Below are 70278 nucleotides of genomic sequence, written 5' to 3'. Positions count from 1 at the left end.
GTGAGTCAGAAAAGACTCTATGGCAATGCACGTTTGGTTTGTTTTACTAGTAGCCTTAGGCAGTGTCTTAGGCTGGGTTCTCTAGAGAAGCAAAACCAGTACAGAGTATAAATATATATAGAGAGAGATTTATATCAAGGAAATGGCTCATGTGGTTGTACAGGCTGGAATGTCCTAAGTCTGTGGGCCAGAACAGAGGCTTCTCCTGATTCATGGAGCCGCGGGGACTGGCGAACCCAACATCCGCAAGTCAAGAGAAGGGCTCTTGCTCACAGGCTGTGAAGATTGATGAATCCCAAGATAGGCAGGAAAAACCACAGGTAAGCTGCTAGCTCAAGTCCCAAGAACCAGAGGTCAGACTAACAGGAACCAGCTGCAGGATCCAATGAAGGCAAAAAGTCCTCAAGCTTTGCCAGAATGTCCGCTTATATTCAATGCAGGCCATGTGCTCAAGGAAACTTCCTTTCAACTGATTGGCTACTCACAGCAGATCGCATCACATTTCAGATCTCAATACGGAAGTGATCATAACATTATACCACTGCCAAAACACTGAGAATCATGGCCTAGCCATGTTGACACACAATCTTAACCATCACAGGCAGACTAAGGGGAATAGCATCCGAAGGAAAGAATCAAAGAATGTGGGTGGAGCAACATAGCAAGAGCAGCAGCTGAGAGGGATGTGAGTGCATTTTCTTCACCTCCAGGTAACTCTCAGCTACTCCAAAGCCACACACACACACAGAAATTTTAACATATATTTGTGCTAAGAAAATAATACATTATTTTACATTAGAGTTTCAATGATTCTTCTGCTAAAATATTGGACACTGCATTGTAATTTTCAAGAGCTCTTTTTGTTTTTTTCTCTTGTTCTTCCTTTTTTTTTTTTTCTGTTTATCATCCTGTTCTTGTTTTCCTAGCTGCAATTTCCTGTTTTCGTTCATGGAATATTTAGGTTTTCAAAGTTATAGTTGTAACTGGTTACTGGTAACAGTTACTGGTGAATTTGAACTGCCAACCTTTTTTTGGCTAGCAGCCACGGCATGCCATAGCTCTGAACCACTGCACCACCAGGGCTCTTTTATAAATATATACATTTATATTCAAATCAATCATTTGCGGGATCCCTGAAGCACCTCTGTAGAACTCCAGGATTCTTGGGTTACAGTTTGAAAATCATTGGTAGAGAACAAATAATATTTTTACCTTATATCTGTGTATCTTGCCATCACATAGAATTGATCTTACTTTGTTAGGTGCCATCGAGTTGGTTCCAACTCATGGTGACCCTATGTGCCACAGAATGAAACACTGCTTGGTTCTGGCCCATCCTTACAATCGTTGTTATGCTTGAGCCCATTGTTGCAGCCACTGTGTCAATCCACCTCATTGAGGGTCTTCCTCTTTTCTGCTGACCCTCTACTTTACCAAGCATGATGTCCTTCTCCACGGACTGATCCCTCCTGACAACATGTCCAAAGTATGTAAGACGCAGTCTCGTCATCCTTGCTTCTAAGGAGCATTCTGGTTGTACTTCTTCCAAGACAGATTTGTTCGTTCTTTTGGCAGTCCACGGTATATTCAATATTCTTCACCAATGCCACAATTCAAAGGCATCTTTCACTTGCATATGATGCAATTGAAAATACCATGGCTTGGGTCAGATGCACCTTGGTCTTCAAGGTGACGTCTTTGTTTTTCAACACTTTAAAGAGGTCCATTGCAGCAGATTTACCCAAAAATGCAATGTCTTTTGGTTTCTTGACTGCTGCTTCCATGGGCATTGATTCTGGATCCAGGTAAAATGAAATCCTTGACAAATTCAATCTTTTCTCCGTTTATCATGATGCTGCTTATTGGTCCAGTTGTAAGGATTTTTGTTTTCTTTATGTTGAGGTATAATCCATACTAAAGGCTGTGGTCTTTGATCTTCATTAGTAAGTACTTCAAGTCCTCTTCACTTTCAGCAAGCAAGGTTGTGTCATCTGCATAATGCAGGTTGTTAATGAGTCTTGCTCCAATCTTGATGCCCTGTTCTTCTTCATATAGTCCAGCTTCTCAGATTATTTGCTCAGCATACGGATTGAATAGGTATGGTGAAAGGATACAACCCTGACGCACACCTTTCCTGACTTTAAACCAGTCAGTATCCCCTTGTTCTGTTCGAACAACTGCCTCTTGATCTATGTAAAGGTTCCTTATGAGCACAGTTAAGTGTTCTGGAATTTCCATTCTTCACAATGCTAACCATAATTTGTTATGATCCACGCAATCAAATGCCTTTGCATAGTCAATAAATCACAGTTAAACATCCTTCTGGTATTCTCTGCTTTCAGCCAGGAACCATCTGACATCAGCAATGATATTCCCTCATTCCAAGTCCTCTTCTGAATCCATCCTGAACTTCTGGCAGCTCCCTGTTGATACACTGCTGCAGCCGCTTTTGAATGATCTTCAGCAGAATTTTGCTTGTGTGTGATATTAATGATATTGTTTGATAACTTCCGCATTTAGTTGGATCACCTTTCTTGGGAATAGGCATAAATTTGGATCTCTTCCAGTCAGTTGTCCAGGAAGCTGTCTTCCAAATTTCTTAGTATAGATCAGTGAGCGCTTCCAGCGCTGCATTTGTTTGTTGAAACATCTCAATGGATATTTCGTCAGTTCCTGGAGCCTTGTTTTCCACCAATGCCTTCAGTGCAGTTTGGACTTCTTCCTTCAGTACCATTGGTTCCTGATCATATGCTACCTTTTGAAATGGTTGAAGTGCAACTAATTCTTTTTGGTATAATGACTCTTTGTGTTCTTTCCATCTTCATTTGATGCTTCCTGCGTTGTTTAATATTTTCCCCATAGAATCCTTCACTATTGCAACTTGAGGCTCGAATTTTTTCTTCAGTTCTTTCAGCTTGAGAAATTCTGAGCATGTTCTTCCCTTTTGGTTTTCTATCTCCAGTTCTTTGCACATGCCCTTATAATACTTTACTTTGTTTTCTCGAGCTGTCCTTCAAAATCTTCTGTTCAGTTCTTTTACTTCATCATTTCTTCCTTTTGCTTTAGCTGTTTAACGTTCGAAAGCAAGTTTCAGAGTCTCCTCTGACATCCATCTTGGTCATTTCTTTCTTTCCTGTCTTTTCAACGGCCTCTTGCTTTCTTCATGTATGATGCCCTTGATGTCATTCCACAACTCGTCTGGTCTTCAGTCATTAGTGTTCAACGAGTCAAATCTATTCTTGAGATAGTCTCTAAATTCAGGTGGGATATACTCAAGGTCATACTTTGGCTCTCATGGACTTGCTCTGATTTTCTTCAGTTTCAGCTTGAACTTGCATATGAGCAATTGAAAGGCTGTTTCACAGTTGGCCCCTGGCCTTGTTCTGACTGATAATATTGAGCTTTTCCATAGTCTCTTTCCACAGATGTAGTTGATTTGATTCCTGTGTATTCCATCTGGTGAGGTCCATGTCTATAGTTGCCGTTTATGTTGGTGAAAAAAGGTATTTGCAATGAAGGGGTCGTTGGTCTTGCAAAATTCTGTCATTCAATTTCTAGCATTGTTTCTATCACTAAGGTCATAATTTCCAACTACTGATCCTTCTTTGTTTCCAACTTTCACGTTCCAATCACTGGTAATTATCAATGTGTCCTGATTGCATGTTCAATCAATTTCAGACTGCAGAAGCTCATAAAAATCTTCAATTTCTTCATCTTTGGCCTTAGTGGTTGGTGCGTAAATTTGAATACTAGTCATATTAACTGGTCATCTTTTTAGGTGTATGGATATTATCCTATCACTGATATCATCACACTTCAGGACAGATCTTGAAATGTTCTTTTTTTTTTTTTTTAATTAACTTTTATTAAGCTTCAAGTGAACGTTTACAAATCCAATCAGTCTGTCACATATAAGTTTACATACATCTCACTCCCTACTCCCACTTGCTCTCCCCCTCTTGAGTCAGCCCTTTCAGTCTCTCCTTTCTTGACAATTTTGCCGGCTTCCCTCTCTCTCTATCCTCCCATCCCCCCTCCAGACAAGAGTTGCCAACACAATCTCAAGTGTCCACCTGATATAATTACCTCACTCTTCATCAGCGTCTCTCTCCCACCCGCTGACCAGTCCCTTTCATGTCTGATGAGTTGTCTTCGGGGATGGTTCCTGTCCTGTGCCAACAGAAGGTCTGGGGACCATGGCCGCCCGGATTCCTCTAGTCTCAGTCAGACCATTAAGTCTGGTCTTTTTATGAGAATTTGGGGTCTGTATCCCATTGATCTCCTGCTCCCTCAGGGGTCCTCTGCTGTGCTCCCTGTCAGGGCAGTCATCGATTGTGGCCGGGCACCAACTAGTTCTTCTGGTCTCAGGATGATGTAGGTCTCTGGTTCATGTGGCCCTTTCTTGGGCTCTTAGTTGTCGTGTGTCCTTGGTGTTCTTCATTTTCCTTTGCTCCAGGTGGGTTGAGACCAATTGATGCATCTTAGATGGCCGCTTGTTAGCATTTAAGACCCCAGACGCCACATTTCAAAGTGGGATGCAGGATGATCTCATAAGAGAATTATTTTGCCAATTGACTTAGAAGTCCCCGCAAACCATGTTCCCCAGACCCCCGCCCTTGCTCCACTGACCTTTGAAGCATTCATTTTATCCCGGAAACTTCTTTGTTTTGGGTCCAGTCCAATTGAGCTGACCTTCCATGTATTGAGTGTTGTCTTTCCCTTCACCTAAAGCAGTTCTTATCTACTGATTAATCAATAAAAAACCCTCTCCCACCCTCCCTCCCTCCCCGCCTCGTAACCACAAAAGTATGTGTTCTTCTCAGGTTTACTATGAAATGTTCTTTTTGACGATGAATGCAACACCATTCCTCATCAAGTTGTCATTCCCAACATAGTAGACCATATGATTGTCCAATTCAAAATGGCCAATACCAGTCCATTTCAGCTCATTAATGCCTAGGATATCGATGTTTTTGTGTTCCATTTCATTTTTGACAATTTCCAATTTTCCTAGATTCATACTTCATACATTCCAGGTTCCGATTATGAATGGATATTTGCAGCTGTTTCTTGTCATTTTGAGTCATGCCACATCAGCAAATGAAGGTCCTGAAAGTTTGACTTCATCTACGTCCTTAAGGTCAACTCTAGTTTGAGGAGGTAGCTGTTCGCCAGTCGACTTCTGAGTGCCTGCCAACCTGAGAGGCTCATCTTCTGGCACTATATCAGATAGTGTTCTGCTGCTATTCATAAGGTTTTCATTGGCTAATTCTTTTCAGAAGTAGACTGTTGGGTTCTTCTTCCTAGTCTGTCTTAGTCTGGAAGCTCAGCTGAAATCTGTTCATGGGTGACCCTGCTGGTATCTGAATACTGGTGGCATAGCTTCCTGCACCACAGCAACATGCAAGCCCTGCAGTGCGACAAACTGACAGATATGCAGGGATAATCTTACTTACCCTGTCTGAAAAACTAACATCCCTGATAGTTTCCCAAATTTAGTGTTACTAATTTAAATGTATCACCTACTACTAAACTTCTGTAATTCATTTACAACCTTTACAATTTTTTGCCCTACCTGTATGGGAACTATGGTTAAAAAAAAAAAATGGTAGCATATATTAATTTTTTTTAAATAATTGAACAAGTTTTTAAACTTAAGTCCATTTAAAATGAAACCGTATGTTTCTACCATAATGAAAACTCAGCAAAAGTAGCAATGAAAACATGGATTTTATGATAATTATCCCTGGTTTCCTTAATTCCCTTCTGTAGTAATTTTTTTTTTTTTTTAATAGTAATAGAATTTTTAACTGGCAAATGGCCATTCTGCTAAAAACTACATTTCCCGGACTGTTTTGCAGCTGGTTGTGGACATGTAACTAACCTTTGGTCAACAGTAGGTGTGCCTTCTGGGTGTGCTCTTAAAGCATGCAGTGTACCTTTCCTTTTGTTTTTTTCCCCCTCCCAGCTGGCTAGAATGAGAACGTGGTGGTTGGAGCTGGAGCAAGCATCTTGGACCTTGTAATAAGAGACCTGAGTCAAAGATGGTAAAGCAACTAGATGAAGCAGGCTGGGCCTTTGAGGACTGTGGAAGTGCTTTACCAGCCCTGGACCACCTACCTGGGCTTTTATGTGAGAGGAAAATAAACTTACCCTATGTTTTGTTGTTCTTGTTAGTTGCCACCGAGTTGGCTGCAACTCATGACGACCCCATGTGCAACAGAATGAAATGTTTCCTGGTCCTGCACTGTCTTCATGATCATTGTTATGCTTGAGTCCATTGTTGTGGTCACTGTGTTTTTTGAGTGCCTTCCAACCTAGGAGGCTCATCTTCTGACATTGTATCAAACAATATTCTGTTGTGATCCATAGGGTTTTCACTGGCTTATTTTTGCAAGTAGATCCCTAGGCCTTTCTTCCTAGTCTGCCTTAGTCTGGAAGCCCTGCTGAAACCTGTCCATCATGGGTGACCCTGCTGGTATTTGAAATACCAGTGGCATAGCTTTAAGCTCACACAGACAACTAGACTCTAATTTCACTAGCTTGGTTGTATGGCCCAGCCCTCCCTTCTCTGCCCTACTCTCAGCCTCCTGTAGAACCTCAGAACCTTTTCTACTGGTTGGAAGTTACCAGGGGTGAAGAGCAAGTACTCACATCCCTCTCAGCTCCTGCTGGTGCTGTTTCACTCTACCCACCTTCTGATTCTTTCCTTGGGATGTTATTCCTCTTATTCAACCTAAAGCCATGGATGCTTACTCCTCTTAATAACAAGGGTAATGATAAAACCTCTAAAGCTAGGATGCTTTCAGGTTTAAGTAACAAAAATTCCTTTTCATACTGGTTTTATTAAACAAAACACTTATTATCTCAGCAAACAGGAAGTGGACTTGAGGGTTAATTGCTTCAGTGGCTCAAGAAAGTCATCAAGGATCTAGATTTTTTTCATCTATCACCTTTGCTGCCCTTGGCATTGGCTTCACCCCAGGCTGTTGGGGTGGCGGCTGTGGCTTTCACAACCAGCTATCCAGGCATAACATTCAGCTGCAGCATCCAGATGGAGAAAAGAAAGCACCTTTCATAGTGGCTGTCTTTGTAGAGGGTCAGGGAAGAAGACGAAGACCCTCAACGAGTTGAATGGACAAAGTGGCTGCAACAATGGGCTCAGACATAGCAACAATTGTGAGGATACTGCAGGACCAGGGAGTGCTTCATTCTGTTGTGCATGGGGTCACTGTGAGTCTGAGCTGGCTCGACAGCACCTGATAGCAACAACTCTTAGGAACATGTGTGGGAACCTTATTCACTGACCGCCCCTCAATCTCAGCAGGCAGCATTGGTCACATGACTGTTTCTGAAGCAGTCACTGGCAAGGAAAATGAGAGTGTTTAGTGTGGGCCAGGTCTTGGGCCAAGTACTTTCCATGCATTATGTAATATTCAAAAACAACCTTCTGAAATATGTATTATATTATCCTTGATTTATAGCTAAACGAATTGACACTTAAGAAAGGTTGACTATTTGGGTCAAAATCCCATAACTACTGTGATGACTAATACTGTGTGTCAGCTTGGCTGGGCCATATTTTCAGTGTCCGGGCAGTTGTATAATGTTGTGGTCACTTCCCTGTTGAAACTTGATATGTGATCACTCCCATGATAGAATCTGCTGAGTGGTACCACAGGGGCAGGGCCTATGGCAGCTCACCACCACCTCACCCTTTATCTCTCTGGCTTCCACTGCCTACTTCCTTCCTGCTCTCCTTGCCAAAGCTTTGGTTTGTTCTGGATTCAGCGGCTGCTTCTTGTCGTCTGACCTCCAGTTCTTGGGACTTGAGTTAGCAGCTTGCTTGTCGATCTTGGGATTCGTTGATCTTCCCAGCCTGTGACAAGAGTCCTGCTCTCTGACCTGTCTATCGTGGGTTTGCCAGCTTCTGCAGCTGCGTGGATTGGGAGAGACCTCTATCCTGATTCACGGACTTGGGACGTTCCAGCCTCTACAACCACATGAGCTTTTTCCTCAATATAAATCTCTCTCATGTATTTATACATTTTACTGGTTTTGCTTCTCTAGAGAACTCAGCCTAAGACAGGTACTAACTGGTATAAGCAAGATTCAAACTTAAAAAAGTGACCAATTGTCATAATAATCAGTTCAGGTAAGAATCACCAAAGGAAGCTAAAATTAGTGCATGAAAGTTTGAGTAACAGTTTCATAGTCTCACAGTATCTCCCTACAAAAAAAAAAACAAAACCAAACCCTACAAGATACACAATTATAAAGTGGAAAATAGTAACTCTACAGCAGAGGAACCTGGCAGACACCATCAGTGATGGTTATGTGTCGATATTCAACCTTTTCAAGAGGTGGCATATGATCAGGAACCGATAGTACTGAAGGAAGAAGTCCAAGCTGCTCTGAAGGCATTGGTGAAAAACAAGGCTTCAGGAACTGATGGAATATCAATTGAGATGTTTCAACAAACAGATGCAGCGCTGGAGGTGCTTACTCATCTATGCCAAGAAATATGGAAGACAGCTTCCTAGCTAACTGGCTGGAAGAGATCCATATTTATGCCTATTCCCAAGAAAGGTGATCCAACCGAATGTGGAAATTATAGAACAATATCATTAATATCACATGCAAGCAAAATTTTGCTGAAGATCATTCAAAGATGGCTGCAGCAGTATATTGACAGGGAACTGCCAGAAGTTCAGGCCGGTTTCAGAAGAGGATGTGGAACCAGGGATATCATTGCTGATGTCAGATGGATCCTGGCTGAAAGCAGAGAATACCAAAAGGATGTTTACCTGTGTTTTATTGATCATGCAAAGGCATTCGACTGTGTGGATCATAAAAAACCATGGGTAACACTGCAAAGAATGGGAATTCCAGAACACTTAACTGTGCTCATGAGGAACCTTTACATACATCAAGATGCAGTTGTTCGGACAGAGCAAGGGGATACTGACTGGTTTAAAGTCAGGAAAGGTGTGCATCAGGGTTGTATTCTTTCACCATACCTATTTAATCTGTATGCTGAACAAATAATACGAGGAGCTGGACTATATGAAGAAGAACAGGGCATCAGGATTGGAGCGAGACTCATTAACAACATGCATTATGCAGATGACACAACCTTGCTTGCTGAAAGTGAAGAGGACTTAAAGTACTTACTAATGAAGATCAAAGACCCCAGCCTTCAGTATGGATTGCACCTCAACATAAAGAAAACAAAAATCCTCACAACTGGACCAATGAGCAACATCATGATAAACGGAGAAAAGATTGAATTTGTCAAGGATTTCATTTTACTTGGATCCACAATCAATAGCCATGGAAGCAGCAGTCAAGAAATCAAAAGATGCATTGCATCAGGCAAATGTTCTGCAAAGGACCTCTTCAAAGTGTCAAAGAGCAAAGATGTCACCCTGAAGACTAACCTGACCCAAGCCATGGTATTTTCAATCACATCATATTCATGTGAAAGCTGGACAATGAATAAGGAAGACCGAAGAAGAGTTGACACCTTTGAATTGTGGTGTTGGAGAAGAATATTGAATATACCATGGACTGCCAAAAGAACAAACAAATCTGTCTTGGAAGAAGTGTGGCCAGAATGCTCCTTAGAGGCAAGGATGGCGAGACTGCGTCTTACATACTTTGGACATGTTGTCAGGAGGGATCAGTCCCTGGAGAAGGACATCATGCTTGGCAGAGTACAGGGTCAGCGGAAAAGAGGAAGACCGTCAACGAGGTGGATTGACACAGTGGCTGCAACAATGAGCTCAAGCGTAACAAAAATTGTGAGGATGGCGCAGGACCGGGTAGTGTTTCGTTCTGTTGTGCATAGGGTCGCTATCAGTCCAAACCGACTCGACAGCACCTAACAGCAACAACAACAGGCTAGGCCATGATTCTCAGTGGTTTTTCAGATATGTAATCATCCTCCATTTTGTGACCTGATGTGGCAGCCAAGCAGTTGAAAGGGGAGTTTCCTTGGGGTGTGTGGCCTGAATGCAATCTATAGCTATTCTGGCAAATTTCGCCTTCCCTCCATCTGACTCACCATCCTCTGACCTCCAGTTTTTGGGTTATGAGCCAGCAGCCTGCCGTCTGACCTGCCGATTTTGGGTTTATAAGCTCGTGCAACCACATGAGTCAGGAGAAGCCTGAAGCCTGAAGCCTGACACATGGATTTGGGACTTGCCAGCCTCCACAACTATGTGAGCCATTTCCTTGAAATAAATCTCTCTCTCTATATATACATATTCTTCACTGGTTTTGCTTCTCTAGAAAACCCAGCCTAAGACACCCCCACAACCAAGCAATCAAGTAACAAATTGACCTCATAGTGCACTGAGGACAGGACATTCCTTGTGTGGTATTCCTGCTAAAAATGCATGATTTTATCTAATCATAAGGAAGCATCATACAAATCCAAACTGAGGGACATCCTACAAAATAACTGATCTATACTTGTCCAAAATGTCAATATCAGGAATACAGAGACTGAGGATGATTAAAGGAGACCAAAGAACCATGAGAACTGAATATAACACAGGACCTGAGACTTTCCTTTGCTATAAAGGACATTATTGGGACAATTGGCAAATTATGAATAAGGTCTGCAGATAATACTATTGTATCAATGTTACTTTCCTGATTTTGATCATTATACTGTGTTTATATAAGGTTCTTCCTTGTTTTTTAGGAAATAATAGACTATGGCAGCCTACCTCCAGAAGTCCCCGGGTGGTCTACCCAGAGGTGCCTCAGGATAAAGTCCTGGTGATCTATTTCTGAAAAATCAGCCTTTGAAAAGCCTATGGAGCACAGTTGTCATCCGACACACACAGGTTCACCCTAAGTCAGAATCTGCTTGACGGCAACTGGGAAGCCAACTTCCAAGATGTTCCCAGTGATTCTCACTTTCGGGTGTTCATACCCTTTTGTAGTTCCCTCATATGCTGAAAATGGCTGATCTGGTCAAGCAATAGGATGTTGCAAAAATGACAGAGTGTAACTTCTGAGGCTAAGTCAGAAAACACATAGCAACTTCCACCTCTCTACTGGCTTGCTCACCCAGGGAGATGCCAGCTTGCCACGTCACGCAGACCGAAAAGCAGTCTCATGGAGGTCCAGTTGGCAAAGAACTAAAGTCTTCTGTCAACAGCCAGCACTAACCTGTCAGTCATGGGAGTGAGCCATCTTGGAAGAAGATCCTCCAGCCCCAGTTGTGCCTTCAGATGACTCAAGCAAGCCCTGGGCAGCATCTTCACTGCAGCCTCATGAGCCCCTAAACCAGGACACCCAGCTAAACTGCTCCCGAATTTCTGATCCATGGACACTGTATGAGATTAATACAGGAGTATTTAGGAGTAACGGGGTATCCTGTCTGCAACTTACCCTCAAACGGTTCAAGGAAAAAAAATTTATGTAGGTATATAAACACTTATATATGTCTCTGTGTGTGTGTGTGTGTGCATGTAGAGAGAGAGGAAGGATAAAGTAAGCAAATGTGATAAAATGTTAGTATTTGGGGAATCTAGGTGAAGGGTGTATAGGAATTCTTGCTACTATTCTTACAACTTTTCTATAACTTTAAAACTTTGTCCAGAAGGTTTTTTTTTTTTTTTAAACTGGAAGTCTTTGTCGTAGATCTGCCCTTCACAAATGTTTTGTTTGGCTTCCCACTGTAAAAAGAAAAAATTAAAAAAAATATTGCACCAACATTTACAAATTGAGAGATTTTATGTGCAAACCTGGATTTTAGCTTTCTCTTTTTTTTTCTTTTTTAGCTATGGCAACAGTGAGCTCTATTCCTGCATGCCAAATATTGGGCTGCAGCTGAGTGCTGGTTATTCTCCACATTTGAGAAGATTATGACTTTTTCAACTGGGCACCTTTACACTTCCAGAGAAGCAGAAAAACATAAAGAGTTTGGGTGAAGGAGACAGATCTGTCCTGAATTCTGATTCTGCCATTTCTTAACTGTGTGACCTTGAGCAAGCTTTACTTAATCTTTCTAGCCTTCTACCCCCAATCTGAAAAATGGTAATAAGAGAATTTACCTCAAAGATGGGAAAATGCACCTAAACAGCTTAACATAGTGCCTGGTCTGTAACGTTCAGTGTTAAGCATTGTGTTCTTAGTGATTCCAGAGCCTACACGTGGCTCTGTGTGGTGGGAGAGCTGGTTATGTTAACTAACAGGAGTGTTCCTCATCAGCCAGCCACTGTGCCAACAAGGTGTTTAGGTGAATACTTATCTCATGTAATCCTCATAACAACCTTTTGAATTAGAGATGAATTATCTCCGTTTTAAGGATGAGGAAAACAAAGAATTTAGGTAATTTATCCAAGCTTATAACATGCAAATGGGTGGTACTGTCAGGATTTAAAGCCAGAAGTTTTAAATTGAGTAATAAATGACTTTGGGAGAACAAATTGTGGGAGATTTTCACTTTTTTATATACCCTTTTGTAACAATTTAACTATTTTTTTTTTACCGCTTTCAAGTATTATTTTCAATTTTAAGTACTAGTTAATAATCTCACCAAAATTCAACCCTCCCCACCCCACACACAGAAGTACAAGCAAAGAAGAACTTTTTTTTTAACCCATGATTTTTAATTCTCCTGGGGTGGGGGGGCTAACTACCTTTTTGCAACTTTTCCCAAGGGTCTCAAATTGTTCTATTATGTTACCTGCTCAGTTACTGGGTCCCCCGACCCCCGTCCCCCGCACTTGGTGTCAAGCAGGAGAGAATCACAAACAGTAAGTTTACACGGCTCTACTGTTGATACCTGCCAGCAAGTTGGCCCTGACTCATGGTGAAACCATGTACAATGGACGGAAATGTTGCCCAGTCCTGTGCCATCCCCACGATTGGTTGTAGATCAGGTGTGTGTTGTGATCCATAGGGTTTTCATTGGCTAATTTTTGGAAGTAGATTGCCAGGTATTTCTTCTTAGTCCTTCTTAGTCAGGAAGCTCTACTGAAACCTGTTTAGCATCATAGTAGTGCTCACGCCTCCACTGACAGACTGAGGGTAGATCTGCACGAAGTGCATTGGTCAGAATTTAACCAGGCCTCCTACATGAAGGCAAGAGCTCTACTAGTGAACCACCAAGTACATGGCCTTTGTATTGGTGCCCATTTCCCTCCACTCATCAAGTTCTTCTATCTTTTAATCAGTAACTATACTTTACCCATAATTATTTGCTAATCCTAGTTATTGAAGCATCCTGCAACTTAAAACAAGTGTCTAATTCTATATACTTTAGCAAGACATCTTTGGGTTATAACACATTTTTACTAGAATATAAACTTGTTAGACAGAATACTTGAAGCAGAAATGGAAAATAAATTCTATTGAATAATCTCATCCTTTTCTCAAAGGCTTATGCGTAAGGGCTCATTTTATGTTCAAACACTCTGGTGTTTGTCTTTTTCAGGGGTCTGCATACTTTTTCTTAAAGGGCCAACAGACCAAACTGAGGACATTATATAGGTACTTACACAACCATATAAAATGTAACTATATAAAAATGTAAAAACTATTCTCACCAGAGAACTGGCTCATGGCTCACCACATTTGGCCCATGGCCAATGCCTGGTCTACTTGCTAAATCCCCTCCCTTTCTTGCAACATTTGAGAGACTGATGTAATACCCTTTTCTTAAAAAGGAAGGAGTGATTTTTTTCCCCTCTGAAGTCAACTATCATGATTCATTAGTTACTTAACCCATGACACGAAATACACCCACACAGTTGATGTACAGTATGATTTATTTATGTATTTAATATTTGTACAGATGTTTCTGTTCTCGTCTTTATATTTGTCTCTGTCTTCTTGATGAACTGTAAAATTCCTGCAGGGTGAGGCCTGATTCTGTTTAACTCAGTTTGTACAAACTCAGCAGAGCACAAGCATCAAGTGAACATCTGACATATTTCAATGATGATACAACACAACAGAAAGCAATCACTGCAAACATAAAGGTCAACAACAGATGTAAGAAAAAAGTAGATGGAAATGCTTACAAAAATTTTTATTTTAGAATGCTGCTATAAGTAATTCGTAAAATCTACTCTCTAGATTTATACATGAGATTATTTTTCTTAAAGAAAAATGGGAAAAATTACAATTACTAATAAAACTAAGAATGCACAGACCTACTGAAACTGAAACTACTGGAACTCCAGAGACTGTCACCCTAAGATACTCTTTCAACTCTGAATTGAAGCCACTTTTGGAGGTCACCTTTCAGCCAAATAATAGATTGGCTTATAAAATAGACGGTATCACCTGTGAGTAATGTGCTTTCTTAAACAATCAACTATATGAGATCAAACGGTCAACATTTACCCTAAAGTAAAGGCAAGAAGGGGAAGGGAAGCTAAATCAATGGAAACAAAAACAGAAGGAAATAATGAGAAGGCTGGCACATAGTACAAATTATAACCAATGGCAAGGAACAAACTGTATAAAAATTGTCAAATGAAAAACTAATTTGCTGTGTAAACTTTCATCTAAAATGCAATAAAATATTAAAAAAAAAAAAAAGTAATGCAAAGGCAAGGTAACAAATATTTTTGGCTCTTGGACTAGAAAATAATGATCACTAAGGAAAACTGAGAATTAACAGGGCAACAGTCCATATTACCTATAGTCTCTTAATGTGAAAAAAAAAAAAAAGGGGGGCCTTTAATCATTTTTGCATTGATTGTACAGTGATAATCTTTTGGGCTAAAAAACCAATGACATTGCTCATTAAAACAAAAGAATGGAAGGGATTTTAACCAGACCATACCTGTAAAGTTAAATCCAAAATGGAAGTACAGGGAAAATAGTCTAAGCATATACAAAAAATAAAGCACAAGAGGCTCTATCCTGTTCATCACATCCCCTTCTCAGCTCAGAGACGCAAGAGTTGGCTTGGAAAACACCTTGCCCAATTAAACCAGAAACCCAAAGGGTTCACAGGTTTGGACCACTATGCAGCATTGCAATTTCATGGCTTCAGATTACATATTTAACGATAAGTAAATAAACCCATGACCACAAAGACTGAAGAGTACCTTTCTCTTTACAATGGGATATTAAAGTGCTGCCTATGGACATTTTATAAGAAGTGTCTGAAGTTTAATTTTACATTGTACAAAAACCAACACCATTAAAACTAACATGATTATTTTCTGTTCACCCAACAACTGAGGTAACAATATTATAAAAATATGTAAAAAATATTCTAGATTCATAATTATCAGATATGCGAATATCCATACAGCTAGTATAAACTTGATTATTAAAAAAATAGTTTTATTTCCTTAAAAACACTTGATTCATTTATCATTTAACATCGGATAGATATTTGTCATCCTGAAGTACCAAAAAAATACAAACGAAAATGGTAATGTCTATACTTTGGGTTTCTTATTAGGTGGATCCTGAAGACTAAACTTTGGAATTTCACCAGAAGGAGCATATGGAATTCTCTTTGAAGACACCTTTTTGCCAATTGTTTCAATCTAGGGCAAAAAAAAAAAAAAAAAAGGTAAAAAGAACTATTAACAATTATAATACATAAATGTAAGAACCGTGGGAAGCAGTGTGACATGGGAGAAAGCCTAGATTATTTTTTCTTTCCGAGAGCATACAAAGTTTCTCAAGTGGTCTGGGTTGCTATGAGAGATCTTGGTTCCCTCACTATTTTTTGTTCTTAGGGTCAACCTACACTCTACTTTTCATGGTCATCTCCACACATAATATTCCTGCTGCTCCCCTAACCGGGCCCTCAAACACCAGAGGATCACATGCCACTACTGTTTTGGTAAGGAGATCTGGTGGCACAACGGTTAAGCACTCAGCTGGTAACTGAAACGTTGGTGATTTGAGTCTACCCAGTGGCTCTGTGGGAGAAAGACCTGGCAATCTGCTTCTGTAAAGATTACAGCCTAGAAAACCCTATGGGGCAGTTCTACTCTGTCACATGGGGTCACTATGAGACAAAATTGACTAGACAGCACCTAACAACAATGTCGTTTTAGCAGCATGTAAAAAAAAAAATTTTTTTTTATAAAAACATTTAACAGACCAGTTTCCAGTTAGTTCACATTTTCTCTCACATTCTGTCTTCATTTCCATTTCTCTTATTCAAAAAACCTGCATAAGCAATACTCCAAAACCAAAACCCACTGCTGTTGAGTTGATTCCGACTCATAGTGACCCTACGGGACACAGCAGAACTGCCCCGTAGAGTTTCCAAGGAGCACCTGGTGGATTCGAACTGCTGACCTTTTGGTTAGCAGCCATAGCACTTAACCACTATGCTACCAGGGTTTCTATAAGCAACACTAGCATAGTTTTAAGAGTTCAGGCTTCAGAGTTGAGAGGCCCAGTCGGAGTCCTCACTGTCACTTGCAGTGTTACCTGAACCCTCTAGGTCTTTTTTCCCTCACCTATAAAATGGTGTCACTACCATCCTCTTCAAGGGGTTTGGTAAGACTACATTAGATAAAGTGTTTGGCATGCACAATGTTTCACATACAGTCGACCTTCAATAAATGGGAGTCAATTTTTATTTTCCATATTACATTTTAAGCTTTTTTCCATATACTCAAAATCATCAATCTTATCTTTAAAGACACTGCTTCTTAACAGCTCTAAGTTTCTCTCTCCTCTACAGCAGCGATTAGGGATATTACTCAATTTTCATACAATTTCTTTAGAATTACAGATCAGTTGTTAATCCTGATTCATACCACAAAAGGAAGGCTTCTGCTTTATATTAATCAATTACCTTAATGATTTATAAATTCTATTTAGTGATTCCATTTTTTTTTTTTAAATCCTTAATAGGGAAAGTTAACTTCTGCAAGAACTTAAACTCATTTTAAATATGAATCTTTCTACATATCTTCTCCCTCACATTAATAACACAGGAAAGGGAAAAAAAATGTGACTATGCCTTGCAAATAACTTTTATAAAATAACATATTTGAATCTGAGTCATGACTGGGAAAAACACCCACTAAGGAGGGGGACAGAAAAGTCCCCAAGGTCCTTGATGGTAGTGTTAACAGACAAAGTTGCCATCTGATTCTTGAATCTCCCATGAATGAGAAATGAACACTGAATTCTAAAAAAGAAAGGCTCTTTGACAAGTCGGTGACAGGTTAAGAGAACCAGGTCAGATATTTCTGAACAGACGAGACCTTATTGGTACCTCTCCAAGACAGCTGGTGCTGCGGAGAAGCACACAGCCACTTTTTAATCACTGTCCCTCCCTTGCTCTGTTGGGGACTAGGCTGACAGCAATCTCTGAGCATGTATCTTTATCCTCCCAAATCTTGCCCTCAGCCTCCCCCAACCCCGTCCCCCACTGCTCCAAGGAAAATGGAAAGTAGCTCTTCCTTATTAATACTTTTGAGACCCCTGGTAAAAATAAAACAGATGTACTATATAAATGTACTGTTCTGGGCCCGCTTAAAGGCTTCTGTCCACTCCCTAAATGTTCCAGAATTAGTTGGAAAACTTTGAATTAGAAAAGGTTATAGCACCACTATGCCAATTTTTTTTTACATGTTGCTGTTAAAAAAAAAAAAATTAGCACAGCGTGCTTATGAAAATACCTCGTGGGGAGAGGGCATGGTTGGCAAGCAAACGTAGAAACTGTGTGTTATTTGAGTAAAAATATGATGTACAGCACTTCGCAGTTTTCAAAACGTATCTGTAAATATTTTCTAACTTGATCTTCATGATATGAGGTAAGGCAGGGCACATTCTGTCCCTACATGACAGGCAGCTGAAGACTTTCTGGATACTATATAAGGGAGACGAACACTGGAATGACCTTTAGATCACAAATTTAGGAAGGAGTGGAGTAGTTACAAAAATCCCATGGAAGCCTGCCAGAAAACCAACATGTTATCCTAAAGCTATGTTTAAAAAAAAAAAAAGAGCTATGTTATTTATTTATTTATTGCTAAATAAGAAAATATTAAAATCCAAAATTCAAAGCCATTAAAAAGTAAATGACCAAACAAAAAAATAAGCAAAAAACAATCCAGGATCATGAATACCTGGAAGCCAATGGTCTGTAGTTCATTGTGGAGCCCATCCAGGACACGTCGTCCGTCAAAGATAAAGGCTGGCTTCAGCATTTTTTTATGAATGCGCTCATAATCCAATTCCTGTAAAGACAGAAACAAAGGAAAATTAGAACACGTACATAAACACATCTAAACCCCAAATGATACCAGAACACCTCTACAATTTTCCTTAATATTATTTCTGTCACCTCACCTTAAACATGTCCCACTCAGTGCAAATAACAACAGCATGGGCACCATCACATGCTTCATATGGATCCTTGGAAATGGTCACGAGTCGGGACACTACAATAGCAATACAAATTGGCAACGGGAAAGCAGTTATTTGAAATTATGTATTTTAACAGCAGGAATGCAGAAGAAAGAGCTGAGGGTCTATAATTATAACCTATTCCAATGTAGAGAATCTTAAAGAGTCTCCAGTTTATGCTGATGCTAATACATTGATAGAGGTGGAATAGTCTGGTTGAAGTACAAGAGGAGGTAATGGTGGAATATCTGGAACATTCCCCAATCCTGCCACAGAAGGACTTCCTAGGATCCCTGGGGCTTTATGGAATATGTTGGAAAAATCATGAGACTAATTCACAGCGTATCACTTCAAACTAAAGTTAATGAAACAATGCTAAAGGTTGAAAAAGTGGGTATATCAATAATATAAATGATAAAAGCTGAGCAACCAAAGGTTTCTAGAAAACAAGTTTTGGGGCCCATACTGAAGCATTACCTTGGTCATCTGCCGAAACACCTGGATGAGAAAGATCCACAACTATTTGTTCCCTTGGTACTTTTGGATCATATATATGGAGGTGTGCACCTTCATCCATCAAATATTTGCTAATATATATACTAGAAGATTCTCTGAAGGGGAAAAAAAAAGTATATTGCTAAGCTTTTAAATGGCATTGTATTTTAATACCCAGGAAGTTTAAGATACAGGTTAAGATTCTATTTCTTAAGCGGGCTAAATGAGGAGGAAACAGATGTTCACTTTTAGTCTTTACACTACATGTAAACATATATTGTTGTTGTTAGGTATTGCTGAGTTGGTTCCGACTCATAGAGACCCTACATACAACAGAACAAAACACTGCCTGGTGCTGTGTCATCCTCACAATCATTGCTATGTTTGAGCCCATTCTTGCAGCCACTGTGTCAATCTATCTTGTTGAGGGTCTTCCTCTTTTTCGTTGACCTTCTACTTTACCAAGCATGATGTCCTTCTCCAGGGACTGGTCCCTCCTGATAACATGTCTAACGTATGTGAGATGAAGCCTCGCCATCCTCACTTCTAAGGAACATTTTAATTTTACTTCTTCCAACACAAGTTTGTTCTTTCTTCTGGCAGTCTAAGGAATATTCAATATTCTTCACCAACGCCATAATTCAAATACATCAATTCTTCTTCAGTCTTCCTTATTCATTGTTCAACTTTCGCATGCATACGAGGTGACTGAAAATACCATGGTTTGGGTCAGGTGCACCTTAGTCACCAAGGTGACATCATTGTTTTTTAACACTTCAAATAGGTCTTTTGCAGATCTGTCCAATGCAATACGTTGTTTGATTTCCCTACTGCTGCTTCCATGGGTGTTGATTATAGATCTATGCAATATGAAATTCCTGATAACTTCAATCTTTTCTCCGTTTATCATGATGTTGCTTATTGATCCAGTTGGAAGATTTTTGTTTTCTTTATGTTGAAGTGTAATCCACTTCATCAGTAAGTGCTTCAAGTCCTCTTCGCTTTCAGCAAGCAAAGTTGTGCCATCTGCGTATCGCAGGTTGTTAATGTCTTCCTCCAATCCTGATGCCCTGTTCTTCATATAATCCAGATCGTCAGACTATTTGCTTAGCATACAGATTGAATAAGTATGGTGAAAGGATACGACCCTAAAGCACACCTTTCCTGACTTTAAACCATGCAGTATCCCCTTGTTCTATTCAAATGACCCCTTGTTCTGTTCTTGGTTCATTTACAGGTTCTGCATAAGCACAGCTACGTGTTCTGAAATTTCCATTCTTAGCAATGTTATCTATAATTTGTTTGATCTACAAAGTTGAAAGCCTTTGCAATAAAACACAGGTAAACATCTTTCTGGTATTCTCTGCTTTCGGCCAGGATCCATCTAACATCAGCAACGATATCCCTTGTTCCACGTTCTCTTCTGAATCTGGCTTGAATTTCTGGTAGTTTCCTGTCAATGCATTACTGCAACCGTTTTTGAATTATCTTCAGCAAAATTTTACTTGCATGTGATATTAATGATATTGTTCATAATTTCCGAATTCTGTTGGATCACTTTTCTTTGGAATGGGCACAAATATAGATCTCTTCAGTTGGTTGGTCAGGTAGCTGTCTTCCAAATGTCTTGGCACAGATGAGCGAGCACCTCCACTGCTACATCCCTTTGTTGAAACATCTCATTTGGTATTCTAGCAATTCCTGAAGCCTTGTTTTTTGCCAGTGCCTTTAGTGCAGCTTGGACTTCTTCCTTCAGTACCACTGGTTCTTGATCATATGCTACCTCCTGAAATGGCTGAACGTCGATTAACTCTTTTTGGTAGTGTCGCTCTTCTTTCCCATCTCCTTTTGATGTTTCCCGTGTCATTCCATATTTTGCATGCAGAATCTTTCAATGCTACAACTCAAGGCTTGAATTTTTTCTTCAGTTATTTCAGCTCGAGAGATGCTGAGTATGTTCTTCCCTTTTGGTTTTCTAACTCCAGGTCTTTGCACATTTCATTATAATACTTTGTCTTTTTGAGTCATCCTTTGAAATCTTCTGTTCAGCTCTTCTACTTCATCATTTCTTCCATTCACTTTAGCTACTCTGTGTTTAAGGGCAAGTTTCAGAGTCTCTTCTGACATCCATTTTGTATACATATATACATTTCACACACACATCCACCAATCAAACAATCAGGATAAGGTTGTGAGTTAACATCCTCAGTGGGGGATAAAATACTTTAAATAATGGATACCTCGTATCGCCAGTGTCCTTTTTGAACGCAAACCCCAAAATAGCTATCTTCTTATCAGTTACCGTATTAAACAGACTGTCTATAATCCGGGAAGCAAATCTCCTTCTCTGGTAGTCATTCATGTCTATGACCTGAAATTACACGTACAATTGTGCCATGATCAGTTAGAGGAGGTACAGCCTGTGACACCCATTACTCATATTTTAAGGTGAGTGTTCTTTTATAAGCCTTCCAAATTAACTGGAGGCAAAGATTAATCAACCTCTTTAGCTTGTATATATTACAAAAAAAAAAAAAGCCTGTCCCTCTACTTCCTAAAAGCCATCCTAAACATATTTCCTTTCATTTGGCTAGATGTTCCACGAATCAGGCTAAGATGAATGTAATGATGGGGAGCACAGCTAAGGTTCATTCGTGAGAGCATTTTAGTCCAGCAATGAGCCAACCTATATCAGGTATATGGAAAACAGTGGTTCTTCTTCTTAGACAACTTCTTCTAACACCCTACAGAAACAAGGCTATAAGCAATCAAACCCTAAAATATTCCCTTACATGCTTACCCCTCTACCTCCACAACTCCCCATCCCTCACAACTGAGTGTGAGTAGATAGTGGACAGGGACCAGTAAACAATGTACACAGTTATAGCTGCCTCTGGACAGCCCCATAACACCACACACACTTGGCAAGGTTTTTTACTAAATGTTTTAAGAGTCTTCAATCACCTAATCTGTTACCCTGCCAAGATTTTATAAATAAGACTTCAAGTTGGTAACCAGGTGAATAAAAGGAGAGACAGTTGTGTGTGTGTGTTTTAAAGGTATAAGCTTCTAGGGGCTATCTCAAAGCTGGAGAGCTTGGGAAATCAGCTCAAAGTGTTAGAAAGTCAGCCTTTATCTGCATTTCCCCCATGATGAACAGTAAAGAACAGCATAAAGCCATTATGCTGGATTGAGTGAAACAACACTAAAAGTGTACATGTCTCTAAAAAATGTGCATTTCCTTAGATTCTCACCCATATCTACTGCTGAAATCTGAAGAATTACTAAATCATGGTAAATATTGGGGAGAGGCATGTATCTTGACTGATACCTTGAACAAATTACTTAACATCTCTAAGCCTCTGTTTCTGCGTCTATAACCAACCAGTTGCCATCAAATCTACTCTGACTCATGGTGACCCGTGTATGTCAGAGTATAACCATGCTCTACAGGGTTTTCAATGGCTAATATTCCGGAAGTTGACTGCCAGGCCTTTCTTATGAGGTGTCTCTGGGTAGACTTGAACCTCCAACCTTTCAGCACGTTAACAATCTGCACTACCCAGGGACTCCTTCCTCATCTATAAATGGGAGACAGAATTAGTGATGAGGACTAAACAAATGTTAACTCTCTTTCCTAGAGCTCATTCAATGTTTCTAATTTGGGAAGAGTCTCTAATTTTAGCTCTGTGAATTTGAAAAAGATAAAAAGTATCAAAACATGCAAACCACTTGAAAGCATTGCAAAACAAGTTCTTCCACTATTTTGCTTTTATGCTTCTTGACATAAAAACTGATGAAAATTAAGATTAATAGTTCTTGCTTTACTCTGGGAGCAATTTGGTTATAAAGTTAGAAGAAATACTGGTTAATTGGAAACTTCAATCACAGTTGATCAGCAAAAATGACAGTAAAAACACAGAAGCCTAATAAATAAACGTAAAATAAACAAACTGAATATAATAATGGTTGAGTTCCTGAAACAAATCCTATCAAAAACATCTTACAAAGGGTGACCTGTTTTAATTAGAAACTAATCAAAAGTTGTTAACTATAAAGATTAATACCTGCTGCCAGTAACGAGCTACTTCAGGCAAATTCAGAGCCTCACAGAGATAAACCAAGTTCAGAACATCTTTTTGGAAGCAGCTCCCACCAAAACCTGAAGGAAAGTTGACAATATTTTTATTTAAGAAACCAGACAACCAAATCATGAGATAAATTTGTCATGCTGTTATCAGCAGGCCTATGCTAGGATTTTTAATAACAAAATTCAAATGTTGGAGAACTAGTGGGTTTACAAATTATGTGAAATTTGTAGGCAATTACTCAATGCTATAAGCTTTTTTTTTCTAAGCAGTTTTTAAATCATTTTCTAGCTAAAGTTTTATTATGACTACATTTGACTTTTTTTTCTTTTATCTTCTATTTTTTTTTCCCCTCATTCATCTGGTATCATCATCCCACATCTCTTAATCTAAGACAGGGGTCAACAATCTTTTACAGTAAAACATCAGATGATAAATATTTTAACCTTTGTAGGTTAAATACAGTCTCTGTCCCAACTCTTCCACTCTGTCCTAATAGCTCAAAAGCAACCATATACAACATGTAATCAAATAGGCATGGTTGTGTTTCAATAAAATTTTAGTTACAAAAACAAAGAGTGGGCCAGATTTGGCCTGAGTACCATAGTTTGCCCATTTCTCCTCTAGTGCAATATGGTATAGTTAGGACAGGCATGGGCTTTGAAATCAGAAACACCTGGCCACTCACTAGTGCTATGACTTTGAGCAAGCTGCAAACATTTCCATCAATCTCAATCATCTCCAAAAAGGAAACACCAGCACCGCCCTAACAAGTTATAAGGATTAAATGAGATCTATAACATGCAGTACAGAACCTGGCATATAATATGCCTTTAGTAAGTAGTAGCTATTTTTATTAAGTGGTGGCTAGAAGAAAACATCAAAAAGAAAAATAACAGGGAACCAGTAGTGGGAGATGGCATATCCAAAAAAAAAAAAAAAAAAACCCCACTGCCGTCGATTCCGACTTACAGCGACCCTACAGGACAGAGTAGAACTGCCCCATACAGTTTCAAGGAGCGCCTGGCAGATTCGAACTGCCGACCTCTTGGTTAGCAGCTATAGCACTTAACCACTACACCACCAGGGTTTCCAGAGATGGCATAGGGCCCCAGAAATATTAGAAGGGCTGCCTAAAGTCCAATCTGTAAAAGACTCTATTCACCTTTATACTGCCCTTATTAGCTTACCTCCAAAAATATTTCACAGGCCACATTCCCATAAGCATATTAGGAGGAAAAGCAAACGAGAGGGAATTTTTCCCTACTTGCTTAAATAAGCTGTTACTTGAGTTATTTTCATGTGTGATCTCCCAAACTTATTATTCCAAAGTGTTATAACTAAATACTAATTTATTCCTCCTGAAACACTGAACTATTTTTATCCCACCTAATTAGTCGGGAATTACTAAACCATATAAGTAACTACTGCCTCACTTAGAAAGTCCCTGGTAGGCTGAAGGCCACATGTATAATAACATCATTTTTAAAAAGGGCATTAGTAAGTTAAAGACTTTCTTAAAGTTAAATGACCTAGCTAAATGAACCAATTTCATTTAGAAAAAAAATTCAATTTACCAACACTGGCTTTCAGAAACTTATTTCCAATTCTCTGGTCCATTCCAATAGCTGTTGCTACCTCTTCTACATCAGCTCCTGTTGCTTCACACAGGGCACTTATAGAGTTAATGCTGCTAATTCTCTGGGCAAGAAAAGCATTTGCTGCCTTAAAAAAAAAAAGTATGATGAATTAAAATCACAACTTTATACAGTTGAGTTATACTTCATTAGGTTGATGCAAATTACTGAGACAAAAAAGATACCGACAGACTCAAATATGAGGAGGCACTGGATGGGTGTAAGGGAACATGTTTTAAATGAGAAAAAACAGAAGATTAAGAGTGAAAGATGGAAATTAGTGATACAACAAATTAATTATTTTAATGCACTCTCCATTTTATTAAATTTTAGAATTTTCCAGGATGTATTATACCCTGATATTTGATCCCTCTCCTGAAAATTATTTATATTTTGAAAGCACAAAAATACAGCCTTCAAAAGCATAATCTTCTAATGTTAAGAAAGTACCTGTGTAGCTTGTCCGCTTAACATAATTAAGTACTTGGCTTTAAATTTAATGGAGAGTTAAATACTATGTACCAACCAGTTTGGAAAGCTCTGAAGACCAAGTATTAGTGGTGAGGATCTTTTCTTTGGGAACCCAGTGCTCATATACGGCACACAGTGCCTGCACAGCTCGCTGGCCCTCTGGGGTTTCGTCCCCTCCAATCAGTACTCTGTCCGGGTTCTTTAGGTCCTTGATGGCTGTCCCCTCTGCCAAGAACTCAGGGTTGGACAGCACCTAGAATCCCAAGACAAACGGAATTTTTAAGCCAAAATTAATAAGGGGCAACTTTAAGATATCAATATTTATAGAAGCAGCAGCATATTCTAATGCCTCCTTTTTTATACCTGTAAGTTCAAGTTGGGTTTTGTGTTTGCGTCAAATATGCGACGAATACTTTCTGCTGCCCGCACTGGAACGGTGCTTTTCTCAGTCACAATTTTGTACCCATTTGAGTTTTGCACAATGCGCCTAGAGCAAGCTTCAATGTACTTCAGATCTGCAGCCCGGCCTTTCCCCATTCCGTAGGTTTTTGTTGGAGTGTTCACCTGATGAAAGCATAGGGGATAAAGAGCAGAGTACCTGTGAGATATTCAGTGATTTCAAGATACACCTTCTATCATCAATTAGCTAGTCAAGTGGAAGTTAACCACTCTCAGCTGTCCTGGTTTAACCCTCTATTAGTTCCATGAAAACAAAACATTTTTTAAATACAATTACCAAGAGAAACAACTTGATCCCAGAAGCGTCTGGAGAACACATTCAATAAAGTTTTGTTAAGAAGCTACTATACATTTGCCAATATCAGGGTGGGCAGGTTCCAAGCCAAGCCCTGGAGATAAAAGATGAATGAGATAGTTCTTGTCCTTAAGGAGTTAAAAGGCTGAAATGAACAATAAGTTTTCTCTTCCTTCTTTTCCTTATTACATATTATACATTATCAATTTTTACAACTAAATTTAAACTCTTTTCTTACTCCCCTTTTTTATAGGCCTGTATTAATAGCTTTTAAACTATGTTTGCATATCATTCACAAATGCTTTCTTGGCTCTTTAAAGCTATACATTATCTAGCATCTTTAGGATAAAGAATACTATGCAGAGAAAGACTTTCAGATAGAAAGAAAAATAAATGATGAGTCTGGAGCCTAGACATTTAGTTTTGGCTTAGCTGTATCATGTAACCTTGGGGAAGTGTGGCTGGTTTTGCCTCAATGACCTCATTGGAAAATATGGGTAACACTCTCTCTAAAATCTAACAAATGAGTTTTTATGATGCTCTGACAAAAAAAATTCTGAAAAGTCTAAAATTCTATATTGGAATCATTTTTGAACAAGTAGTAAGTAGTCTCAAGTCTCTTCTCTTTACAAACTTATAACCTAATACCAACAAAAAAACCCAAAAAACCCAAACCTGTTGCCGTCGAGTCCATTCCAACTCATAGCAACCCTATATAGAGAGACTAAATCAAGAAACTAAGCCAAAATAAATCAAAACTTGGGCCACGGTGTGCCGTCTAGGCTACAGGAGCACCGGCCTACCACCACCCTGGGTCTGCCATGCCCCCCTCACTGTGCCATTTTTTCTTTCTCTTTCCCCTTTCTTTTTTACCTCCGTCCCACCTAGCCCTATATGTCATCTCTACCCCCTTCCTGCAGAGCCTCGCCGCAATACTGTGGGTAGAGGACTACCAGCCCACCCCTGCCCTGGGTCCTACCTGGTCCCATCAGATGACACCCACCAGTCTCGCCGCCCCATTTTTTATCTATCTTTCCCTCCCATCTAGCCCCAGAAGCCATCTCCCCTCTTCCTCCCCAGGCACATCGCACCACTGTAGCTAGTGACCAGCCCATGACTTTTTACCTCCCACCTAGCCCCATATGCCACCTTAATCCCCCTTCCTGCCAGCCCCCAGGTTGGCCCTGCCCCCACCCACAACAGCTAGCCCTCTTTTTTTCTTTCTTTCTATCTTTTTTCTTTTGTTTGTTCCCCCCACCTAGCGCCATACCCAACCCTCCTTTCCCACTGGCCCTCCCTGTGCCACTGCAGCTAGAGCGTCCCCAGCTCAGGCCCGCCACTGTACTGGGCCCACACTGACCCTCCCTTCCCACCACTGAGCGAAAGGAAGCAAGACCATACCGCTTCCCATCTGACACCCCTGCCTATCTGGCAAGCGTGTGTGAACACTCCCACACCACTGGACTAATATCAGGAGGCAGACAGCACCCACCCAGTCTGCCTTCAGCCACCTTGCCAAACCAGTGTACAGCAAAGTGGGCTCACCCTGCCCACTGCTTCTCTACTTACACAGACAGGGTGATGAGAGCTATCATGCCCACAGATAAGCAAGAAGCAAAGCACGCCTGACCAAGCTGCCCTGACATATCAAAACAAAACAAAGAAGCAGAATGAAACAAAGGGATACACAATCAAGGAATAAAGAAAATAATATCTTAAAATCCTGGAGACAGCAAACAATATCAAAACATATAAAAAAGCAGGATGAGATGGTTCCAGCAAGTGACCAAAATAAAGGAACAGATGACCTTCCAGTAGAAGAAAACAAAATGGAACTACCTAAGATGGAATTCGAAAGACTAATATTTAGGTCTCTCCAGAAGATTAGGAAAACAGAAAAAGAAAAGGAAAAAAACATAGACAAAATCATGGAAAACACAGGAAGAAAACCACGAAAGCATAGCAAAACCAAGGAAAACACAGACAAAGCAATAGAAGAACTCAGGAAAATAATACAAGAACAAATTGTCAAAGTAAATAACTAGAAACCATACAACTAGAAATCCAAAAGATAATAAAATTAAAAAAATGGAAAACTCAATAGAAGGTTTTAGGAGCAAATCTGAAACAATGAAAATAGAATCAGTGAGATTGAAGACAAATCCATGGCTGCCAATCTTATTTGAGGATATCAGAGAAAAGAATAAAGAAAAACGAAGAAAACCTAAGAATTATGTAAGACACAAGAGCAAAAATTTGCACACAATCAGATTTCCAGAACAGGGGAAGAAAAATTTTTTTAAAAGAGAAGATTTTTTGAAGATTTGCTGGTAGAAAGCTTCCCAAATATCGTAAAAGATGAAAAGGTGACTATCCAAGAAGCTCAACGAACCCCATAGAGAATAGACCCCAAAAAGGAAGTCACCAAGACATATTATAATCACACTTGCCAAAGCCAAAGCCAAACCAAGAATCCTGAGAGTAGCTCAAGAAACTCAAAAAATCATGTACAAAGTGGAAACAATAAGACTAAACTCTGATTACTTATTTTTTTTATGTAGGCAAGAAGGCAATGGGATGACATATATAAAACACTGAAAGGAAAAAATTGCTAACCAAGAATAGTATATCCTGCAGAACTCTCCCTCAAATCCAATGATGAAATCAGGACATTTTCAGATAAACGGAAATCGAGAGAATTTGTAAAACCAAATGAAACTTACAAGAAATATTAAAAGGAGTCCTTTGGTTAGAGAACCGACAACATGAGACAACAACGGAGTCTAGGACACAGGGCAGCATCAGCCAGATACCAATCTAGGTAAAGAATTCTCAATAATAAAACAAAGCTAAAAGACTTAAAACAGGGAAATAGACGTCAATCTGTAAAGGATGACAACATCAAAACAAAAGAGTAATAAAAGGTATGGGTATAGAACTTTCAAATGGAGAGGAAGACAAGGCAATATCAAGTAATAAAAGACTGGATCAAACTTAGGCAACAGCAGAGAAAGTTACAAACTTACTCATCAGAATAAAAGAGAAGAAAAATATCAAATCTCAGTAAATACAAAAACTATAATAACGAAAGAAAGTCCACAAACAAAAGAAACTCAGCACAGGAAAGTAAAAGGAACAAAGAAAATGTCAGGACCATAAAAAAAAAACACAACAATATGACAGCAATAAACTCATACCGATCAATAATCACACTGAATGTAAATGGCTTAACTGCACCTGTAAAGAGACAGAGAGTAGCAAAACGGATAAAAAAAGCATGACCCATCAATATGCTGTCTACAAGGGATACACCTTGGACAAAAAAGTCATAAACATATTAAAAAAATCAAAGGATGGAAAAAAAAAAAAAGAAACAGCAACCATAAAAGGGCAGGAGTGGTAATACTAATCTCAGATAAAATAGACTTCAAGGCAAAATCAACCATAAAAGACAAATGACATTATATAACGATTAAAGGGACAAGCCACCAAGAAGACATAACCTTAATAAATATCTATGCACCCAAAAAGAGGGCTCCAAAATACATAAAACAAACTCTAACACCACGTAAAAGAGGAACAGACAGTTCCACAATAATAGGAGACTTCAACACATCACTTTTGATAAAAGAACATCTAGAAAGAAACTCAATAAAGATATAGAAGATCTAAAGGCCACAATCAACTAACTTGACTTCACAGACATACATAGAATACTCCACCCAAAAGCAGGAAAGTATACATTCTTTTCCAACGCATATTGAACATTCTCCAGAATAGACAACATTTTAGGCCACAACGCAACCTTCAATAAAATCCAAAACATCAAAATAACACAAAACATTCTCTCATAAAAGTAGAAACCATATCAGGTTACAACATAAACATAAAAAATCAGTTGGATTCCTCTAGGCCAACAAAAAGAACATCGAAGAGGAAATCACCAAATCAATACCATTCGGAGTAGCCCCCAAGAAGATAAAATACTTAAGAATAAATCTAACCAGAGACGTAAAAGATCTATACAAAGAAAACTACAAGGTACTACTGCAAGAAACCAAAAGAGACCTACATAAGTGGAAAAACATACCTTGCTCATGGATAGGAAGACTTAACATTGTTAAAAAAAAGTCTATTCTACCAAAAGCCATCTATATATACAATGCAATTTCAATCCAAATTCCAATGACATTTTTTACTGAGATGGAGAAGCAAATTGCCAAGTTCATATGGAAGGGAAAGAAGCCCCAGATAAGTAAAGCATTACTGAAAAAGAAGAACAAAGTGGGAGGCCTCACTCTACCTGATTGCAGAACCTATTATACAGCCACAGTAGTCAAAACAGCCTGGTACTGGTACAACAACAGACACATAGACCAATGGAACAGAATTGAGAAACCAGATATAAATCCATCTACATATGAGCAGCTGATATTTGACAAAGGCCCAGTGTCGGTTAATTGGGGAAAAGACAGTCTTTTTAACAAACGGTGCTGGCATAACTGGATATCCATCTGCAAAAATATTAAATAAGACCCATACCGCACACCATGCACAAAAGCTAACTCAAAATGGATCAAAGACCTAAACATAAAGTCTAAAACGATAAAGATCATGGAAGAAAAAATAGGGACAATGTTACGAGCCCTAATACATGGCATAAACAGAACACAAAACATTACTAAAAATGCCAAAGAGAAACCAGATAACCGGGAACTCCTAAAAATCAAACACCTATGCTCATCCAAAGACTTCACCAAAAGAGTAAAAAGACTACCTACAGACAGGGAAACAGTTTTCAGCTATGACATTTCCGACCAGCATCTGATGTCTAAAATTACACGGTTCTGCTAAAACTCAACCACAAAAAGACAACCCAATTAAAAAATGGGCAAAGGATATGAACAGGCACTTCACTGAAGAAGACATTCAGGTAACTAACAGATACATGAGGAAATGCTCTCAATCATCAGCCATTAGAGAAATGCAAATCAAAACTACAATGAGATTCCACCTCCAACAAGGCCAGCATTAATCCAAAAAACACAAAATAATCAATGTTGGAGAGGTTGCGGAGAGACTGGAATGCTTATACACTGCTGGTGGGAATGTAAAATGGTACAACCACCTTTGGAAATCAATTCGGCACTTCCTTAAAAAGCTAGAAATAGAACTACCATACGATCCAGTAATCCCGCTCCTTGGAATATATCCTAGAGAAATAAGAGCCTTTACAAGAAAAGACATATGCACACCCATGTTCACTGCAGCACTGTTTACAATAGTAGAAAGTTGGAAGCCAACCAAGGTGCCCATCAACAGATGAATGGATAAATAAATTATGGTATATTCACACAATGGAATACTACGCATGAATAAAGAACAATGTTGAATCTGTGAGACATTTCATAACATGGAGAAATCTGGAAGACATTATGCTGAGTGAAATCAGTCAATTGCAAAAGGACAAATATTGTATAAGATCACTATTATAAGAACTGGAGAAACAGTTTAACGAGAGAAGAAAATACTCTTTGATGGTTAAGAGAAGGGGTAGGGCGGAAGGGAGGGAGAGCGGTATTCACTAATTAGATAGTAGATAAGTTTCATTTTAGGTGAAGAGAAAGACGATATGCAATACAGGAGAGGTCAACACAAATGGACTAAACCAAAAACAAAGAAGTTTCCTTAATAAACTGAACACTTCAAAGGCCAGCATGGCAAGGGTCGGGGTTTGAGGACCATGGTTTCAGGGGACATCTAAGTCAATTGGCATAATAAAATCTATTAAGAAAACATTCTGCACCCCACTTTGAAGAGTGGCATCTGGGGTCTTAAATGTTAGCAAGCGGCCATCTAAGATGCATCAATTGGTCTCAACCCACCTGGAACAAGGAAGAAAGAAGAACACCAAAGACACAAAATAATTATGAGCCTAAGAAACAAAAAGGACCACATAAACCAGAGACTACATCAACCTGAGACCAGAAAAGCTAGATGGAACCCGGCCACAACTGATGACTGCCCTGACAGGGAACTCAACAGAGAAACCCTGAGGGAGCAGGAGAGCAGTGGGATGCAGACCTCAAATTCTCGTAAAAAAACTGGACTTACTGGTCAGACTGGGGCTGGAGGGACCCCCGAGGCCATGGACCCCAGACCTTCTGTTATCCCAGGGCAGTAACCATTACCAAAGCCAACTCTGCAGACAGGGATTGGACTGGAATAGGGGATGGAAAATGAGACTAGTGAAGAACAAGCTTCTTGGATCAAGTGGTCACATGAGACTATGTTGGCATCTCCTGTCTGGAGGTGAGATGAGAGGGCAGAGAGGGCCAGAAGCTACCAGAATGGACACAAGGAGAGAGCATGGAGGGAAGTACTGTGCTGTCTCATCAGAGGGAGACCAATTAGGAGTATGCAGCAAGGTGTATGTAAATTTTTGTATGAGAGGCTTGACCTGATTTGAAAACTTTCACTTGAAGCACAATAAAAATTAATTTAAAAAAAAGAAAAGAAAAAAAGCAGAAACAAGTAACAGGAAGAGCAAGGAAAAAAAAAAAAAAAAAAAACACACGGAAACTGAATAACACCTTGCTAAAAAAAAAAAACCATTGAGTAATGGAAGAAATCAAAGAGGGAATTAAAAAATTCCTAGAATTAAATGAGTAAAAACACATCAAACCAAAACCTTTGGGACACAGCAAAGGCAGTGCTCAGAGGTCAATTTATAACAGTAAATGCACACATCAAAAAAGACAAATGGGCCAAAACCAAAACATTAGCCCTACAACTCAAACAAATAGAGAACAGCAAAAAAGAAAAAAAGCCCACAGCTACCAGAAGAATGGAAATAATAAAGATTAGAGCAGAAATAAATGAAACAGAGAACAGAATAACAATAGAAAGAATTGACAAGACCAAAATCTGGTTCTTTGAAAGGATCAACAAAATCGACAAATCACTGGCCAAACTGACAAAAGAAGACCAAGAGAGGTACCAAATAACCCAAATAAGAAACGAGATGGGAGACATTACAACAGACCCAACTGAAATAAAAAGGATCATAACAGAATACTAGGAAAAACTGTACTCTTAACAAATTTGAGAGCCTAGAGGAAATGGACAAATTCCTAAAAACACACTACCTATCTAAACTAACAAAAGCTGAGATAGAAAATCTGAACAGACCTGTCTTAGTTATCTTGTACTGCTCTAACAGAAGTGCCACAAGTGGATGGCTTTAACAAAGAAAAATTTATTTCTTCACAGTAAAGTAGGCTAAAAGTCCAAATTCAGAGCATCGGCTTCAGGGGAAGGCTTTTCTCTCTCTGTCGGCCCTCATCAGTCTTCCTCCAGACTAGGAGCTTCTCCATGCAGGGACCCTAGGTCCAAAGGATGTGCTCTGCTCCCAGCAGTGCTTTCTTGGTGGTACAAGGTCCCCCTTCTCTGCTACCTCCCCTTTCCTTTTATCTCATGTAAGATAAAAGGTGGTGCAGGCCACACACCAGGAAAACTTCCTTAACATTTGGATCAGAGATATGACCTTAGTAAGGGTGTTACAATCCCACCTACTCCTCTTTAACATAAAGTTACAATCACAAAATGGAGGACGACCACACAATACTGAGAATCATGGCAAGCCAAACTGATACACACATTTTGGGAGGACATAATTCAATCCATGACAGACCCATAACAAGAGACTGAAGTGGTAATAAAAAAAAAAATTCTCAACAACAAAAAACCCTGGCCCAGGCGGCTTCACTGGAGAATTCTACCAAACATTCAGAGAAGAGCTCATACCACTACTACTGAAACTATTTCAGAGTACAGAAAAGGAAGGAGTACTTCTGAATTTATTCTATGAAGCAAGCATAACCCTGATACAAAAGCCTGGCAAACACACCACAAAAAAATAAAATTACAGATCAATATCTCTCATGAACATAGATGCAAAAATCCTTGACAAAATTTTAGCCAATAGATTTCAGCATCATATCAAAGAAAGAATATACCAAGACCAAGTGGGATTCATACCAGGTGCGCAAGGATGGTTCAACATTAGAAAATCAACGTAATCCACCACATAAATAAAACAAAAGAATCATCTTATCATCTCAGTCGACACAGAAAAGGCATTTGATAAAGTCCAACAACCATTCCTGATTAAAAACTCTTAATAAAATAGGAATAGAAGGGAAATTCCTCAATATAATAAAGGACATCTATAAAAAACCAACAGCCAACATCATTCTCAATGGAGAGAGGCTGAAAGCATTCTCCTTGAAAACAGGAACAAGAGAAGGATGCCCTTTATCACCACTCCTATTTAACACTGTCCTGGAAGTTCTAGCATGACAATAACACAAGAAATAAAGTGCATCCAAATTGGAAAGGAAGAAGTAAAACTATCCCTAGTCACAGATGACGTGACACTATACACAGAGAACTCCAAAGTTTCCAAAAGAAAACAACTGGAACTAATAGAGAGATTCAGCAGAGTAGCAACATACAAGATCGACATACAAAAATCAGTTAGATTCCTATATACCAACAAAGAGAACTTCAAAAAGAAAATTAAGAAAACAGTACCATTTACAATAGCCCCTAAAAAGACAAAATACTTGGAAATAAATCCAACCAGGGATGTAAAAGACCTATACAAAGAAAACTACACAACACTATTGCAAAAAACCAAGAGACCTACAAAAATGGAAAAACATACAATGTTCATGGATATGAAGACTCAACATGCGAAAATGCCAACCCTACTCAAAGTGATCTATAGGTATAACGCAATCCCGATTCATATACGAACAGCATTCTTTAACAGCATTCGCCAAGTTTAAATGCAAAGGAAAGAGGCCTCAAATAAGCAAAGCATTACTGAAAAAAAAGAACAAAGTAGGAGGCCTCACACTACCTGATCTCAGAACCTATTATATAGCCACCATAGTCAAACAGCCTGATACTGGTGCAGCAACAGACACACAGACCAATAGAACGGAATCGAGAACTCAGATGTAAATTCATCCATGTATGGTCAGCTGATCATTGACAAAGGACCAAAGTCCATTAAATGGGGGAAAAGACAGTCTTTTTAACATCTGTAAAAAAATGAAATGGGATGCATACCTCACACCACACACAGAAACTAACTCAAAATGGATCAAAGACCTAAATATGAAACCTAAAAATGATAAAGATTATGGAAGGAAAAATACAGAAAACAAATGTTGGAGAGGTTGTGGGGAAACTGGAACTCTTATGCACTGCTGGTAGGAATGTAAAATAGTCCAACCAATATAGAGAACAATATGGTGCCTCCTTAAAAAGCTAGAAATAGAAATACCATAAGAACTAGCAATTCCAGTCCTAGGAATACACCCTAGAGAAATAACAGCTGTCACACAAATAGACATATGCACACCCATGTTCATTGCAGCATTATTCAAAATAGCAAAAAGATGGAAACAACCTAATCGCCCATCAGGAGATGAATGGATAAAAAAAATATGGTACATAATGGAATACTATGGAACAATAAAGAACAATGATGAATCTGCAAAACATCTCACAATATGGATGAACCTATAGGGCATTAAGCTGAGTAAAATAAGTAATTACAAAGGGACAAATATTATATGAGACCACTACTATAAAAACCAAGAAAAGGTTCATGCATAGAAAAAACAATCTTTGATGGTTATACAGGAGGAGAGGCGTAGAGAGGTGAAATCACTAACTAGATAGTAGACAAGGATAAACTTTGGTGAAGGGAAACACAATATACAATATAGGGAAGTCAGCACAACTTCACCAAGGCAAAGTCATAGAAGCTAAACACATCTAAGTACCTTGAGCGACTGAGTTACTGTCTCTGAGGGCTGAAGACCATGATCTCGAGGGACATCTAGGTCAATTGGCATAACACAGTTTATATAGAAAATGTTCTGTATCCTACTTTGGTGAGTAACATCAGGGATCCTAAAAGCTTACGAGCTGCCATCTGAAATACGTGTCTCGGTCCCAGCACATTTGGAGCAAAGGAGAAGAAAATCAAAGGCACAAGGAAAATATCTGCCTAAAGGACTAGCAGATCACATGAACTACAGCCTTCACCAGCCTGAGGCCAGAAGAACTAGATGGTGCCTGGCTACCACCACAAAACTCTCTGAAAGGGATCACAATAGAGGGTCCCAGGCAGAGCAGGAGAAAAATGTAGAACTCAAATGTACATGCTTCAAAGGCCAGCATAGCAGGGGCAGGGGTTTGGGGACCATGGTTTCAGGGGACATCTAAGTCAATTGGCATAATAAAATCTATTAAGAAAACGTTCTGCATCCCACTTTGAAGAGTGGTTTCTGGGGTCTGAAATGCTAGCAAGCGGCCATCTAAGATGCATCAATTGGTCTCAACCCACCTGGATCAAAGGAGAACGAAGAAAACCAAGGACACAAGGCAATTATGCACCCAGGAGACAGAAAGGGCCACATAAACTAGAGACTACATCAGCCTAGTCTAGAAGAACTAGATGGTGCCCAGCTATAACCAATGACTGCCCTGACAAGGAACACAACAAAGAACCCCCAAGGGAGCAGGAGAGCAGTGGGATGCAGACCCCAAATTCTTGTATAAAGACCAGACTTAATGGTCTGACTGAGACTAAGAAGGACCCTGGTGGTCACCGTCCCCAGACCTTCTGTTGACCTAGGACAGGAGCCATTCCCAAAGCCCACTTTTCAGACAGGGATTAGACTGGACAATGGGTTGGAGGGGGATGCTGGTGAGGAGTGAGCTTCTTAGATCAGGTGGACACTTGAGACTATGCTGGCATCTTCTCCTTGGAAGGGAGATAAGAGGGTAGAGGGGCTTAGAAGCTGGCAAAATGGCCATGAAAAGAGAGAGTGGAGGGAGGGAGCAGACTGTCTCATTAGGGGGAGAGCAACTGGGAGTATATAGCAAGGTGTATATAAGTTTTTGTGTGAGAGACTGACTTGATTTGTAAACTTTCACTTAAAGCACAATAAAAATTAAAATAAAATAAAGAAATCAAATTTACAAAAAAAGACCAGACTTAATGGTCTGATGGTGAGTGGAGGAACCCCTGAAGACTACTGCCCCCAGACAACCTGCTAACTCAGAACTAAAGCCACTCCTGAAGTCTACCTTCCAGCCAAAGATTACACAGGCTTATAAAACAAACAATAACATGTAAGGAATCTGCTTCTTAGTTCAATCAAGTATACAAGACCAAATGGGCAACACCTGCCCAAATGCAAAGACGAGGAGGCAAGAAGGGACAGAAAAATTCGAAGAATGGACACTGAGAACCAAGGGTAGAAAGGGAAAGGCGGAAAGTGTTGACGCACTGTAGGGATTGCAACTAATGTCATGAAACCATTTGTGCATAAAATTTTTGAATGAAAAACTAATCTGTGCTGTGAGCTTTTGCCTAAAACACAATGAAAATTAAAATATAGAAGAGGAATACACAGAGTCACTATACCAAAAAGAATTGGTCAAAGTTCAACCAAGTCAGGAGTTAGCATATGATCAAGAACCGATGGTACTGAAGGAAGAAGTTCGAGCTGCATAGAAGGCACTGGGCAAAAACAAGACTCCAGGAATTGACAGAATACTAATTGAGATGTTTCAACAAACAGATGCAGCAATGGAAATGCTCACTTGTCTAATCCAAGAAATTTGGAAGACAGCTACCTGGCCAACCGACTAGAAGAGATCGATATTTGTGCCCATTCCAAAGAAAGGTGATCCAACAGAATGTGGAAATCATTGAACAATATCATTAATATCACCCACAAGTAAAATTTTGCTGAAGATAATTCAAAAACAGTTGAAGCAGTACACCAACAGGGAATCACCAGAAATTCAAGCCAGGTTTCTAAGAGGTCATGGAACCAGGATATCACTGCTGATGCCATATAGACCTTGGGTGAAAGCACAGAATGCCAGAAAGATGTTTACCTGTGCTTTATTGGCTAGGCAAAGGCATTCAACTGTGTAAATCATAACGAATTATGGATACAACATTGCAAAGAATGGGAATTACTGAACACTTACTTGTGCTCATGTGGAACCTATACATAGACCAAGAGGCAGTTGTTTGAACAGGACAAGGGGATACTGAGTAGTCTAAAATCAGAAAAGGTGTGCGTCAGGGTTGTATTCTTTCAACATATTCAACCTGTGTGCTTAGCAAATAATCCAAACAGCCAGAGTATATAAAGAAGAACACAGCATCAGGATTGGAGTAAGATTCTTTTAACAACCTGTGATATGCAGATGACACAATCTTGCTTGCTGTAAGCAAGGCGGACTTGAAGCACTTACTGATGAAGATCAAAGACTACATCCTTCAGTTAGGATTATACCTCAACATAAAGGAATCAAAAATCCTCATAACTGGTCCAATAAGCAACATAATGATAAATGGGGAAAAGGCTGAAGTTGTCAAGGATTTCATTTTACTTGGATCCATAATCAACACTCATGGAAGCAGTCAAGAAATCAATGTATTGCATTGGGCAAATCTGCAAAAAACCTCTTTAAAGTGTTAAAAAGCAAAGATGTCACCCTTGAGGACTAAGGTGTGCCTGACTGAAGCCATGCTATTTTCAAACCCTCAGATGCATGTGAAAGCTTGACAATGAATAAGGAAGACCAAGAAGAACTGATGTCTTTGTGTTATGATGTTGGTGAAGAATACTGAATATACCATGGACTGACAGAAGAATGAACAAATCTGTCTTGGAAGAAGTACAGCCAAAATGCTCCACAGAAGCAAGGATGGCAAGATTTCATCTCACATACCTTGGACATGTTATCAGGAAGGACCTGTCCCTGGAGAAGGACATCATGGTTGGTAATGTAGAGGGTCAGCAAAAACCAGGAAGACCCTCAACAAGATGGAATGACACAGTGGCTGCAACAATGGACTGAAACATAGCAATAATTTTGGGGATGGCACAGGACCAGGCAGTGTTTCCTTCTGTTGTATGTAAGGTCACTATTAGTTGGAACCGACTCGACAGCACCTGACAACAACATGCCATCACATATAGAATATTTGAGTAGATAGTCACTCAATTATCTTGGTTCAAAAATTGGATTATCAGAGTTTAATCCAAGAGTTGGTTCTTTTCTTTTTTTTTTTTATTACAAAGATACATTCATATTATGAGTTAAAAAGATTTCTGTGTGGTAGCCTGATAACCAAAGAATTCATTTAAAAATGACTTTAGGAACATTATTCATTTAGACAGGCAATGCCTATAGGCATGCAAACTGACTGTCTTTACCTGGTCTCTACAAACCATTGAAAACATGAAATGATGAAATACACACATACCACACACATTAACACGTGTGCTCACATGTTATCTATACTTTCTAGTTCTACATCTCAGAATAGAACTTTCTCCAAGTCTACCTGTTCAGTGATCTGAAATGATATTTGACCAGGAGAATATTTGAACAAATGATTACAGGGTCTGGTGAATTGTTAGATACAAAGTTAGTGACAACCAAAATTCAACTGGACATCTCTATACTGAGCAATGTTGTGGCTTAATATTAAAGCACAATGAAACTTTTAGATAGGAATACATTAAAATTGAAATAGCAAAGGAAAATGCTTACAGAAATAAATACAAGATCAGCTTCCTTAATGGCATCATCAATATCCGTAGAAAAAAAGAGATTTTTTCCTCGACAGGATTCTACCACTTCCTTTAGTCCTGGCTAGAAAGAAAAAAGAAAAGAAGTTGTACATACAGTTTATCATTCATATTAGACATCCTTATAGTATAGAACTGTATTTGTTAAAAGGGGCTGTGATGTTGCAATTCAAAGGTCTAGACTTGCTCTCTCACATAATATCTTTATACGAAAGACAATAATCATATATCAAAAGCCCCAAGTATATTTTATACAACGTAACTACATGGAGCAAAATGAACTTGCCACAACCCGCACAGCAGTTGATTTTAATGCTGTGTCATTGTTTACCATGTACCCAACTGTTTCATAATAGTTAACTATTAACTCTGAGTATCAAACCCAATTATCAGAAAAGTCAAGGCATTCTGTGATTTCAAGCAAACATCAAGATTTTGCACTGTCATTATGAATGCAGGTTTTTATCCGCCCTAAGTTAGGCCACACAATTGGTTGTAAAACAGCCAACATTTACTCTATACACACATAAATATGTAATTTTGTAAATCAAATTATAAGAAACATTTCTACTGAAAATCTGTTATATTTTAACAGGAGATATATTTACATTAAGAATACTGAGCTGTACAACTCTATTAAGTATTTTTGTCAAAAAAAAAAATTAAGGCCAAATCTAATTAGACCTCTAGATCTCATTACCAATTTATAGAAAATAGAGGGTATAGAAGAACAGGTCAAAAAACACCATGGGGATTCAATCAGCAAAATACAGAGTGCGAAAATTTCTAAAGGATAAATACTGTAGTTTCTTCAAAAAATAAATGGAAAAAATAAAATAAATAAATGGATCGGATGGGGGGAGACGAGAAATGGAGATTAAAATATTGTGCTTTAAAAGACCGTTGAGAGAGAACAATCAATTGCAACATACAAACCTTACTTGGATCCTGAATCAAATAAATTGTTGGGGGAAGAACATTAGAAGAATTCTTGACATGATTACTGGGTTTTTTTTTTTTTAGTAGCGGAATAGTAATGTGTGTACTGCGTAGGAGCATTCCAAAACTCAGGCGCTTGGCAGGGTAGAGGCTTCTGTCTGAAATGTAGGCCTGACTCCATTTTGTCTTCTGCTTTAATGTGTGATTTGTAACTACAGGATGGACATTTTTACAAGACACTGTGCAAACTAAAATTAGGTTGTGCTAAAGAATGTGATTTGGCTTACCCTTATTTTGCTTGCACAGATGTTTCAAGAAGCATGGGATTTTACTGGTTAGCCGGTTCTTAGAAAATGTCCCTTGGCCCCACTTGAAAAATGTTTTTACAACCTTGTACTTTTCCATGGCTATGTCTCAACTGATGTTAAATGTCAACCAATCATATTTTATGCTGTAAAGTTCCTCATACTTGCGATTTCTGTCTTTATAAATGCTTCTCAGGATCAACTCTTAGGAGCACTTAGTGGTTTCACTTTGGCCTACCCGATTCACGAATTGCATTTTCCCTCAAAACTCTTTTACTTTACTTTAACAGAGTTGAGGTTTCACTCTTTGACACCGGTTTGAATAAAGAATTATCTTTTAGAGATATATAATGAAATGCTTATGGATGGAGAACAACCCAAGATGGTGGTAGCTTGGCGAGGGGACGGGCCATATTGGTAATTGTTGAAACACAGCGATAGGCATATGGGGATTCATTATCCTATTCTCTCTGCTTTTAGATATTGCTTGAAATCTTCCATAATAAGAAGTAAAACAAAACAAAAACCCAGACCTAAGCCACTGAAGTGTACTCTTCTCAGGAAAGAAGGTTCAAGCAGTACCCACAATACTATCAAAGTTTAGAAAACTATCTACATAGCACAATGAAAGTCACTGCAGGTGCCACAGGACTAGAATTATATCAAAGGGCAACTCATTTTTCTTCATGGTTCTGAGGCCTTTTAACATAAGCAACTGGAAGAAATATAAAATGTAAGTTTAGATTTCCATCAGTTTGATTAAGGCATTTAACAGGACCAGCAAAATACAAAGGAGCCCTAGTGGCACAGTGGTTAAATGTCTGGTTGCCGCTCTGTGGAAGAAAGATGTAGCAGTCTGCTTCTGTAAAGATTACAGCCTTGGAAATCCTATGGGGCAGTTCCACACTGTCCTAGAGGTTCACTATAGGGTTGCTATTAGTCAGAATCAACTCGTTGACAAAGGGTTTGGTTTGGTTCTTGGCAAAATATACGATCCTCTACAACTATGAATATGTGTCACAAACCATAGTAACTGTCTCCTTGGTTATTTTAAGTAGGTGCTAGGAAATGGGAGTAAAAGGTTATGGAGTTAGGATTTGGCAGAGAACAAGATTTAATTTGGTCTTACATGTAATCTGCTAATAACTAAATTAAGCTAAAATTAGAGCAATGTAGAATTTATACAAAGCCTTAAAAAGATCTCAAAAGGGGCAACTACATAACTGTGTTAAAATCAATGGGATATTTGTATGTATATATAAAACATCTCCAAAATTGGTGCAAAAGTAGTTAATAATATAGGTTCTACTTCTTATTAGGCTTGTTATATAATTATCATAATTGGTATTCTTAATTTATACAGTGCTTTTTATGGGAGAATTCAAAACTTTTCACAGGGTAAAATTATCTTTTATTTTACTCAGAAAAAGCAAAGCAAATTATCCATTGCGCTTAAAAAAAGTTATCAATTTTTTTTAATGAAGTTACAAAAAGAGCAAAAACTACTCAGTAACAAAAAATAGTAACACTAAATTATTAAACAGTAACAGCATCTACTATTTTTGAGTAAAAACTTAAATATTTATTACCATATTTTATTGAATAGTCATTACTATTTTCCTTATCACGCAGAGATTGCTTTGTTACCACTTCAAGCTGATGTAAAAACCAGTTTTTTGTTAATATAGTTTCTGCCTATAAAATATAATTTATATTTTACCCATAAAATGTAAGAATACTAGAAAAAAGAAAAATATTAGAAAGAACCACAATAAACTTTTTTACTTGTCTTCTTTCCTGAGGTTGTTGACCTGAATTTTCATATTCTCAAGTCCTTAACCGAATGCCCTTTTTCACTTTCTTCAAAATATCTTATCTCCCACTTCTGGAAACTGAGACTACCATGTGTCAGCGACTTTTATTTTGTGTCCCCACCAATAAAGCTGCCTGGATCATTACACATCCTTGCTTGCTTCCCTCCAGTCTCTGAGGAAGAGGCTTTCAAGGCCGACCTCTCCACATAAACGCTTTCGATTCCTTCCTTTTGTAATCTTTTGCTATCTGGACCTTACTCCACCAATTTTCTCCTTGTGTGTATTTTATTTTATTGTGGTGAAATACATACAGCTAAAAGTTTCCCATTGTAACTATTTTTTTTTTAATAACTTTTATTAAGCTTCAAGTGAACGTTTACAAATCCAATCAGTCTGTCACATATAAGTTTACATACATCTCACTCCCTACTCCCACTTGCTCTCCCCCTCTTGAGTCAGCCCTTTCAGTCTCTCCTTTCTTGACAATTTTGCCGGCTTCCCTCTCTCTCTATCCTCCCATCCCCCCTCCAGACAAGAGTTGCCAACACAATCTCAAGTGTCCACCCGATATAATTAGCTCATTCTTCATCAGCGTCTCTCTCCCACCCGCTGACCAGTCCCTTTCATTTCTGATGAGTTGTCTTCAGGGATGGTTCCTGTCCTGTGTCAACTGAAGGTCTGGGGAGCATGGCCGCCGGGATTCCTCTAGTCTCAGTCAGACCATCAAGTTTGGTCTCTCCATGAGAATTTGGGGTCTGCATCCCACTGATCTCCTGCTCCCTCAGGGGTCCTCTGCTGTGCTCCCTGTCAGGGCAGTCATCGGTTGTGGCTGGGCACCAACTAGTTCTTCTGGTCTCAGGATGATGCAGGTCTCTGGTTCATGTGGCCCCTTCTGTCTCTTGGGCTCTTAGTTGTCGTGTGGCCTTGGTGTTCTTCATTTTCCATTGCTCCAGGTGGGTTGAGACCAACTGCTGCATCTTAGATGGCCGCTTGTCAGCATTTAAGACCCCAGACGCCACATTTCAAAGTGGGATGCAGAATGATTTCATAATAGAATTATTTTGCCAATTGACTTAGAAGTTCCCGCAAACCATGTTCCCCAGACCCCTGCACTTGCTCCGCTGACCTTTGAAGCATTCATTTTATCCCGGAAACTTCCTTGCTTTTGGTCCAGTCCAATTGAGCTGACCTTCCATGTCTTGAGTGTTGTCTTTCCCTTCACCTAAAGCAGTTCTTATCTACTGATTAATCAATAAAAAACCCTCTCCCACCCTCCCTCCCTCCCCCCCCGTAACCACAAAAGTATGTGTTCTTCTCAGGTTTACTATTTCTCAAGATCTTACAATAGTGGTCTTATACAATATTTGTCCTTTTGCCTCTGACTAATTTCACACAGCATAATGCCTTCCAGGTTCCTCCATGTTATGAAATGTTTCAGAGATTCGTCACTGTTCTTTATCGATGCGTAGTATTCCATTGTGTGAATATACCACAATTTATTTACCCATTCATCCGTTGATGGACACCTTGGTCGCTTCCAACTTTTTGCTATTGTAAACAGAGCTGCAATAAACATGGGTGTGCATATATCTGTTTGTATGAAGGCTCTTGTATCTCTAGGGTATATTCCGAGGAGTGGGATTTCTGGGTTGTATGGTAGTTTTATTTCTAACTGTTTAAGATAACGCCAGATAGATTTCCAAAGTGGTTGTACCATTTTACATTCCCACCAGCAGTGTATGAGAGTTCCAATCTCTCCGCAGCCTCTCCAACATTTATTATTTTGTGTTTTTTGGATTAATGCCAGCCTTGCTGGTGTGAGATGGAATCTCATCGTAGTTTTAATTTGCATTTCTCTAATGGCTAATGATCGAGAGCATTTTCTCATGTATCTGTTGGCTGCCTGAATATCTTCTTTAGTGAAATGTGTGTTCATATCCTTTGCCCACTTCTTGATTGGGTTGTTTGTCTTTTTGTGGTTGAGTTTTGACAGAATCATGTAGATTTTAGAGATCAGGTGCTGGTCGGAGATGTCATAGCTGAAAATTCTTTCCCAGTCTGTAGGTGGTCTTTTTACTCTTTTGGAGAAGTCTTTAGATGAGCATAGGTGTTTGATTTTTAGGAGCTCCCAGTTATCAGGTTTCTCTTCATCATTTTTGGTAATGTTTTCTATTCTGTTTATACCTTGTATTAGGGCTCCTAGGGTTGTCCCAATTTTTTCTTCCATGATCTTTATCGTTTTAGTCTTTATGTTTAGGTCTTTGATCCACTTGGAGTTAGTTTTTGTGCATGGTGTGAGGTATGGGTCCTGTTTCATTTTTTTGCAAATGGATACCCAGTTATGCCAGCACCATTTGTTAAAAAGGCTATCTTTTCCCCAGTTAATTGACACTGGTCCTTTGTCAAATATCACCTGCTCATACGTGGATGGATCTATGTCTGGGTTCTCAATTCTGTTCCATTGGTCTATGTGTCTGTTGTTGTACCAATACCAGGCTGTTCTGACTACTGTGGCTGTATAATAGGTTCTGAAGTCAGGTAAGGTGAGGCCTCCCACTTTCTTCTTCTTTTTCAGTAGTGCTTTGCTTATCCGGGGCTTCTTTCCCTTCTATATGAAATTGGTGATTTGTTTCTCTATCCCCTTAAAATATGACATTGGAATTTGGATCGGAAGTGCGTTAAATGTATAGATGGCTTTTGGTAGAATAGACATTTTTACTATGTTAAGTCTTCCTATCCATGAGCAGGGTATGTTTTTCCACTTAAGTATGTCCTTTTGAATTTCTTGTAGTAGAGCTTTGTAGTTTTCTTTGTATAGGTCTTTTACATCCTTGGTAAGATTTATTCCTAAGTATCTTATCTTCTTGGGGGCTACTGTGAATGGTATTGATTTGGTTATTTCCTCTTCGGTGTTCTTTTTGTTGATGTAGAGGAATCCAAGTGATTTTTGTATGTTTATTTTATAACCTGAGACTCTGCCAAACTCTTCTATTAGTTTCAGTAGTTTTCTGGAGGATTCCTTAGGGTTTTCTGTGTATATAATCATGTCATCTGCAAATAGTGATAACTTTACTTCTTCCTTGCCAATCCGGATACCTTTTATTTCTTTGTCTAGCCTAATTGCCCTGACTAAGACTTCCAACACGATGTTGAATAAGAGTGGTGATAAAGGGCATCCTTGTCTGGTTCCCGTTCTCAAGGGAAGTGCTTTCAGGTTCTCTCCATTTAGAGTGATATTGGCTGTTGGCTTTGCATAGGTGCCCTTTATTATGTTGAGGAATTTTCCTTCAATTCCTATTTTGGTAAGAGTTTTTATCATGAATGGGTGTTGGACTTTGTCAAATGCCTTTTCTGCATCAACTGATAAGATCATGTGGTTTTTGTCTTTTGTTTTATTTATGTGATGGATTACATTAATGGTTTTTCTGATATTAAACCAGCCTTGCATACCTGGTATAAATCCCACTTGATCAGGGTGAATTATTTTTTTGATGTGTTGTTGGATTCTTTTGGCTAGAATTTTGTTGAGGATTTTTGCATCAATGTTCATGAGGGATATAGGTCTATAATTTTCTTTTTTTGTAATGTCTTTACCTGGTTTTGGTATCAGGGAGATGGTGGCTTCATAGAATGAGTTGGGTAGTATTCCGTCATTTTCTATGCTTTGGAATACCTTTAGAAGTAGTGGTGTTAACTCTTCTCTGAAAGTTTGGTAGAACTCTGCAGTGAAGCCGTCCGGGCCAGGGCTTTTTTTTGGGGGGAGTTTTTTGATTACCGTTTCAATCTCTTTTTTTGTTATGAGTCTATTTAGTTGTTCTACTTCTGAATGTGTTAGTTTAGGTAGGTAGTGTTTTTCCAGGAATTCATCCATTTCTTCTAGGTTTTCAAAGTTGTTAGAGTACAATTTTTCATAATAATCTGAAATGATTCTTTTAATTTCATTTGGTTCTGTTGTGATGTGGTCCTTCTCATTTCTTATTCGGGTTATTTGTTTCCTTTCCTGAATTTCTTTAGTCAGTCTAGCCAATGGTTTATCAATTTTGTTAATTTTTTCAAAGAACCAGCTTTTGGCTTTGTTAATTCTTTCAATTGTTTTTCTGTTCTCTAATTCATTTAGTTCAGCTCTAATTTTTATTATTTGTTTTCTTCTGGTGCCTGATGGATTCTTTTGTTGCTCACTTTCTATTTGTTCAAGTTGTAGGAACAGTTCTCTGATTTTGGCTCTTTCTTCTTTTTGTATGTGTGCATTTATCGATATAAATTGGCCTCTGAGCACTGCTTTTGCTGTGTCCCAGAGGTTTTGATAGGAAGTATTTTCATTCTCGTTGCTTTCTATGAATTTCCTTATTCCCTCCTTGATGTCTTCTATCACCCAGTCTTTTTTCAGGAGGGTATTGTTCATTTTCCAAGTATTTGATTTCTTTTCCCTAGTTTTTCTGTTATTGATCTCTAGTTTTATTGCCTTGTGGTCTGAGAAGATGCTTTGTAATATTTCGATGTTTTGGACTCTGCAAAGGTTTGTTTTATGACCTAATATGTGGTCTATTCTAGAGAATGTTCCATGTGCACTAGAAAAAAAAGTATATTTTGCAGCAGTTGGGTGGAGAGTTCTGTATAAGTCAATGAGGTCAAGTTGGTTGATTGTTGTAATTAGATCTTCCGTGTCTCTGTTGAGCTTCTTACTGGATGTCCTGTCCTTTTCCGAAAGTGGTGTGTTGAAGTCTCCTACTATAATTGTGGAGGTATCTATCTCGCTTTTCAATTCTGTTAAAATTTGATTTATGTATCTTGCAGCCCTGTCATTGGGTGCATAAATATTTAATATGGTTATGTCTTCCTGATCAATTGTCCCTTTTATCATTATATAGTGTCCTTCTTTATCCTTCATGGTGGATTTAAGTCTAAAGTCTATTTTGTCAGAAATTAATATTGCTACTCCTCTTCTTTTTTGCTTATTGTTTCCTTGATATACTTTTTTCCATCCTTTGAGTTTTAGTTTGTTTGTGTCTCTAAGTCTAAGGTGTGTCTCTTGTAGGCAGCATATAGATGGATTGTGTTTCTTTATCCAGTCTGTGACTCTCTGTCTCTTTATTGGTGCATTTAGTCCATTTACATTCAGGGTAATTATAGATAAATAAGTTTTTAGTGCTGTCATTTTGATGCCTTTTTATGTGTGTTGTTGACAATTTCATTTTTCCACATACTTTTTTGTGCTGAGGCGTTTTTCTTAGTAAATTGTGAGATCCTCATTTTCATAGTGCTTGACTTTATGTTAGTTGAGTCGTTACGTTTTTCTTGGTTTTTATCTTGAGTTATAGAGTTGTTATACCTTTATGTGGTTACCTTATTATTTACCCCTATTTTTCTAAGTAAAAACCTAACTTGTATTGTTCTATATCGCCTTGTATCACTCTCCATATGGCAGTTCAATGCCTCCTGTATTTAGTCCCTCTTTTTGATTATTGTGATCTTTTACCTATTGACTTCCATGATTCCCTGTTATGTGTATTTTTTTTTTTTCATTAATCTTAATTTGTTTGTTTTTGTGATTTCCCTATTTGAGTTGATTATCAGGATGTTCTGTTTTGTGACCTTGTGTTGTGCTGATATCTGATATTATTGGTTCTCTGACCAAACAATATCCTTTAGTATTTCTTGTAGCTTTGGTTTGGTTTTTGCAAATTCTCTAAACTTGTGTTTGTCTGTAAATATCTTAATTTCGCCTTCATATTTCAGAGAGAGTTTTGCTGGATATATGATCCTTGGCTGGCAGTTTTTCTCCTTCAGTGTTCTGTATATGTCGTCCCATTCCCTTCTTGCCTGCATGGTTTCTGCTGAGTTGTCAGAACATATTCTTATTGATTGTCCCTTGAAGGAAACCTTTCTTTTCTCCCTGGCTGCTTTTAAAATTTTCTGTTTATCTTTGGTTTTGGTGAGTTTGATGATAATATGTCTTGATGTTTTTCTTTTTGGATCAATCATAAATGGGGTTCAATGAGCATCTTGGATAGCTATCCTTTCGTCTTTCATGATGTCAGGGAAGTTTTGTGTCAGGAGTTCTTCAACTATTTTCTCTGTGTTTTCTGTCCCCCCTCCCTGTTCTGGGACTCCAATCATCCGCAGGTTATCCTTCTTGATAGAGTCCCACATAATTCTTAGGGTTTCTTCATTTTTTTTAATTCTTTTATCTGATTTTTTTTCAGCTATGTTGGTGTTGATTCCCTGGTCCTCCAGATGTCCCAGTCTGCATTCTAATTGCTTGAGTCTGCTCCTCTGACTTCCTAGTGCGTTGTCTAATTCTGTAATTTTATTGTTAATCTTTTGGATTTCTACATGTTGTCTCTCTATGGATTCTTGCAACTTATTAATTTTTCCAGTATGTTCTTGAATAATCTTTTTGAGTTCTTCAACAGTTTTATCAGTGTGTTCCTTGGCTTTTTCTGCAGTTATCCTAATTTCATTTGTGATATCATTAAGCATTCTGTAAATTAGTTTTTTATATTCTGTATCTGATAATTCCAAGATTGTATCTTCATTTGGGAAAGATTTTGATTCTTTTGTTTGGGGGGTTGGAGAAGCTGTCATGGTCTGTTTCTTTAAGTGGTTTGATATGGATTGTTGTCTCCGAGCCATCACTGGGAAACTAGTTTTTCCAGAAAATCCGCTAAAAAAAAAATGCAGTCAGATCCCTATCAGAGTTCTCCCTCTGGCTCAGGCTATTCAGATGTTAATGAAGCCGCCTGGGGAGGGTGGGGGAGGGAACATAGAGATAGGAGAGTAGTACCTCAGAATATAGCCAGAGTTGCTTGTCTTGCTTGGAATGGCTATTATATCTGAGATTCCCACGGGGCGTCGCCTATGTGTGCTATCTGTGTGGAGATTGCCCCCGGGGGGTCTGGCCCGCTGGAGTCACGGTCAGATTCTCCACTTCCAGCCCCACGCCCAGCGTCAAGGCTCCCCTACTGGGACGGTGCACTCTCGACTCCAAAATCAGTCGGTGTCTCCCAGGGACTTCTTGTCCCTCCAGCCGCGTGGCCGTGCTGCCTCCGAGAACCAGTTGGGCCTCCTCCCGGGGTTAGTTCAGATGGGTGGAGCAGCTCCCCGTGCTTGTGCCGTGACCGAGTGTCCTGGCTGGGACGCTGTTTTCCCCGCTCCAATACCAGTCGCTGCCTCCCGGGGACTTCTCCTACCGGCTGCGTCCCACGCCGCCCGCGCGACCCAGCTGGTCCCCTTCCCGGGGTTAGTTCAGGGGGGTGGAGCAACTCTCCGTGTTTATGCTGTACCTGCGTCCAGTCCAAATCCCTGCGGGACGGTTCCCCGGCTCGGACGCTGCTCTTTCTGCTCCAAGACCAGTCACTCTCTCCTGGGGACTTCTCCTACCAGCTGCGTCCCACGCCGCCCATGGAACCGGCTGGTCCCCCTCCCGGGGTTAGTTCAGGGGGGTGGAGCAGCTCTCTGTGCTTGTGCCGTACCTGACTGGTACGCTGGCTCCAGGCTCTGGAAACAATTGCTGCTTCCCCGTATTAGTTCGTTCTCCGTCTCTAAATCTGTGTTTGTTGTTCAGGGTTCGTAGATTGTTATGTATGTGATCGATTCACTTGTTTTTCCGTGTCTTTGTTGTAAGAGGGATCCGAGGTAGCGTCTGCCTAGTCCGCCATCTTGGCTCCGCCTCTGTAACTATTTTTTAAGTATACAATTCAGTGACATTAATTACATTCACCATGCTGGGCTACCATGACCACTATCCATTTCCAAAAGTTTCACATCACCTCAAATAGAAACTCAAATAGCCCCTGGTAACCACTGATAAACTTTTGTCTCTATGTATTTGCCTATTCTAGATACTTCATATGAAGGGAATCAGGCAATATTTGATCCCTTTGTATCTGACTTATTTCATTCAGCATCATGTTTTCAAGATTCATCTGTGTCCCAGTATGTATCAGAACTTCGCTTCTATGACTGAATATTACTCCATTGTATGTATATAGCACATTTTGTTTATCCATTCATCTACTGATGGACACTTGGGTTGTTTCCACTTTTTGGTTATGATGAATAGTGCTGCAGTGAGCACTGCTGTAAAGTATCTGTTTGTATCCCTGCTTTCAAGTCTCTTGGGAATATACCTAGGGTTGAATTGCTGGGTCACACGGTAATTCTGTGTTTAATTTTGAGGAACCTTCAAACTGTTTTCTATACTGGCTGCACCACTTTACATTCTCACCAGCAATGGATGAGGGTTCCAATTTCTCCACATTCTTGCCAGCACTTGTTAGTTTGTCTTTTTCTGATAGCAGCCATTGTAGTAGATGTTGAGATGGTATCTCATTGTGGTTTTGCATTGCATTTCCCTAATAATTATTGCTGTGGGAGAAAGACGTGGCAGTCTGCTTCTGTAAAGATTTATACTGTTGGAAACCCTATGGGGCAGTTTTACTCTGCCTTAGAGGATCACCATGAGTCAGAATCGACTCAACTGCAAGGGAGAATTTACGGGCCACTGGTATACCCTCTTTGGAGAAATGTCTATTCAAGTCCTTTGTCCATTTTTGAGTTGAGTTGTCTTCTTGTTCTTACGATTTTGACCTTTCCTTCTCTATGAAATTTTTCCACCTTAACTTATTAGTATGCTCAATCCTTTACCAACCAAAGAAAATAAGAATAAACAAAATCATAGCCTTTACACTGTATCCCTCTCCAATTACTACGCCCTTGATCTTCTAAATTACACTTCTGAAAAGAGGAGTCTCACTCCTTTTCTACAGTTTCTCACTTCCTCAATCTCCTGGCATTTGTAATTGTTCTGGCAAAGGTTATAATGGCCTCCATAATATCAAATTTAATGGAGATATTTCACTCCTTATCTCTACTGCATTTCACATAGTGGCTAGCTTACTGTTTCATTCAGCAAACATTTGTTGAGCATTTACTATGTGCTGGCTACTGTACTAGTCACTCATAATTAGGACTTAAAACTCTTTCTGGCTTCTGGTTCTCCTTTTCTGACCAATCCTTCATTACCACTCTATGGCATTTCCTTCACCCACCATCAAACATTAGTGTTTTTCCGGGTTCTGTCCTTGACCCATGCTCTGCTCTCTCTATATGCTCTTTTTGGGAGCATTCACTCACTCTCATTTTAACTACTGCCTGCATGATTCCTCACTGTACATTTTCAACTCTGAATTCTCTGCCTTAACTTTTAAACATATACCCAACTGCCTCCTGAACATCTCCATTTGGATGACCCAAACCCTCTATAACTAAATATGCCCAAATAGAATTCACTGTTTCATCTCTCACCACCAACCACCACATCTGATTTTCTTCCTGTATTCCTGATTTCAATTAATGGCACAATTACACACCTAGTCATGCAAACCAGAAACCTAGATATCATTCCAGATTCCTTCCTCTCCACCCTTTTTATATAGTCAATCATCAAGTCTTATCATTTTTTCTTCTAAATATTTCTCTAATTAGGCTGGTGAGACCAAGAGCAGATGGAGTGGGGGATAGAGCAACTCTCAAAGAGAATATGTACTCAAAAAAGCATATTAAATATTATAATTGCATATTAGCTACCTGTGACCATGAGTTAAACAACAGTAATTAACAGGAACTTCTTGAAGTCAAAATTTGGCATTCAAAATAAAAATTGATACCACAGATCTTTATAAGACTCTTGAAAAGAAATATCTATTTGGTTGTATATTTAAACGTGCCTTATAGGGTACATAGATTTACAAAAGGAAGTTGATTACAGAGGCATCCAAAATTTTTCTAGAAATAAGTGTTTCTTTGCCTTGTCAAGGTAGGTCAGTGCAAAATGACAACTTTTAACAGTACATATATATATATATATATATACATAAGCTACTCTTTAAAGCAATTCAGAAAAAATGTAAATTCAGGCTAAATATATTACAGTGAAACCTGTGAGAGCTGGAACTCGATGGGATTGCCTTGTTTTTCCGGGTCTCAGAAGTTTTCTGCCACTGACAGGGTACAGTCTTACCATTTTTCTATCATTCATTTTAGTGAAAAATGTTTGCATATTCCTTCTCTGACAGGTTTCTGCCTCACACAGTTTCCGGCTTTTGCAAGTTTTACTGTATTTGTTTTTCTTCTTTTTTAATTCTTCCTCCTTGACATTTCATATCACCCAATATAGCCAAGGAATTGTACAGGAGCAGCTAATTTTACAACATAAAATAAATAAAGATGCAACAAAAGTCTAACATGTCTTTAAAAACATGGATAACGGGTCACACAGTTCATTTCCCCAAGTCTTTTGTTTGTTTCTGTTTTAAACACTCCTTAGAAAAATTCCTCTTTCGTCTCTGATTTTTCAACAACTGAGATCTAAGAAAGACTAAAAAAAATTATAAGTCTAAAGTCCTTTACTTGCTAAAAGAAAAATCATTCTACTTGCTAAGAACATTCCTTTCCAGAATTTTAAAGTAACTGTCTTAGACTGGGTTCTCCAGAGGAGCAAAACCAGTGAAGCATGTATATATGTGTGTGTGTGTGTGTGTGTGTGTGTATATATATATATCATATATAAATATATATATAAATACATAGAAAGATTTATTTCAAAGAAACGGCTCAGGCAGTTGTGGGTGCTGGTAAGTCCCAAATCTGTGGGTCAGGCATCAGGCTGGAGGCTTCTGACTCACGTGGTTGCAGGGTCTGACAAACCCAAAATCAGGTCATATGGCAGGCTGCTGGCTCACGCCGCAAGAACTGGAGGTCAGGGGATGACGAGTCAGATGTAGGATCCAGAGAGGGTGAGCTTTGCCAGAAAATCCATATATACTGGATGCAGGCCATACCCTCAATGAAACTCCCCTCTCAACTGATTGGCTGCCCACATCAGATCACAAAATGGGGGATGATTCCATAGTATCTGAAAAACCATTGAGAATCTCAGCCTAGCCAAGCTGACACATAACGGTAATCATCACAGTAACAGTGCCATGCTCTTAGCCTTCAAAGCCAGATAGGTTTTTGAAGACTTCATTTCCTTTGTAGGTTATACTAAATAGTATAGAACTAAAATAGCTGCCTTTATTAGCATTATCTACCTTTCTGGAGTAGACATATTAAAAATGAGATAAAATATAGCCTTTAAAGACCAAATTTTAACCATTAAATAAAACAAGCACAATTACAGGGCTTCAGAGTTTTGAGAACTCAGATACCGCTTCTCACAGGCAGTGCTAGCTAGACTTTGAAATGTCTTATATTCTATCCAAAGAGATTTAAAGAAGAAAAATTTTATTTACAATATAAAAGTATGAAACAACAATAATTTTGTTTCTTTGTTTATAAAAAGTAAGTTATTGACAGAAAACAAGAAAGACATGGAAAAGAAGTCACTATTTGTTATCTTAGCTCTCTGACTTCAACTACATTCCCTACTGGTTTCAATGTCCGATTAGAACACTATTTTAAATATAAAGCACTTAAGTCTCAGGAAGAAGGGGAGCTTCTGATTTCGAATAATGAAAATAGTAATACCAATAAGAATCTGACTGGATACTGTAACAGGAACAAGTCTGGCCAGTTGACTTTTTTGTTTTCTCCAAGAAAAATGTCTAATTCCAATATATTATAGTTTATGCTTTTTTTTCCTATTTGAGGGATGCCCTTTGTCTTTTGTTTTTAAGTAAAATTTTCATTGAGGCAAAACACAGATACAGAAAAGTGCATATACATTAGTACAGGAAAGTGTAGAGTGAACATACTTGTGTAACCACTACCCGCTTCAAGTAGCAAAACATTACCAATGAATCACAAACCCACTGTGTGCCCTCTCCTAGGCGCTACCACCACCCAAATTACTACCATACTGAATTCTATCATCATTCATTAGTTTGCCAACATTTGAACTTAATATAAATGGAAATATACAGTATGTATTCTTCTGTTTCTGGCAACACTGCTTTTGTGAGATTTAACCATATTGTTACATGCAGGAGTAGTTTCATTGATTTTCAGTGTAGTACATTATTTTGTTGCAGTAATATACCATAATTTTATATCCATTCTATTGCTGAATTGTTTTCCTTTTGGGGCTATTACAACAAATATCACGGACAGTGCCTATCTTTGGGTGAGCATATGCATGCATCTCTGTTGGGTATACACCTAAGGGTGGAATTGCTGAGTCATAGACTATACATATTTTCTGCTTTAGTAGATATTGATAAACAGTTTTTCAAAGTAGCTATAATACTTTACATTCTCACCAGGAGTGTACAAAATTCCAACTGTTCTATATCCTTATCGACACTTGGTATTGTCAGTAATATTACTTTAGCCATTCTAATGCGTGCCTTTCCTTTTTCAAGACCAGAGTACACTGCTGGCAGAATTAATTACTGAATGTTTGGATATAAGTACGGTTTATAGGGTTTCTGATGACTTGCAGCTCTTTTATGGGTATCAGAATTATAAAACTTGTTATCAAGTTACTTTTCAAAATTCCCCAAAATCAAATACACTAGCAATGTTAAAACAGGGAAAGAAGTGCTGTAACACTGAGGTAGCTACAAAACTATTACGGGCAGGTTATATTGCAGAACAAGAAAAGGTAAAGCACAAACAGAAAATAGTACATACACAAAGGTTTTTTGTTTGAATCCTAAATCTGATCCAGGTAAGAGTAACCCAAGCCATAGTCTCAGGGAACAACGTAGTCAATCGGCAAAACATAGTTCACAAAGATAATGTTCTATATCCGAGTTTAGTGAGTAGTTTCTGGGGTCTTAACAGCTCGTGAGTGGCCATCTGAGATACAACTATTGGTTTCTACTCATATGGAGCAAAAGAGAATGAAGAAAATCAAAGATGAAACCACTCTATGGGCCTAACAGCCCACACGAATCACAACCTCTTCTAACCTGAGACCAGAACTAGATCGTGCTCAGCTACCACTATAGACCGTTCTGACCAGGGACACAATAGAAGATCCTGAATAGAGTGAGAGAAAAATGTAGAACAAAAACTCAAATTTCTAAAAAAGGCCAGATCTACTGGACCAATAGAGACTAGAGGAACCCCCTAGACTATCACCCTAAAATACTCTTTGAACTTGGAACTGAAGCTATTTCTGCGGGTCACCTTTCAGTCTAATAAAAGATTGGCTTATAAAATAAACAATATCACCCGTGAGTAATGTGCGCCTTTAGACAACTAATCATATGAGACCAAACAGTCAACAGTTACCAAAAAGCAAGGAGGAGAAAGGAGGCTAGATCAATGGAAATAGAACAGAATGGAAACAATGAGAATGCTGACATATTGTAAAACTGTAACTAATGGCATGGAACTATTTGCATAAAAACTATTAAACGGGAATGCATAAAAATTGTTAAATGGGAACCTAACTCGCTATGTAAACTTTCGCATAAAACACAACAAAATGTTATTTAAAAAAAAAAGAGTAAATCCATGATGTTGAGAGGCTATTACTCTATGGGTGCTTTTCCAAGGATTTCTATGTCTCATGGGCCTGTAAATGGCAGGCATATTTATCTTATAGACAAAACTGGGTTGAAACTTCCAAATGCCTAACACACCTAAAGACTATGGTCAATAACAGAGCCTTATAAATAATTCTTCTGAAAAAAAGAACATTATATTAATGTGGGATAGAAAATGCTACCATTAAATTTTCAAATACTTTCTTGTTGGCCTTCAAAAGCGTAATATCACTAACTCATTTTACTATAAGATAATTAGAAAAAATGAGACCCAGATGTTGCTGTTGCTGTTACGTGCCGTCGAGTCGATTCCGACTCATAGCTACCCTATGCACAACAGAATGAAACACTGCCTCGTCCTGAGCCATCCTTAAAATCGTTGTTATGCTTGAGCCCATTGTTGCAGCCACTGTGTCAATCCACCTCGTTGAGGGTCCTCCTCTTTTCTGCTGACCCTGTACTCTGCCAAGCGTGATGTCCTTCTCCAGGGACTGATCCCTCCTGACAACATGTCCAAAGTATGTAAGACGCAGTCTCGCCATCCTTGCTTCTAGAGACCGAAGGCCAGGCGAGACCCAGATAGCCCAGTAAAATAGTTAGAAGCTTATTTTCCTAACTATAAGTTTTCTAAATTCTCAGAAATTTTGAACTTCCAATTAAAATTTGTGGCACTAAACACTAAACATGAAAGTCACCATTTATCCATCCAGGGTTTACCTCATGTAAATATGATAATGTAAAAATATAATGGACTTACATGAATTAAAATTAAAAAGTACAGTTTATACAGAATACCACTTTTTATTTTGACCATTATAATATGTAATGATACTAAAAAAAAAAAAAAGAATATAGAGAAAAGAAAAAGAATGACCCATAATCCCACCGCACTAATGCAACCAGAATTAACAATCTGATATACTTCTTCCCAGTCATTTTTCCTGGGTATACTTCACATAATTGTAATTATAGTATTCATAACATTTTGTATTCAGATTTTTTTCATTTAATTTCTTATCAGTTAGTCACAGGTTTAACAGTGCATATATATTATTTAACAAAGATAGTAAGAAAACAAGGAGCATAAGAACAAAGTGCTGTTTAATATAGCTTACCTCATAAATAGGAAGTGTAGGTGAGTTCCATGCATTGATTCTCGATTCGTTGACATCAACTACTGTTACCCTGATTTCAGGGCACATCTGAGCAATGACACTACACGTGGGTCCGCCAACATAGCCTGCACCAATGCAACAGATCTTCTTAATTTGAAACATGATTGCACTGGAAAGGAAACAGTAAGACTGTTCAAGCATTGAAAAGAGAAAATTTACTGAAATCATACTGCACGTTCACTGTACTTATAAAAACTGTCAAGGATATCTGGAAGTATTTCCTGCATTCACTCACAGTGATAAAAAAAATAGCACTCCTATCGGATGACGTAGCCTGTTCTCAGCTGCATTAGTATGAAACATATGGGGAAAATTATAGTAACTGGTATTATTGGAAAAGTTAAATCTAATATTTAGAAAGTGAAAGAATAAAATAAAACCTCACTGAGGCCTCTAATACACTAGAACAACTCTGATTACTGAGGGAAAAAGTTCAAGGGTGAACACTCTGATGCAATTTTTGCTTAATGCTGGAGTACAAAGGTGAGCTTTACAACAGGTTTAGACTAGCACGACTGATACTAAGGTTAGTTTCACAGTCCAAAATTGCCTCTGAGATTGTACTCCTTACACACTGAATTTGGCTACAGTGATTTACTTTTAGGTACTGGGCAGTGATCTTAAATTTGATTTTAACTTTAATCAGAAACCAGGACATGGGTAAAAGAAGGCAATTTCTGTAGTTACCAAAGCTGTTACACAGATTTTCATAGGTTTTCAAAAGCCATTAGATGAACACTAATCAAAATCACTAGGGACTGATTTATACATAAGAAAGTTTATTCATTTATAAGACAACTGTCAAAGAGACCATGATTCTTAGAATGTTAGTCTTTTCTAAGGGTTCAGAAATTATCTAATCTAATCCTTTCATAAGTTCCAAAGGCAAGGAAAATAGTAATCAGAGTTACTTCTTATAAAAAAAAAAAAGTGGCACAGGAAGAATTTGTGTATGAATTACTGAATGGGAAACTAATTTGCTTTGTAAAGTTTCACCTAAAGCAAAATAAAATGTTGGAAAAAAAAAAAAGCAAGCTAAAGATCTGGGAGTGGGTATTCTCCATTTCCAGAGTATTTTTGGAAAGAAAAAAGTAAAAGAGTATTTACTTTGAGTATAAAGAGAATGAGTAAATCTCTTCTCCCCGTTTCCCTTCACAGATGAAAAAGCAGTACAAAGGAGTAACAGCATCCTTTAAAATCTCATTCCCTTTAGTCTGAATCTGTATTAATCAAACAACATTCTAATCTTCATTTGGTTCCCTGGGTAGATTTTCCTACTGGAAGAGAATAAGCTGACCAGTTCATACAAATATTCTGGTCTGCTTGCTGTCTCACTGAATTAATAACAACTAATCTGGTGTAGGAAACCCTGGTGGTGCAGTGGTTAAGAGTTTGGCTGCTAACCAAAAGGTCAACAGTTCAAATCCACCAGGCACTCCTTGTAAACCTTATCGGGCAGTTCTACTCTGCCCTATAGGGTCACTATGAGTCGGAATTGACTCGACAGCAACGGGTTTTAATCTTGTTTATAAATTGATCTTTAGTGGTTATGATTCCCAAAAAAAAAAAAACCAAACCCAGTGCCGTCAAGTCGATTCCGACTCATGGCGACCTTATAGGACAAAGTAGAACTGCCCCACCGAGTTTCCGAGGAGTGCCTGGCGGATTCGAACTGCTGACCCTTTGGTTAGCAGGTGTAGCACTTAACCACTACGCCACCAGGGTTTCCGTAGTTATGATTAGCAGCTAACAATTCATACAGTATGGTACCAAATGACTCGAAAAAAATTATAAAAAGAAACAGAATTTTAATAAAATCAGTAAAAATGGGCAGAATTTGAGTGTTATGATTCTGCCAAAGAAAGCAATATTCTTAGTACATCACAAAGAGCTTGGTTACTCTGCCACCCCCCCCCCTTTTTTAAGTAGTTGCACTATATTCCACAGAAGATATTAAAACCTTGTTAATCTTTAGTAAGATTAGACAGGACTATAAAACGAAAAATAATACATTTGAGAAATGTGCTTTTTAGTTCAATCAGATATACGACAGCAAATGGGCAACTCCTGTCGAAAAGCAGGATGATAAGGCAGGAAAGGACAGGAACTGGTCGAATGGACACAGGGAACCCGGGGTGGAAAAGGGGAGTGTGCTGTCACACTGTGGGAATTGCAACTAATGTCACAAAATAATATGTGTATAAATTTTTTAATGAGAAATTAACTTGAGCTGTAATTTTAATTGTAACTAAAGCACAACTAAAAAAAAAAAAACCTTGCTAAATCTGGTAATTCTCTCCTTAATAATCTAAAACAAGTAAATTAACATCTTAGGCCACAGAGCAACTCTCAACAAAATCCAAAACACTGAGATAACACAAAGTATCTTCTCTGACCATAATGCCATCAAAGTAGAAATTAACAACAGAAGAGCAATGAAAAAAAAAAATCAATGACATGGAAACTGAGTAACACCCTGCTTAAAAACCAGTGGATAATAGAAGAAATCAGAGATGGAATAAAAAAATTCTTAGAATCAAATGAGAATGAAAACATATCATACGAAAACCTTTGGGACACAGCAAAGGCAGTGCTCAGAGGTCAACTTATAGCAATAGATGCACACATCAAAAAACAAGGGACAAAATCAAAACATTATCTACACAACTAGCACAAATAGAAAGAGAACAGTAAAAAAAAAAAAAAAAAAAAAAAGCCCACAGCCACCAGAAGAAAGGAAATAATAAAGATCAGGGCAGAAATAAATGAAACAGAGGATAAAAAACAATAGAATCAACAAAACCAAAAGTTGGTTCTTTGAAAGGATCAACAAAATTGACAAACCACTAGCCAAATTTACAAAAGAAAAACAGAAGACACAAATAACCCAAATAAGAAATGAAATAGGGGACATTACAACAGACCAAACTAAAATAAAAAGGATCGTAACAGAGTATTATGAAAAACTATATTCCAACAAATTTGAAAACCTAAAGGAAATGAACAAATTTCTAGAAACACACTACCTACTCAAACTAACACAAAGTGATGCTGAAAATCTGAACAGACCCATAACAAGAAAAGAGATTGAAAAAGTAATAAAAAAATTAAAAAAAAAAAAAAAAACTCCCAACCAAAAAAAAAAAAAAAGCCCTGGCCCAGATGGCATCACTGTAGAATTCTACCAAACATTCAAAGAAGAGATTACACCAGTACTACTCAAACTATTTCAGAACACAGAAAAAGAAGTGATACTTCTGAATTCATTCTATGCAGCCAGCATAACCCTGATACCAAAACCAGGAAAAGACACCACAAGAAAATTACAGACCAATATCTCTCATGGATATAGATGCAAAAATTCTCAACAAAATTCTAGCCAAAATAATATCCCACGACCAAGCAGGATTCATACCAGGTATGCAAGGATGGTTCAGCATTAGAAAATCAATGTAATCCACCATATAAATAAAAGAATCATATGATCATCTCAGTCAACACAGAAAAGGCATTCAACAAAGTCCAACACCCATTCCTGATAAGAACTCTCAATAAAATAGATACAGAATGAAAATTCCTCAGTGTAATAAAGGGCATCTATATAAAACCAACAGCCAACATCATTCTTAATGGAGAGAGGCTGAAAACATTCCCCTTGAGAACAGGAACAAGACAAGGATGCCCTTTATCACCACTCCTATTTAACACTGTGCTGAAGTCCTAGCTAGAGGAATAAGGTAAGAAAAAGAAATAAAGCTGTCATGGATTGAATTGAGTCCCACAAAAATATCTGTCAACTTTGCTGGGCCACGATTCCCAGTATTGTGTGACTGTCTACCATTTTATGTGATTTTCCTATATGTTGTAAGTTCTATCACCATGATATAAAAAGATGGATTAGCAGCAATTATATTGATGAGATCTACAAGATTAGATAGTGTCTTAAGCCAATCTCTTTTGAGACACAAAAGAGTGAAGTCAGCAGAGATGGGGGGACCTCACCCCACCAAGAAAGCAGTGCCAGGAGCAGAGTGCGGCCTTTGGACCTGAGGTTCCTGCACTGAGATGCTCCCAGACCAAGGGAAGACTGACAACAACGACCTTCCTCGAGAGCCCACAGAGTGAGAAAGCCTTCCCCTGGAGCCTGCGCCCTGAGTTCGGACTTCTACCCTACGGGACTGTGAGAGAATAAACCTCTCTTTGTTAAAGCCATCCACTTCTGGTATTTTTGTTACATCAGCACTAGATGACTAAGACAAAAGGGCATCCAAATTGGTATGAAGAAGTAAAACTGTCCCTATTTGTGGATGATATGATGCTATACATAGAAAATCCAAATGACTCCAAGAGAAAACTACTGGAAGTGAAAGATTCAGCACAGTGACAGGATACACGATAAACATACAAAAATCAGTTGGATTCCTATACACCAATAAAGAGAACAATGAAAAGTTAATCAGGAAAATAAAATAAGCTAATCATTCCCTATTACTTAGGAAGCCATAAAAATGTGATATTCTTATTAAACTTTCAGGATTCCAAGGTTTACCTCAGCAAAAATACTAAGCCTGGCAAAAATTTACTTTTGGCAATCATCCATCTTTCTTCACCCAACTACTTGTCAAGTTTACCCTTTACCACTCTTCAGGCCTCAGGTGCCCTCCATATGAGGACAAAGTGAGACTGCAAAGGGAAGGAGAGAGGGAAGAGGACACTAGAATTGTTAAGTGGCTAAAGCTCAGGGGAATATTCCGTGGAAAGCCCCCAAGTGTGAGCTGTGAGCAGGCTTACTCAAGATGGGTCTACAGCATTCACTGCTGCTTCCTCCACCTCTACAGCAGAAAGTCTGGCATCTGGTTTTAGAAAAGCTGCTCCAGGCCTATTCCCTTCTTCTCCATCATGAAAAATTAATATTCTCAATTTAAGAACCCACTGTATGGTATGGGCACAGCAAAAAATTGGGCCATAGAGTTTCGGACACGCAAGTGTTTAACAATCTATTTGAGGAATTTACCCACTGCCTTTGAGTTGATTTCGACTCAGCAACTCTACAGGACCGAGTAGGACTGTCCCACAGGGTTTCCAAGAAGCAGCTGGTGGATTCGAACTGCTGACGTAACAGTCAAGCTCTTAACCACTGTGCCACCTGGGCTCCGTTTGGGAAATAAGTCGATAAAAAGCATTTACTAAACAGTCTGCTATGTAGCACTCAAATTGTTCTATGTACTGTGGATACAGAAATGAACAAGACAGATACAGTCCCTGCCCATAGTTTATATTCTAGTGGGGGTGGAAACAAACAGTGATTGCAGTTGTGATAAATCCATAAAAAAGAAATATGTGGCTGAGAGAGAGAAATAGACTGTGAGGAAAAGGGCTACTTTAGATACTCGTTAGAGAACTCTCTCAGGTGAATTTAAGCTGACTCAAAAGATGAAAAGGAGTTAGCCGCACCTGTATAAAATGGTTAAATAATACAAAGCAGAATAATCGATTAAATTGCAAAATGAGTGTCAAAGTCCAGAGGGAGTTAAAAAAAAAAAAAATAAGAAAGGTTCAAGGCAGCTGTAGGACATGAGCTTGGCCTAAAGAATAGATAGGATTTACAAAGAAAAGGTAAGTGGAGAGGGTATTCCAGATAAAGAATGGAAATAAACAAGGGCTCAGACACAGAAACGAGTCCAGGGAAGTGAGGCAATCTGCCTAGTCAGACTAAAAAAAAAAAAAGGGGGGGGTGGGTGGGTATTAAGGAGTATTGTTTCCTAGGGTGGAAGTGAATTGTAAGTAGATTCTGAATGTCCTTCTCAGGAAAGAATGACCGTATCAATTCTTGAGGTTATAATTTTTTTATTTTTAATTGTGCTTTAGGTGAAAGTTTACATTAAAAAATTTATACACTTTTTTTGTTGACATTGGTTGCAATCCCCACAATGTGACAGCATGCTCCTCCTCTCCACACCTGGTTCCCTGTGTCCATTCATCCAGTTCCTGTCGCTTCCTGCCTTCTCATTCTGCTTTAGGAGGACAGAAGCTGCTCATTTGGTCTCGTATATCTGATTGAACTAAGAAGCACGTTCCTCACATGTATTAAATTTTTGTTTTATAGGCCCGTTGAATCTTTGTCTGAAAGGTGGGCTTCAGGAATGGTTTCAGTTCCAGGTTAGCAGAGCATCCAGGGGCCATAGTTTCAGGGGTTGCCCATACTCTGTCAGACCATTAAATCTGGTCTTTTTACATGAATTTGTATTCTGTTCTACATTTTTCTCCTGTTCCACGACTCTCTGTTGTGTTCCCTTGTCAGGGTGGTCATTGGTGGCAGCCGGGTACCATCTAGTTCTTCTGGACTCAGGCTGGTGGAGTCTCTGGTTCATGTGGTCCTTTAGTTCTTTGGGCTAGTATTTTCCTCGTGTCTTTGGTTTTCTTCATTCTCCTTTGTCCTGGGTGGGATGGGACCAACAGATGTATCTTGAGGCTATAATTTAATAACTTAACTTAAAATTACTGAAAGTAATCATAATCAATTGTATTAACATCACCAAATCTAATAAATTCCATTGAAGGAAAAAAAAAAGTATGAACGGAGGGGATTATCAGCCTGGAGAGTGGACAGGGGGAACCAAAGACAAGTACCAAACCAAACCCACTGCTGTGAGATCAGTTCTGATTCATAGTAATCCTATAGGACACAGTAGAACTGCCCCATTTCCAAGACTGTAATCTTTACAGAAGCAGATTGCCACACCTTTCTCTCTCGAAGTGACTGGTGGGTTTAAACCACCAACTTTTTCGTTAGCAGCCGAGTGATTTAACCACTGTGCCACCAGGTCTCCTCAGACAAGAACAATACAATGTTTATTTCAGCAATGTCCAGAGGACAGTAACACATAATCAGGAGTCAGGAGTGTTCTAGTTAAAGAGCTGGGGCTGAAATATGCTTTTCCATGCTTGGATGGTATCTTAGTTATCTATTGCTGCTAAAAAAGAAATACCACAAATAGGTGGCTTTAACAGAAATTTTCTCACAGTTTAGGAGGCTAGAAGTCTGAATTCAGGATGCTCGCTCTAGGGGAAGGTTTTCTCTATTGACTACGGAGGGAGGTCCTTGTTTGTTTTGAGTTTCTGCACCTGGGCGATCTTCACGTGGGTTGGCATCTCTCTTCCCCCCTCTTTGCTTGCTTCTCTATGCCTAATCTGCTCTTCTTATATCTCAAAGGTTACTGGCTTAAAACACACCCTACATTGACACGGTCTCTTAACATATCAAAGAAAACCCACTCCCAAATGAGATTATAACCACAGATCTAGGGGTTAGGATTTTCAACACATATTCTGGGGGGCCACAATTCAGTCCATTACAGATGGCATATTCCCTGAAGATTCTCTGATTCTGCTCTGCCTTAGATAAATTCAGACTGCCAAGAACCGGATTTGATACACAAGTATTGTAGGCACAGAAAATTTCCCTACTGCAATAGTAAATTCCTGGATAGTGTAAACCTAAAGGCTGGAGGTTCAATTCCACCCAGAGGCACCTTGGAAGAAAGACCTGGTGATCTACTTCCAAAAAATCAGCTACTGAAAACCCTATGGAGTACAGTTCTACTCAGACACAAATGGAGTCACCATCAGTCAGAATGGATCGATGGCATTTTAGTGTATTAATCAATCTCTTATGACTTCAATTATCATAAATCAACATCTAAAGCCTGATTAACTCCGGGACCGTTAATCAGGCTTTAGATCAGATTCTGAATTGTGATGAACTTGAAGAACTATAACACTTTAAGACCCTGACTGGACAGCTAGCCAGCTTCCCTAATTTAAACCTACATATTAGAATACGTAAAAAGTGGAATCTCAAAGTGCCGTTGGATTAGAGCACCTTTCTGGGTTACTACTTAATCACATAACCAAGAGGTTATCAGGGCAGGTTTATGCCCTCATTCTCAACTAGGGTAGGCTTCACATTCATGTCATAAACCTGGACTGAATGTCTACTTGATGCAAACTCCTGGGCTCAAGGGGTTTATAGTGTAATAAGGTACTGCCAGTTCTTAGCAGCAGCTCTCACTGCTATATTGTCCGCACCTAGAGGGGCAGGCTCTAAAATATTAATTGAATGAATGAATAACTCTCCACAAGAGCCTCTCCTTTTGAGATGAAGACTGCTGTTGAGACAGCTGTTCATATGGCCACAGTATTTTTCCAGAGACTGGCCAAATCTTATCATTTTCTCTTTTCTTGAGGAAGAACTTAAGCATGTTTTCCCATAGTTACTTCTTATCTACCTTGACTCTGAGGCCTTATCTCAGCCTGCCTTACATACAGGATTTGGAGCAGACTACTGATGGCAGGCGGACCTGTATTACAGAACTGGAAGTATTTTAGGACTTCATTTTGGATATTCCTGTTTTGTTATTTCATATGAAATATGGCTTGTAGATGACAAAGAGAAACTTACTGAAGAAGCAGAATGTAAATCTGTGCAAGTCCAAATAAGCTGTCACTTGGAAGTTTCAATAAAATCTTCAATAAACTTTTAATATGGAACTTGATATTGTGTTGGTGATATACCCTGCGTGACACAGGTGTCTTCCAACCCTAGTTTCTATTTCTACTTTTATGAGCCATCTTATCCTTTACTGTGCTGTCAGAGAAACAGGACTGTTTGCTTACTGAATGGGTCATTTCGAAATGAGTTTTTACTTCTGTACTTTGGGAGAGTCACAACAAACCAACCCATTCTGAAACAGCTCTTCACCTAAAATTTAATAAATTCAGATCATTACTTCAATTTGAAGAAGTGACTAACAAATGACAAACGCCCTACTACAATTTAAGCAGAATATAATCCTTCTACCCTCACCTTCTTCAGTACACATGGCATTAACTACCCAGGAGCTAAAGCAATGGACATTATAGCTAGATATATCCACTCCACACATCATTAGTCGTTTCCAAAAATTAAATACTAACAGCTGCCTAATCCAAGAAAAATATTTAATCAGTGAGAAAGGCAGTGTTAACTTTATATATAAAAAGTATCATATAAAGCTGTGGAAAAAGCAAGAGGAAAGATGGAATATGCCTAAAAAAACCCAAAGCCGTTGCCATCGAGTTGATTCTGACTTATCATAGCAACCCTACAGGACAGAGTAGAACTGCCCTATAGGGTTTCCAAGGAGTGGCTTGTGGATTCGAACTGTTGACCTTTTGGTTAGCAGCCAAGCTCTTAACCATTATAAATTTTATGTTAGAGAAAGGAGTACAGCACTGGGAGAAGAAATGTGATCCTTTTAACCAAGATTGTCTACTATTTACCTTAAATTAGATGCTGGGAACCAACAAGCACATTTGAGAGCAGACAGTCTGCTCTTTCATTTCCAACATCCTCTGAAGAAACAGACCAGACTACTGTTCTCCATTTCATAGGGGATTTGAAGAAACTCAAAGGCTCACTGTGTCTTTGAGGTTAGCCAACGGACAGCATATGCAGAGGACAGCTACATCTCTGTATCACCCACGAATAGTTCGCTATCAGTGAAACCCTCATTCTACCCTAGAATTACCAACTCTAATTGTCTTCCTGTATCTATACAGGATATATAATTTTTCAAGGTCTCACACAGACATGGTCTCCTGAAGCACTCAAGAAACGCCTTCCCTGACATGAAATAGAGGGATTTTATGGTGTGGTGGCCAACAACGGATTCTGGGACAATCCGCACAGATGTCACGAAAGAATGTCTTAGGATTTCGCCCTCAAAGGGGCCTTCTGGCTTCATTTTCTCTTTGGTCTAAGAGGGGCGGCGAGAAATATAAGGAAAGCAGCAGCCCCCAGGTGAGCAGACTCGAAACACAAACAAAAGACTGTAACTCTGAGGCCAAAATGGGGTCCCCCTAACGAGGAGGGAAACCCCGGTGGCGCTGTGGTTAAGAGCTACGCTGTTAACCAAAAGGTCGGCAGTTCGAATACCACCAGGCGCTCCAGTCAACGGGGCTGTTCTACTCTGTCTTATAGGGTCACTAGGAGTTGGAATCGGCCCGACTGCAGTGGGTTTGGTTTCTCTGGTTTAACAAGCAGGTCCGCTTTCTTCAGTGGGTATTCAGCTTTCTGAGGCGGCGGGGAACTCTTATTTGTTTCAAGCCAGAAAGTGGAAAAAGCAGAAAGAGAAAGAGCTGGAAGACTCACGAGTCTGGAATAAAAAGCCCAGGTTATCCCATCCCCAGGGCAGCAGATCCCAAAGGAGATTCCCGCCCTGAGCCCAAAAGAGGAGATACGGGTCGGAGGTGAGACGATAAGGCCGGGACCCGCGCAGCGCGCGCACAGCAGCAAGCGCACACCCCCGCCGCTCCCTCCTCGGCCCGCCGAGACCGGGAGCATCCCGGCGGCGGGGCCGGCCCGGGGAAGGCGCTTACCACTTCCAGCCCCGAAAGCAGCGGGCGCTCCTTGCTCGGCTGCTCGGACAGCACCTCCCTTGTGGCCGCAGATTCTGCACCCGCGCTCTCCTCGGCTGGATTCCCTCTCACTGCACGCCCCCACCTCAGGCTGCCAAACGCCACACCCCGAGCCCCGGGCCGGAGCCCGTATTTAAAGGTTTCTGCTGGAGAAGGCGGAGGCTTCATGCCCCAGCAGCCAGGCCCTCCCGGACTCTGCCCTGAGCCGCCTCCCAGCACTCCACCCGCAGCCACGCACAGCTCGCGGCCCGGCCCCCGGTTCCTGCAGGGCCTGGGGGCGGGGCGTCGGGGCGAGAAGAGCGGCCGGGAGGGCAGGCCCCGCCCCGGGCCGAGGCTGGACGAATCCGCTGGAGCCAGCTCAGCGGCCCCGCCCCCTCCGCGAGCGACGCTTGGCGGGGCTGCGCGCTCGGCGGATTCCCTAGGCCGGGGGGCGGTGCACTAGGCGAGCATCGGGGCCCTGCTTGGCTGCAGGACAGTGGGGAGGGCGAGGCCTTGTTGTTCAGCCCCTTCCTGCCTAGCGGTCGGCGTGGAGACGGGGGCTGCGTGCGCGGCGGGTCTTCAAGGATTTCGGGCTGGGAAAGCACGGGGCGACTGCGGCCCGAGGCCACCGGAAGGCCCCGGCCCCCTTTCCGTTCTCCCCAGCGGTGGGTACGGCTCGCCTGGGCTTCCGACCCCACGGATTCCGCGAGTCAGTCCCGGCCGGCGGCTTGCCCCCCTCCCACGGCCTCTAGGACTCAGCGTGCGCCCCTCCTACCAGGCCCGGGCCCCAGATTTAGTCAGATCCGCCCCACCCGCCGCTTCTGGGAAGGAGACTCCTCACCGTCGGGAGGATGCTGAGTCCCATCGTGACTGGACCAGTTAGTGCCCCCCGCCCTGACCCCTGGGGGAAGAAGCAGTACACCCACGCCCTCCAGGCATGTTCCCCAGATACACTGCTAAGGCCAAATGCAGGATGTGGGATGTCTGTGCGATACATAGTAGAGAATATGCAACATGTAAGTGCCGTGTATAAGGCGCAGTAAAATCTGTAAGTAAATTAATATAGAATTTGCCCACTTATATGGAGGGCAGTTCTATTTCTCTTTCCCCACTCTGAGGTCATCTTAGAAGAAAAAAAGCCAGGCCCAGTCATGGCCTTTTGTTTCCCTTAATAAATTAAGAATGACATCAGATGATATAATCCGCACTTGAAGTTAAAGGTCATTTTTAAGTACGTCTTGAGGAAAGTGATTAAGAAGTTTATTAAAAAAAAATGCCCGATAGATGAGTTTTCTTGATTGGATCATGATGGCAGCTTTAAGAAAGTTGTTGAATGTTGACTGAACACAGTTTGCTGTGGGTTGTAGAACACATGATAGAATATGTAGGCTTTGCACGTTCTCTAAGGAACCCTGGTGGCACAGTGGTTACTAAAAGTACTTGGCTGCTAATGAAAGATTGGCAGTTTGAACTCACCAGCAGCTCAGTGGGAGAAATATGTGGCAGTTGGCTTCTGCATACAGATTTTAAGCAATTCAATTCATTCCCCTGACAAAGACTTATTTAATGTCTGTTACCTGTTAGACATTGTCCTAGAGCCCACAGATGCAAAATGGATTAAGATTCAATTCCTTCTTCCAAAACTCACAGGCCACTAGGAGAGAGATATAAAATAATTTTAATGTCATGTGACAAGTACCTCCACTGGTATCTTTTTGAACTTGCTGTATACATAAAGTCACTATCACAATTGACTTTGTAATAAAAACCATTTTTCTATTATTCCCTATGGTTTGAATTCAACATTTTTCTCACATTCTTTGTTACTAGTTTGATAGAATAATCATAATCTTAAAAACAGAATGTTGAGAATTAGGAATCAGGAACAAGATCTCAGAAATTAAATTACAGAATATCAGTGCTACAATAGACCTTTGAGGTGATCTAGGACAGCAGTTCTCAAAATGTAGACTGGGGGCCCCAGAGGATCCCTGAGACCCTTTCAGGGGATTCATGCAGTCAGATTTTTAATGATAGTACCAATATGTTCCTTGCCTTTTTCACTGTCGTTCACTGTCACAGTGTACAACAGAATTTTCCAGAGGCTATATAATGTAATGTGGTATCATAGCAGATTGAATACAGAAGCAGATGTAAGGATCCAGCTGTCTTCTTTTAAGCAAGGTGGTGTTGTTAGGGGCCATGAAGTCGGTTCCCACTCATAGCAACCCTGTGTACAATGGAACAAAACACTGCCCTGTCCTGCGCCCTCCTCATAATCCCTATGCTTGAGCCCATTGTTGCAGCCACTGTGTCAGTCCATCTCGCTGAGGGTCTTCCTCTCTTCTGACCTTCTACTTTACCAAGCATAATGTCCCAAAGTATGTGAGATGAAGTCTCGCCATACTTCTGAGGAACATTCTGGTTGTACTTCTTCCAAGACAGTTTTGTTCATTCTTTTGGCAGCCTGTGGTATATTCAATATGCTTCACCAACACCATAATTCAAAGGCATCAATTCTTCTTCAGTTTTCTTTATTCATTGTCCAGCTTTTGCACGCATATGAGGTGATTGAAAATACCATGGCTTGAGTCAGGC

The 70278-nt window shown here is 39.4% G+C and overlaps 1 protein-coding gene across 1 annotated transcript; it reads right to left on the bottom strand.

Annotated features, from left to right (window-relative positions):
• Positions 1 to 13772: 13772 nt before the first annotated feature.
• UGDH (UDP-glucose 6-dehydrogenase) lies at positions 13773 to 67950 on the bottom strand. The gene is made up of 12 exons (XM_003411304.4): positions 67663 to 67950; positions 57184 to 57352; positions 39477 to 39578; positions 25421 to 25621; positions 25113 to 25310; positions 24527 to 24674; positions 22929 to 23023; positions 21102 to 21232; positions 18844 to 18977; positions 18310 to 18401; positions 18087 to 18197; positions 13773 to 15533 (listed from the first exon to the last, which is right to left on the bottom strand). Exons 2-12 carry the CDS (start codon positions 57343 to 57345, stop codon positions 15423 to 15425), a joined length of 1485 nt encoding a protein of 494 aa, XP_003411352.3. The 5' UTR covers positions 57346 to 57352; positions 67663 to 67950; the 3' UTR covers positions 13773 to 15422.
• Positions 67951 to 70278: the final 2328 nt, after the last annotated feature.

This window comes from Loxodonta africana, chromosome 5 (genome assembly GCF_030014295.1).
Source record: "Loxodonta africana isolate mLoxAfr1 chromosome 5, mLoxAfr1.hap2, whole genome shotgun sequence".
NCBI lineage: Eukaryota > Metazoa > Chordata > Mammalia > Proboscidea > Elephantidae > Loxodonta > Loxodonta africana.
This window is presented reverse-complemented; position numbering and strand designations above follow the sequence as displayed.

Coding starts and splice junctions, on each gene's coding strand:
- UGDH (XM_003411304.4), bottom strand. CDS start 57,345: ATGTTTCAAATTAAGAAGATCTGTTGCATTGGTGCAGGCTATGTTGGC. Junction 18,978..21,101: donor AAGGACACTGGCGATACGAG/GTATCCATTATT, acceptor TTTCCCCTTCAG/AGAATCTTCTAGTATATATA. Junction 18,402..18,843: donor TGTTTCGGCAGATGACCAAG/GTAATGCTTCAG, acceptor TTGCTATTGTAG/TGTCCCGACTCGTGACCATT.